Source organism: Pelobates fuscus, chromosome 1 (assembly GCF_036172605.1).
Source record: "Pelobates fuscus isolate aPelFus1 chromosome 1, aPelFus1.pri, whole genome shotgun sequence".
Taxonomy (NCBI): domain Eukaryota; kingdom Metazoa; phylum Chordata; class Amphibia; order Anura; family Pelobatidae; genus Pelobates; species Pelobates fuscus.
In genome coordinates, this window is record NC_086317.1 from 327,038,147 (window position 1) to 327,110,235 (window position 72,089).

Consider the following 72,089-nt stretch of genomic DNA (forward strand, 5'->3'; position numbering starts at 1 on the left):
ACCTGCACTAATTATGCACACATTATTATTGCAAAAACTGTAAAATAACCCTTTTTTTAACTTTTTTTTTACATTTTTCTGTATTTTTTTGATAATAAATAAGCATAATAAGCATAATAAATAAATAAATAAATATATATATATATATATATATATATATATATATATATATATATATATATATGTTACATCAAATTAAAGCCCTTTCTGTCCTTTAAAAAACAGTATATAATATGTGTCGGTGCAATAAACGAGAGAGATGCAAATTGCAGTTGAACGCAAACAGCAAGAAAATGCAAAAATTGCTTGTGTCATTAAGCGTAAGACAAGCTTCTGAAGCTGTGTCCTTAAGGGGTTAAGTTATGCATACTGTATAAATGTTCCTGCAGCTCTGCTATAAATCATAGGAGGATGACTGGACTACAGAATACATATGAGAGTGAGCACTTTGCAAATAACCCTTCAAACTCTAAATGTCTGTTAGAATTCCTGATATTTTGCAATGATAGGAGGACACAATATTTTAAATAGTAAATTGAGGGGGTGCTTTAGCATTCTATAACTACAGGCACCTGCCATCTAAATCTGGACCTAAGGTTCCCCAATCCAGTCCTCATAGACCGCCAACAGTCCAGGATTTATGTATTTCCCTGTTTTATTCCAATGGAGATACTGACAAAACTTGGACTGTTGGTGGTCCATGAAGATTGGGTTGGGGAACACTGGTCTAGGGTACTCCTGAGCACTCAGTTTTTTCTGGGTTTGAAATAATGACTGATAGTTCAAGGACATGATAGATTACATTACTGTGACTGTTCTACCACACTTTTCATTGCTACCACTTCACCAGGACCATAACTTTGATGCAGTTCCTTTGTTAGCAGTGTTTACACATGAGACATGCACATCATTCAACTCAATCTGCCAACACTGATTCTTATAGAGGTGCATTGAAACCAATTCTGCCTTTGAGAAGCACTCACACTTTGAAGTACAGTTTAAAGGAAAGTAAGAAGGAAACCCCTAAGTTATCTGCTTGAAAGCTGGGAGGTGTTACTTTGGAGATTTCTAAAATATACATTGTCACTTTTATAAATTAACATAATTTACTTTCATAAATTTACAGACCTGGGGTATGCTTATATCCCAAACTGTTGACAAGCTCCCAGGACTGGATTGGAAACCACTGATCTACATTTGTTACATCTGATCTATTTTTTTAGGTCATCTGTAGGGAACATTGTTTCAGCTAGTTAGGCTCAGATAATTGATTTCATAACCCAACCTAGGCTATAAAAGAATACAATTCAAATTCCTTTGTTCACATTTTAACAAATGGACTTTATTTGTAAGAAAATATATTCCAGCATGCAGTTTCTTCTACTAATTTAATTTGATTTTGAAATTTGTAGTTAGCTTAGTAGAGGAGAAAAACATTTAGACCATCTGTCAAGTCAGACATTTGTTTGTCAGTAAACGTTATTTATTGGAATAGCGCCCATATAAAAAATACCAGAAATACTGAACTAAAAGTCATTCATTAAGATTAGAAATAATAAAAGGAAACGACTAAAGAGTCAAAACCATTTTTTATGTCCACAGGATTAAATCTGAATTCAACATTTTGGGACCAAGTACCCTAATCCCTTTTCAGTACATAAGTGATGGGAGTTGCAACATTAGCATCTCATCTAGCACTCCTTCCCTTATACTTGGGGATTTCAATATTCCAATCAACAACCCCAATTGCACTGATGCCTCTTGTCTGCTCTCTGTAACCTCCTCCTTTGGCCCTACACAATGGTCCAATTTAGCAACCCATAAAGCGGGAAACACTCTTGATCTTGCCTTTACCAACCTCTGTACTGCCTCTAATCTCTCCAATATTCTTTTTCCTCTATCTGACCACCATCTGACTTTTGACATTGGCATACCTAAGACCCAATTGACACCACCGCCTGAACATCACTCTCACAGAAACCTCCATTGTCTTGACCTAGAGCATTTCTCCACTAATCTCCAAACTCTCCTTGTACCTATTTCAAACCTCACCTGTCCTAGTTCTGCAACCTCCTTCTATAATTCCACCCTCTTTGCTCAACTAGACATCATGGCACCTTGTACATTTAAATGCCGCAGGCGCCCCCAACAACAACCCTGGCACACCAAGCTCAATACCTCCATAAATGCTCCAGAACTGCTGAACGCTGTTGGAGAAAGTCTCACTGTGCATCTGACTTTCTCCACTATAAATTTATGCTGAGCTCATACAGCTTGGTTCTTTCCTCTGCAAAAGTTAATTACTTCAATACCCTCATAACCATAATCTCCCGCGAACCCAAATGACTATTTCACACATTTAACTCTCTTCTTTGCCCTGCTGTTCCTTCTCCACCTACTAACTTGACCGCCTCAGACTTTGCAACTCACTTCACTGACAAGAGTTCTACAATCAGAGAAGAGAACTATCATCTTTCTTCTTCCCCTTACAATACTTCCCCTAACTTCACTCCCTCTGCTGTTCTATGTTCATTCACACCCGCTACATTGGAAGAGGTTTCTGCTCTTCTCCAGTCCTCCCGCCCCACAACCTGCTCCCAGATCCAATTCCCTCGCATCTCATCCGTACTCTGTCTTCTTCTCTTTCTCCACCTCTCACTAAAATTCTCAATCTCTCTCTCTCTCCTCTGGTATATTTCCATCGCCCTTCAAACATGCAACTATAACCCCAATTCTAAAGAAGTCCAATCTTGACCCTAACTCCCCATCCAACTATCGTCCTATCTTGCTACTGCCTTTTGCATCCAAGATTGTAGTGTTTGTGACTAACTGGCTACTAAAAAAGACTGGACATACCCCATTTGTAATACCTTGGTTGTCTACTATTGCAAATGGTATGCCATCATGGGGGTAATTTTCATTCCTGGGCTACCATATGGTCTCAAAGGCGAATTTTTTTAATTTTTTTTTAGCAAGAGCGTGACTTTTATTTTTTTGGTATTTATCATATTTATTCAAGAAGTTTCAACAAATACATAAAATCACGTTTGTTTATACCATATAGCCTCATCACTCCAAGTGCATCATACTTATAACAATAAATAATAATGTCATATGTTAATATACTCATACAATATTAGTGATAATATCTATCGAAATATTCAAAATATTTAAATTATATATAAACATTAAACATTAAAAATACTAAAAGAAAATAATAATAAAAGAAAAACAAAAAAAACAGGGGGGGGGGGGGTAGGCCCGTGGAGAGAGGAAAGAGCAGTCTGGAGATATGGTTAAATCATACTTGAGTATTTGGAAGTCCAGAGGGACCAAACCTGGCGAATTTCAATGTGATAAAACTGAAACACAAGCATTATATTTGACTCTGTAAATTTGAAGACACCATACAACCTGTACATGAGGGATACTGTTATACTCGAGAGACATCGCTGAACACAAAAATTACTGTTTCAAAACAGTAAAACTTATCACAACAATTATAACGTCCTTGTAAGTGCCATTTGTGTGTGAAAAATGAAAAAAAATGTCATTTTCACTGACGATATCATCTTTGTAATACATTTTACTGTTTTGAAACACCAATATTTGTGTTCAGCAAAGTGTTCCGAGTAAAACAGTACCCCCCATGTACAGGCTTTATGGTGTCTTGGGAAGTTACAGGGTTAAATATAGTGCTAGCTAATTAAATTCTGTAGACTTTTGGCCTGGGTTGTCAGACAGGTCCCGCAAATTGCAATTAATAAAATGACCTAATTACCGTATATACTCGAGTATAAAAAACTGGGAAAACGTATTGACTCGAGTATAAGACTAGGGTGGGAAATGCAGCAGCTACTGGTAAATTTCTAAATAAAATTAGATCCTAAAAAAAATATATTAATTGAATATTTATTTACAGTGTGTGTATAATGAATGCAGTGTGTGTATAATGAATGCAGTGTGTGTGTGTATGAATGCAGCATGAGTGTATGAATGCAGCGTGAGTGTATGCGTGCAGTGTGTGTGTATGAGTGCAGTGTGTGTGTATGAGTGCAGTGTGTGTGTATGAGTGCAGTGTGTGTATGAGTGCAGTGTGTGTATAAGTGCAGTGTGTGTGTATGAGTGCAGTGTGTGTATGAGTGCAGTGTGTGTGTATGAGTGCAGTGTGTGTGTATGAGTGCAGTGTGTGTATGAATGCAGTGTGTGTGTATGAATGCAGTGTGTGTGTATGAGTGCAGTGTGTGTGTATGAGTGCAGTGTGTGTGTATGAGTGGTGTGTATGAGTGTGTGTGTGTGTGTGTGTTGCAGAGCCTTGGTGGGGGGTGGGCAATTTTTTTGAATTTTTTTTATTATTTTAATTTGTTTTATTATTATTTATTATTATTATTTTTTATTTAGTTTAGTTATTATTATTTCATTATTATTATTTATTATTTATTTTAATTATATATATATATAGTGAAAAATAGTAAACAAAGGCTTGCACTCACGGTCTTCTGTTAGTTACAGACACTCGAAAACCAAGTCCCGCTGCCTCCTTTTGGGCAAACAAGATGGCCGCCATTTTCTCCTGCACGTGGCGTTCGACTATATGAACGGCGGTCACACAGGAGAGCACTTTTAAGTTAATGAGCCAGGTGGGTGGTTGGTGTTTGGTAGTTTCAACTACCGAACGAAAAAAAGGCAAAGTGCTGAATAAACAGGGTAGTTTCATCACAAACATCACTGAAACATTTGAAGTATCTGTAATTCTTGAACATTTTGGTTAACTTCAAAAACATGGAGAGTAGAGAGATCATCTTGTACTGTAAGTTTATGTCAAATATGTTGCTATCGAACCTGGACTGTAAAGTTTTTTGGACCCCGGACCCAAACACGGACATATCACTGTATGTTCGGGTTGGAGTTCGGTGTTCGGCGATTTAATGGCGAGTTTTGAAAGGCTGCAGGGCAGCCAATCAACAAGTGTTTGACTCGTGTGCCCTTAGAATCCATCAGAGTCATGCCTACTAATGGAATGGCTGTGATTGGCCAGTTCAGCATGTGACCCAGCATCTATATATAAGCTGGTGACGCGTAGCACCGCACGCACATGCGGTATTATTAGTGTAGGGAGAGGATGCTGCAGCTGTGAGGGACAGATTAGGTAAGAATTCTGGTGTTGAATCAGCAAACTACAGCAAATATTTTGTGGGTGCTATAATACTACATTTTTGTACCCTGCCCTGAGCCCAGTGCCACAGAGAGTGCAGTGCACTTGCAACTGCATGTGTGCCAGGCACATTATTTTAATCCTGTTCTGGTAGCTCAATGGGCAACATCTAGGCATTTTTAAATACTGCAATTTTTTGGTGCTAAATAGTACATTTGCATACTGCATTTCTTGCAGTCCAATAAAACCCTTAAATACTAGAGTTACATTGTTGGTTTAAAAAATCTAACTTTTTGGTGCTAAATAGTACAGTGCACTTCATATCTGAGAGTCAAATAGAACCGCCAAATACTGCTGTGACATAATTTGAATTATTTAGGTGCTAAAAAGTCAATTTGGTGCCTGCACTTCATATCTGAGAGTCAAATAGAACTGTCAAATACTGTGCTTACATTGCAGTTTTAAACATTCCAATTCTTTAGGTGCTAAAAAGTAAATTTGGTGCCTGCAGTTCATATCTGAGAGTCAAATAGAACCGTCAAATACTGTGCTTACAGCGCAGTTTTAAACATTTGAATTGTTTCGGTGCTAAAAAGTTAATTTGGTGCCTGCACTTCATATCTGAGAGTCAAATAGAACTGTCAAATACTGTGCTTACATTGCAGTTTTAAACATTCAAATTCTTTAGCTGCTAAATTGTACATTTGGGGCCTGCACTTCATATCTGAGAGTCAAATAGAACCGTCAAATACTGGGCTTACATTGCAGTTTTAAACATTCAAATTCTTTAGGTGCTAATAAGTCAATTTGGTACCTGCAGTCATAGGTGTGCGCACGGGGTGTGCCGGGTGTGCCGGGTGTGCCTGGGCACACCCTAATCCCCGCGGCACGCCTATGTATTGAGACCGGCAGGGGAGATCTCAGGATCTCCCCTGTCGGCTCATGCAGAGCCGGCGCTATCCGAGCGCCGGCTCTGCTCTCAGCCTCCCTCCCCACGAGCCACAGGCAGTGAGGGAGGCAGGAGAGGACCCGGGGAGCTATTGCCAGCAGCTCCGCCGGGTTCCTCTTGCGAGATCTAACGCTCAGATCTCGCGTGAGTGAACTCTAGCCCTGCGGGGCTAGAGTTCACTTTCCACTGGACCACCAGGGATGGATGGCAGCAGCAGCAGGATCCCCCCTCCCAGGCATAAGGTAAGAAGGGAGGGGGGATAACTGATCTGCCCCCACCTCCACTGGACCATCCACCAGGGAAGGCAGCAAGGAAGGATCCCCCCTCCCTACATAAAGTAAGAAGGGAGGGGGGATATTAAGTAATGTACCCCCACCTCCACCCCCCACAATCACCCACACACATACACAGCACCCACACACATACACAGCACCCACACACATACACAGCACCCACAGACATACACATTACCCACACACATACACAGCACCCACAGACATACACAGCACCCACACACATACACAGCACCCACATACATACACAGCACCCACACACATACACAGCACCCACACACATACACAGCACCTACACACATTCAGCACCCACAGACATACACAGCACCCACACACATACACAGCACCCACAGACATACACAGCACCCACACACATACACAGCACCCACACACATACACAGCACCTACACACATTCAGCACCCACAGACATACACAGCACCCACACACATACACAGCACCCACAGACATACACAGCACCCACACACATACACAGCATCCACACACATACACAGCACCCACAGACATACACAGCACCCACAGACATACACAGCACCCACACACATACACAGCACTCACACACATACAGCACCTACACACATACAGCACCAACACACATACACAGCACCAACACACATTCAGCACCAACAGACATACACAGCACCTACACACATACAGCACCCACAGACATACACAGCACCTACACACATACAGCACCTACACACATACAGCACCCACACACATACAGCACACACACACATACAGCACCCACAGACATACACAGCACATACACACATACAGCACCCACAGACATACACAGCACCCACACACATACACATCGCCCACACACATACACAGCACCAACACACATACACAGCACCAACACACATACACAGCACCAACACACATACAGCACCCACACACACATACAGCACCCACACACACAGCACCCTCACACACAGCACCCTCACAAACACACAGCACCCTCACACACATTACACAAACAGCACCCTCACACTCACACAGCACACTAACAGTACCCTCACAAACACAAACAGGACCCTAACAAACACACACACACAGCACACTACCAGTACCCTCACACACAAACAGCACCCTCACACACAGTACATTTACAGCACCCTCACAAGTGCACACACACACACAAACAGCACCCTGACACACAGTACATTCACAGCACCCTCACAAGCACGCACACAGCTTTGTGTGTGTGTGTGTATATATGTGTATATATATACATATATACATACATACATATACATATACATATATATATATATATACGCCGCGTGTGCTTGTGCTTTAGGGTGCACACCCTAATGCAATAGGCTGTGCAGGCCTATGCCTGCAGTTCATATCTGAGAGTCAAATAGAACCGTCAAATACTGTGGTTACAGCACATTTTTAAACATTCACATTCTTTAGGTGCTAAATAGTAAATTTGAGGCCTGCACTTCATATCTGAGAGTCAAATAGAACCGTCAAATACTGTGCTTACATTGCAGTTTTAAACATTTGAATTCTTTAGGTGCTAAAAAGTAAACTTGGGGCAAGCACTTCATATCTGAGAGTCAAATAGAACTGTCAAATACTGTGGTTACAGCGCATTTTTAAACATTCAAATTCTTTAGGTGCTAAATTGTACATTTGGGGCCTGCACTTCATATCTGAGAGTCCGTCAAATACTGGGCTTACAGCGCAGTTTTAAAAATTACATTTTTTTTGCCGCTAAATAGTATATTTGCGGTCTGCGGTGCACTTCATATCTGAGAGTGAAATAGAACCGTCAAATACTGTGCTTACATTGCAGTTTTAAACATTCCAATTCTTTAGGTGCTAACAAGTCAATTTGGTACCTGCAGTTCATATCTGAGAGTCAAATAGAACCGTCAAATACTGTGGTTACAGCACATTTTTAAACATTCAAATTCTTTAGGTGCTAAATAGTAAATTTGGGGCCTGCACTTCATATCTGAGAGTCAAATAGAACCATCAAATACTGTGCTTACAGCACATTTTTAAACATTCAAATTCTTTAGGTGCTAAATTGTACATTTGGGGCCTGCACTTCATATCTGAGAGTCAAATAGAACCGTCAAATACTGTTCTTACAGCGCAGTTTTGAAAATTCTAATTTTTTGGGCTGCTTAATGGTACATTTGGGGTGAACACTTCATATCTGGTGTACGTGTGCAACTGGCTAGTTACCGCTTCTCAAGAAAGTCTAAACACTTTTTTAAAAAGTGAAAAATAAGTGTTATTGTGATCGCTTCATATACAGAAGCATTAATATACATTTCTATATTGTGTAAAGACACAACTACAAAGTTAAAAACCAAACACCAAAACATGCAAGTGATATCAGACAGCCACTAGAGGGACTTCAATGTTCTTATATGTTGCTGGATGTCCTCACACTATGTATGACCTCCAGTGTTGCTGAAATCCCCATAGGAAAGCATTGAATAATGCTTTCCTATGGGGAGGTCTAATGCGCGTGCGCGGCCATTGCCATGCATGCACATTAGGTCTCCCCCGCCGGCTGACGTCGGCGGGGTAGGAGAGTAGGCGGAGCCTGACCCAGCTCCGAGGTACATCGGCGCTGGACTCCGGTAAGTCACTGTAGGGGCTTTAACCCTTTCAGCAACATGGGATGAAGGGTTGGAAGGAGAGGGCCAGTACAGGGTCCTGCAGTGCCAGGAAAACTAACATGTTTCATTGCATCTGTATGAGGAGATGCTGATTGGCGCAGTGTTTTGCTGCGCAGGCACAATAGCCTCCCAATGCAAAGATTAATGATCTGTGTGGGAAAAAAGTGAGTAAAATCACTTTATTACCACACGGAGGCAGGGGAAGGGGGGGGGGTGGGGTCAGGGCAGGGCGGGGGACTGCACTAATGTAACAGGATACAGGTGTGTTCCTGATGCTGTATTGTTCCTTTAAGCGTCTCCCCACCTCCACTACATGAACCACCGTGCTCACACTTGGCTCTTAGCTGATGTAGTGAAGGTAGGGCCAGGTAAGGTAAGAAGTCATACCGCTCTAATATGGTTTGTCTACTTACATGGGGGACGGTGTCAGACCACTATGCTATGTAGTGGTAGTCGTTCATAAAAAATGTCTCTTTTATGAAACGTACAGTTTGACCTATGTTTTACCAGGTTCATTTATAAAAGTGTGAATTTTTGGGAATCAAAGTGAATGTCACAATAGCCAAATGGGGGAAAACACCTAAGTTCAACAAATTGTCAGATTGGCTATTTTTACCTTGAATGGAAAATATAGGCATGGAACCACTACAGCTTAATAGACCACTATAGCTTAATATAGTGTAATTGCTGGCTTTTATGTGAAACTCAGAGTTTAGTGGCTGTCCCACAGGCTTCTGGATGAGGCCCTGCAAAGATCAAAAGAACAAATCCAGTGTTACCACAATCTGCATGGAAATGCGGAACACTCCCCATAGAGATGTATTGACTCACTGCATCTCTATTATGAGATGCTGATTGATCACAGTACGTAAATATCAGTGGGTCCAGGAAGCAGCTTAGGCACTGCAGCGAGCATGTTAACCTCCCATGTTAAAACTAGTGTAGGACCCACGAATATTGGGGTACTGTGACATAGTGATGGACTTAACACAATATCGCCATATGGTGTAACTGAATCCCATTTTTTTTTTGCTAGTATAGGTGATTTTAAGTAGCTTCCTAAAATGTAAAACTGGATTTATTTTGTGCACTGTTCCCTAATCTGTATTTTGAGGTTGAAACATTGTCACTTCAGTAGCGTGCCAATAGGGGGCGATAGGAATAGTTCACCCTGCGTGACGAGAAGGAGGGGGTAAACAGAGTAACTCTCCATGACATTTTATTGCATAAACCCAGATAGAAGATTTAATTACTTTGTATGTGACTTTGTAAAGGGTACTGACCATGTATGACTGTAGGTGAATGTTTGTGACTGTGTGTAATTGTGTAATTATGTTGCGGCGGTGTATGATTGTGTGTCTGTGGGGGGTGCTAGCTCTCACTTGCCCTCTCCATTTTTAATTCTTCATGTTTACATCAACTGCTCACATACATGCAAAACTTAGCCATAGTCTTACATACACATATATTTTAGCGTCTTTCACACTCACACACACGTGCGCACATACGAACAGTAGGTTTCTAAATAATTTTCAAGTATCATTGTGGTTTGATGATAATCAAAGAGAATATTAATTGAATATTAATAATCTTTGATGTACATTTATTCTACAATAGTTATTTTTTATAATTGAACACGATGTCTGCACCACCAGCTCGAAAGAAATTGTTTGGTGCTGCTTTCCGAAAGAAAAGAAGACTCCAAGAAGAAGACACTTCTAAGATGGCTGGATCTTTAAAACTGATCCAGTACAAAAAGCTGTAAGCGAGATGGAGCACAAAACTAAAGAAAATCGTGAAGCTGTAGACGTCGAACCACACCCTTCTACTTCAACTGTGGGCGAACATTCTTTGGGTATAGAAAGTGATACAAACAGAGGAAGAGAGTTCACAGAAATCAGCATCATTATCAGAAGATGAAAATGGAAAAAGCACGCTGGTAGACTTCTTTGATCCAGCTGACTGGCCTGATAGCTTACTAGCTCACTAAAAGAAGCCATCATTATGAAAAAGGTCAGGCAAAGCCAAAAGAGCACTTTGCATTTCCTGAAGATGCATCCAAGAGACAGTTTACATCAACCCACTATAGACGGCGCCTTGGAAATGACGAAGTGCATGTTAGAAAGTGGCTTAGTTATTCTCCTAGACTGGATAAAATATTTTGCTTTTGTTGTAAACTCTTTACAACTACGAAAAGGATCCTGACAACAGGAGGCTACAATGATTGGAAAAATGTGTCCCAGTGTCTGGCTACACATGAAGTGTCTCCATCTCACCTCACTGCTATGAGAGACAGAACAGAACTGTTAACAAGACTTGGGTCAGGAAGTACTATTGACCATTCATACCAAAGATTATTGGCAACTGAAATGCAGCACTGGCAGAATGTTCTTCAGTGGCTTGTAGCCATTGTTCAATACCTTGGGAAGCAGTGCTTGGCCTTCAGGGGCAGCAGTGAAACGCTGTACTCTGAAACCAATGGAAATTACTTGAAACTTGTAGAAATGATGGCAACATTTGATAGTGTGATGCAAGGCCACTTGAAAAAGATACAGAATTTAGAAATTCATCAGCATTATTTAGGAGAAGACATTCAAAATGAACAAATTGGTACTTGACTGCACCCCTGACATCACTCTTGTTGAACAGATGACTATGATTTTCAGGTTTGTATCTGTTAAGCAAGGAGACTCAACTGCAAATCCTGAAATACACATTGAGGAAAGATTCCTTGGTTTCCTGCCAGTTCACAACTCATCTGGAGAATGATTAACAGAGGCAATTTTAAATGAGCTTGAAATGTTGAAGATACCTTTCAGTGATATGAGAGCTCAAGGGTATGATAATGGCTCCAACATGAAAGGCAAGCACTTAGGAGTACAAATAAGAATCATGGACCTGAACTCACGTGCTTTCTATGTCCCCTGCAGTGCTCATTCCTTATATCTTGTAGTAAATTATGCTGCATGTGCTGTAGGGATGCCAGTACATTTTTTTTTGGCATTCTTCAGAAAATGTTTTTTTTTTTTTTTTATCAGGTTCAACAAATCGATGGGATATTCTAAAAAAAGCATGTGAGTAAACTGACAGTTAAGCCGCAATCCAATACTAGATGGTCAAGCAGAATTGATGCTATTCAGCCATTTAGGTTCCATGTTGGAGAAGTGTATGACACCTTAATTGAAATCCGAGGTGATGGGAATGTTGCTGCTCTTGCTAGAATCGAGGCTTCATCCTGTCAGCAAAGTTCTTTAAAGCCAGTCAATGTACTTGCCAGATGTTGTGGAACTTTTGGAATCAATCAAGAAATTTTTTCAATCTTATTGGACGGATGATGGTTTTGAGGATTCACTTAAAGAAGCAGTAGAGCTAGCAGTGGAAATGGAAATAGACCCAGTGTTCCCTCCTCAAGTGCATCGGATGAGGAAAAAAATAGTTATTTTTGTATGAGGTTCCAGATGATCCTATCTTATATCCTAAAAATAAATTTAAAGTGGAATGTTTCTTCACAATATTAGACACAACAATGAAATCTGTACATGAAAGATATGAACAGCTGAAATTTCATTCCACGCATTTTCAATTTTTGTATGATGTCCACAAGCTAAAATGTGTGCAAAAAAAAAAAGAATTCCTGAGGGCGTGGCCACGGACCGCATGGAAACGGACGCATAAGCTGTGAGCTCCGCCGAGCCGTGGGTCCAACAGCGTGTTTTCCACAGCAAGTTGCCCGCTAATCACAGCCGCCCACGACACACATTACACCCGGAACACAATGGCAACGAAATCAGCCAAAAAAATGAAACAGAGGACTATGGATTCTCACCTGAACTCGCAGCAAGCTACCCCCGCGCGAATCCAAGATGGCGCCGGAAGAACCGGATCGCCCACATGGGACTCTGATGCAGGCGACAGCCAAAGCAGCTTCCCCAACACCGCTATTACCCCTGCTACAGATGCCTCAATAAGCACCATGCTTGATAATCTTAAAGCGGCCCTGCGCTCTGACTTGGCATCAGACATAAGAGCTGACATCCAATCACTGGGGGACAGAACAGGGCACCTGGAGGAAAAAACAGAGGGATTACAAGAAGCCCACAATGACCTTGCAGAGGCCCATGCAGCACTGGAAAATAAGGTCAGATACTTGGAGGAAAAAATTGCTGATAATGAAGATCAGGATAGAAGAAACAATATTAGAATCCGCGGAATATCCAAAAATATTAGACCACAAGACCTCGCGCAGTTTGTGCAGAAATTATTTAAAACCATGATTCCCGAGGGCGGAGCCTGACTAGCGAACAGGGCAGACGTGCTCTGAAGCAGCTCCTGTGCACCGAGCACAACAACGGCGAATATCACAAGCTACACTGCACTCACCCTCCTACAAGTGGGCCCACCAGACTCGGGAAACCGATCCGAACCCAGGGACACCTCAATCGATGTCCGGGGTAAACGGACACCGCATCGGCAGACTGGGGCCTACAGAGGGAGGTGGCGGAGAAAGGCGGCCACTTTCCCGCCAGGCGCACACGGCTAAAAGCTGGTAGCACAACCTCCCCCCCCCCCCATGGACCGGTGGGGGTCATCCCGGTCCCCCCTGGATAACGGGGACAACACAGCACAGACTCACAGGAATAAGCCTGCAAAGCAACAGAGAAACTCGGCGGAAGAAGCTCCCAAAATGGCGGATGTAACGTGCTCCTTCAGCATCCTAAGCGAGAAGCCAGAGGGGGAGAGCCGCATAGACAGGGCCTTCCAAACATTCTGGGAGAAACTGGAAGCTCTACTGTCCCCAGTGATGGCGCCCTACACCCAAAAGCACACTCACTTAAGCAGATCCACACGGAAGACGGCACAGTCACCACAGGCACTGAATCGCCCAGCGGGACAGAGGCTGCGAGAAACTAACAGACACAAGGCAGCCGGAGACCCGAAAAGCGACAAAACAAGCAAGGCGGCAGGCTTCTGGAGCCGGCAAGTAAGGATGCAAAAGCACGCTGGTCGGACAGTCCACTTACCCGATGGTGGTGCATCGACACCGAGAGGAACACACAGAAGACATACAAGCGCCGCACCAGACCTGACCAGCGGTACACAAGACAGCACGGCCTTACCCGCTACAGTCCACGCTGCACCTCGAGTAGCTGAGAGGCTGCATACATTGTGGGTCACAACTGGAGCGGACCCCCGACAAAGTCCGGTAAGGAGCAGTGGAGCCCCACTAAACCCTCTACCGAACAGTGGTGCTGGTGCCTTGCTGGGCCAGGACTGTGGAGTTGGCTGACGGCTCCTAAGCAATAACACACTCTCAGTGCACCCGGTTATGTTTCTCTGACTAATCCCCTCTACAACCTTATACGCTGAGAAGGACAATCTACACGGGACTCTCACATTCAGTAGTGCTCTAACGTTTTGCTTGACGCACCTATTCCTAATCTCTGCTTGATATCGATATGCCTTCTCACACCGACGCAACTATTCCTAATCTCTACATAATATCATTGACTTTTAATACCCACTGGTTGTGTCCCTAGACAGCCTGCTACTGGCCATTCCCATGCCACCTAGCCTGCGTGTCTGGCAACCTACCATTACCACATGCTTCTCTATGAAGATAAAAATACACAGTACAGTACAACTATTTTATAATTTGCTTGTTTAGTCTAACATGCTCACCACTAACCACAAGCATATCAATGCCACGTTTTAATACCTACTAAATTCTATAATCTGCTGTAAACCCCGCCTTTGCGATAACTTTAGTATTGTTTTATAACTTTATTATTATTTAATAATGCAAATGTTCCATAAGTTGCACGGACCATTATTTAAGCTTGTCTGTAAAATGACATTGTTAAATGGCATGAAACAAAAATGAGGCATCAATATCACCAAAAGGTGGATCAACAATGTTAGTGCTGTATTAATCTTATATTGTATATATTGCTCTCATGTCTCCCTCTCTTCCTCCTGTTCCCTATCGTGATTGCCTCCAATACAACAGTTACAGTTATTTTGTATTACTATGCATACGTATTTACTCAAGTATTAATAACCTACCTGCTTAAACAAAAATAGTGCATGTGTTCTCAACTACCCCACTGTTTCATGTGTCTCAACATTGCGAGAGGATTGCCGTTGGGGTACCTCACGCACGTATGTTAACTCATTATGCACTGCAAAAAACAAAACAAAACATGATTCCCACACTGACAGAGGCTGATCTCCACCTAGACAGAACACACAGGCTTCCCAAACGGAGATATTTACCTGCGACCACACCATGAGATGTCATTACCAGGGTCCACTATTTCACGGTGAAGGACCAAATAATGCAGACGTCTAGGCTCAATGCAGCCCTACCAGGCGACTATGAGGACATTAAACTCTTCATAGACTTATCTGCAGCCACCATGTTCAAGAGACGGCCATTTGCACCCATAACAGCGGCTCTACGAAATGCCGATATCCTGTATAAATGGGGATTTCCTACCAAACTAGTTATCAAAAGAAACGGAATAGACCAAGCCATCATCTCACCGGAGGAAGGCCTAAAGCTCCTAGAAGACTGGAATATCCCCATCCCCACGTTTGACTCTTGCAGGCAAGACCTACCACAGCCACACAAAATTGCAAGAGACTGGCAACAGGTCCCATGGATCAGAACAACTCCACAGGACCACAGGAACCCTGATCCTTAAACCCTCACAAGCAACACGCCAAGACACGTAACATAAACGGCGAGATTAGTTTTATGTATCACAGGTTGAATATGTTCACAGTTGAATGATATATGTATAAATACTGTTTCAATGTAAATATAGAACGCAGCAGCGGCCATAAGACAAAGGCCCATGACCGGCGTTAAGCCACCGCTAATTGTTGCGCTTTAAATCTCACCTAAAAATTACCTCTAGCTATTTTTACTTTTGTTGCTACTAACGGATAAGGTAACCATTGGTCACCATATCTTGCATTTCACTACCACCAACCCACGCGCAAGGCTTACATAGTAGGCCACCATATATCCGTCTGCATATCCTTGCATAAGGCCCTAGGGGCTAACGGATTTTTGTATATAGTTCTTTCCCTCCCCCACCCACCTCAAATCTGCCCAGATTAGGCCAACTCCCTACAACAAAGGTAACAATTACAAATACTCGAGCTCACCCTACTACAACAAAAGACAAAGCGGCTGATATAAACCCTATCAAAGTCGTTAAAACATCATGCCCCTAAAGTTCCTCTCACTCAATATACAAGGCATTAAAATCTTAGGACGCGAATACAAATTAGCACTATTCGCTGATGATATCCTGGTGACACTGGAAAACCCACAACTTTCAGTGCCACCCCTGATGGAAGCCTTACAGAAGTTTGGAGACATATCACACTACCGCCTAAACCAGGACAAAACCCAAGCACTACCCATCAAGCTTCCCCTATCCACCACATCCTCCCTGAAGAAGCAATATACGTTTGATTGGAGGACATCCTCACTTACTTACCTCAGTGTAAAAATTGCATCTTCTATAGCCGAAGTGCAGAAATTAAACTACCTCACCCTTCCACAACAATGTAAGAAAGAAACACACAAATGGTAACAAATACACATTTCTTGGTTGGGCAGAGTAAACGCATACAAAATGATGATTTTACCGAAGCTGCTTTACATATTCAGAATGCTCCCCATCCACATCCCACAAACACTCCTAAGAACGCTACAAACTATATGCAACGCATTCATTTGGGGAAACAAAAAACCACGCATAGCCAGTATGATACTATATAAACATACAAAAGAGGGCGGTGTAGGCTTACCCAATATAGGCTTGTATTATAAAGCTTCAGCCTTGGCCACAGGTGTACTGATGCACACAAATGCGGGAACCACCCAATGGGTAGACATGGAGAAAGCCCAATTCAGAGACACCCAGGCACTAGCATATCTATGGACACCAAAAAAAACTAAGAACATTGCAGCCACACCTCCTACCCACCACAAAACTCACTGTCCAGTTTTGGACGACATACTTAGAGACCGTAGGGGAAAAGCACACATTCCATGATAGGGCCCCACTGACAGCCTTAAAAGCCACCTCACCAGACATACGTCTTCATAAATGGGAGCAGGCAGGAATAACACACATACACCAACTACTCCAACCCCAAGGAGTGATGCCATTCCCCGAAGTACAACAAAGATGGGACCTACCCAACAATACTATCTTCACATACTTACAAATTAAGGGGATCATCGCTACACACAACCGACACGCAAACCCTAACAACATGTCACCAACAACAAAGGCAATACTAGAACGGTGTTGGAAACATCCCACGAAACCAAAAACCATCTCCATGTGCTACAAAGCGTGGGAGAACACCACACCCAACATGACACAACACTGCAAAACGCTGTGGGAAATAGATTGTGCCATTACACTCACAGATGAGGAATGGATACAGACACTAAATAACTTATCTAAATGGACAAAATGCTACTCACACACAGAAGCGCATAGAAAACTACTATACAGATGGTACTTAACTCCCCACAAGCTTCACAAAATCTACCCGAACACACCTCCGCTCTGCTGGAGATGCTCTGCAGAAGAAGGTACACTCATACATATCTGGTGAACATGCCCCAAAATCAAACCTCTATGGATAGAAGTGCGCAATACGCTGCACGTCCTCAAACTCCTAGATGCCCAAAACACCCCTGAAACATACTTACTGATGAGATTCCCCCCATCATACAAACACTCACACAACCAACTAAGTGCCCTCACCATCCTGGCAGCTCGCAACCTTTACACTAGAAGTCCACAAGATGCCCAAACACAGCCCAGTTATGGGACAAGATACAACAATTCTACATATATGAGCGAATGGCCACGCCTGATGCCAAATCAGCACAGGTGTTTCACACAACATGGTCACCGTGGGTGGAATTATACAACCAGCAGTTGGTCGTGATTGTTACTCTATACACCGATCCCACACGACAGCATATAGGAACGGGATAAATGTCAAGATGGCTATATGAGCGATAACCATGCTAGCAATGATGCATAACGATTCACGTTACCTTGTTGTACCAACTCCCACCCATACCTTAACTCTACTGTTTTACCTGAATTACATGTTTACACAATGTTCCAAACTGCATATTGTCTTGAACTGTACCTGAAACTGTACTTCAATGTCGAAAAACTCAATAAAACATATATTGGATAAAAAAAAGAATTCCTGAAGTTCTGCATGGAATTGCAGAATGTCTTAACCAATGAAAAATCAAAGGAGTCTGATGTAGATGGAAGGCAACTGTGTGAAGAACTTGCTGTCTTGGCTCCTGTTTTAAAATGTACAATGACACCTGTTGATATTTTGGCCTACGCAGTGAGGAAAGGATTTGCTCCAAATGTGGCAGTTGCACTTCGAATTATGTTACCTTACCAATCACTGTTGCCACAGGTGAGCAAAGCTTTTCGAAGCTGAAAATTATAAAAAATGATCTGCGTTCCAATGTCCCAAGAACGGCTTGTGGGACTTACCATGATATCAATAGAGAATCGGACGGCACAGGAGATTGCCCTTGAATCATTACTGAAGGACTTTGCGAATGCCAAAGCAAAAAAAAGTTAAATTTATTTAGATAGAATAACTGTTGGAAAGTATTTAAGCTGTTTACGAAGTTGTTGAAGCTGTTTACAAAGTTGTTTAGCACTTAAATTGTCATGCTGCATTTATATATTTATTTAGCTATGTGTTTGGAGTTCTTTGAATGACCATACCATTTGTATTGTTGCACTTATAATATGCAAGTATGCCACTATAATAAAAATGCATGGCATTTATTTTTCTCTTAACAACTGTATGTTGTATTGCACTTTCAGAATGTTAATGTATTAAACTATTTAAATTTGCACTTTATTTTAAATTATAGCCTTTTGTGCAATTTGACTGTCGGTGTCTTGAACTAAAAGCTACAGGGTTATTCACTAAAATGAGAATTTAAAGTGAATTCTAAATTTAAGGTCAAAGTAGCTTAAATGAAAGCATAACTGACGTAGATAATTTTTACAAATCAGTAATTTTGTTTGCACTAAAGAACTAAATTTGGCTAAGAAACCAAATTCACGAGCAACTGAACAATCTAATACACAGGCTTGTTTCTTTAGCAATGGCTTAAGTTTTGGTAGTTATTATCCACCATTCTAATAAGGGGTTTAATTGCAACATATAACTCTTTTAATTTAAATGTTGAGAAAGGGGTGGGATATATGTGATGTCATGATATGGGCAGATCATATGGGTTTGTGATGTCACATCATGGGCCGGGCATATGGGGGGGAGGACAGCAATTTTTATTTTGCCTAGGGCGGCAAGAATCCTTGCACCGGCCCTGCCGGCAACCTATTTGTTCTGTTTTATTTGTCCTTCTATTTAAACCTATATGTTTATCTGTAAGTTTTCTTATTATTTACTTTCATACCTGTTTATAATAAGCCCCTTTATTTCTGTTTTCTCTCTCTCTTTCCTATAATTTCTATTCTAGGATATCCTGTTCATACTATGTCTAAGAGCACAAATAAAGTACCTGAAGTCAACCCCGGCATAAGTCTCCTCTTGGACCTGCTCAAGATCATGACAGTGGCAATCAACTCGAATGAGTATGGTTTGATGACTTCACATGTGGAAGTGAGTTTATTTAAAATGGCCAGAGCCTAGTGCATGAACAGGTTGCATTGACAGAGAGTGATGCGTGTGCCAGCAATTAAATCCTGGAATGTAGCGGTTTGGCAGGTCATTGGGCCACCATGGGGAGAGTTTGGAAGAATATGAAAAATTGTGATTGAGTCACCTCATCGGTTGCTATGTTGTGACATCCTGGTATGGGTATGTGAACAAAGAGTTTCTGTGATGCTGCCAGACAGATCTCTTCCTAATCAAACGTATTATTGTTAGTGAGGGAGACTGACTGGTAGTAATTCCCATGCTGCCGATTTGCTAAAAGAGGGTAGGTTCCCTGTCACTATGGGAAATGTGTCACAGATCCAGTTAACTATGAAATTGGCTAAAATCCATTATAGATGGCTGTATTAGTCCAGATATGAGGGACAATGGTGCAGTGAACATGGTTTCCCTGTTCTGGTGGGATAGAGAGTTTAGCGACATGAACAGGACTGTTCAAACATTTGTCGAATGTAACAGCGCTATTGTTGATAGGTGAACCTGGGAGCAGGTTGAGTGGGAAATGAATAAGCATCCATGTATAAGGTGTATGGTAAAGTTCAGCAGACCAAGGAGAGACTGGAGATCCATATGGGAAACAGGCATCATTGCCCAGAAAGGATTTTGCCTTTCCATAATACTCTGTACTTAGTCTGCAGGGAGGCTGAAATGCAATGAAATCAAGTCTAATTTATTTCCAGAAATTAAAATGGTGTAGGGGCCAAAGGTTGATTGAGACTGTGGAGTTCCAAAGGATGTACTAGATACAACAGACACACCTGCTTCAAGGTATGGCATTCAGTTCCAAATCATTAGTCATGTAGATAATGTATTACTGAGGGACAGTTCTGAAGTACAAGAGGAGTCTACAGAGAGATTATGCACTTATATTGAATAGTTTGGGAATCTCTCGGCTCCAAACGTAAGACTGGTGGCAAAATAAAATGCACAGTTCGCTAAATTTCGTGCAAATGCCACTGGGAATGATGCACTGGGAGCAACTTTAAGATGAGGAATATGGTATTTTCCTAGTCAGGCTGCTTCTGTGGCCCTTAAAATAGGCCAAATACCATGGCTTAATGTTGAGAACTTTAAAGAATCAGAAGCCGATAATAAGATTGAGCAGATAATATTGGGATTCCCATTGATTAGGCTAATATGGTAGATAGACCCGCAAATAAAGGGGTTGTCAGAAGGGCCCCAGCAAGAAACCAATACTTGATTCTGCCACTAATAGTAATTAGGTTGAATGAGTTTTAACTAATACATTGGAGGTTAGGACAAACCACAATACCTGATAGACGTGGAATGACGCCTGTGCGGAAGCCTACTGTGACACCTGTAATTACAAACTTAACTAGAGGAGGGGAAGTGTGAGTATTGAGGGAGATGGCTCTTAGTGACAAAAGGTGAGATTTAATACGGAAAGTAAGATTGCACAATCTGTGTTCCCTAGCTTTGAAATACTGACAAGTCCCAAGGACAGGAACTTACTGTACAGATAATAACTTTAGACAAAGAAACCTGTGCTGGATAGCAACTGGTGGTGTAACGCTGAGGGGATGGAAGTAAGGAGCATGATGTATAATACCATAGAGAGGAACCTAAAGACATAATGGGAACGTTAATGAAAATATGTCCAATATGGTAAGTGTTTATTAAGGTAAGGGTATAAAGTATCTGTGTTGTGGTTCTGGATTAAAACGTTAACAACAGGATGATAAGTAGTGATTAGTGATGTACCGAACTGTCCGCCGGCGAACACATGGTGGGCGGACACATGCGCAGTTCGATCCGCCCCCTATTCGTCATCATTGGGCAAACTTTGACCCTGTGCCTCTCGGTCAGCAGACACATTCCAGCCAATCAGCAGCACTCCCTTCCACACCCTCCAACCTCCCTCCCAGCATCCATTTTCGATTCATTCTGAAGCTGCATGCTTAGTGAGAGGAGGGAAAGTTTAGCTGCTGCTGATTAGATAGGGAAATTGATAGCTAGGCTAGGGTATTCAGTGTCCACTACAATCCTGAAGGACTCATCTGATCTCTGCTGTAAGGACAGCACCCCAAAAAGCCCTTTTTAGGGCTAGAACATCAGGCTGCTTTTTTTTTGTGTAATGTAATTGCAGGTGCCTGCCTGCCAGCTTCTGTGTGAGGTTCACATTGCATACTGTGCCCACTTGCCCAGTGCCACCACTCATATCTGTTGTTACAATAGCTTAAGCTTTAGATTAAAAAAAAATATTTTTTTTTCACTGTAATAGAAGAGCAGTTGCCTGCCTGCCAGCTTCTGTGTGAGGTTCACATTGGATACTGTGCCCACTTGCCCAGTGCCACCACTCATATCTGTTTTTACAATAGCTTAAGCTTTAGATTTAAAAAAAATATATTTTTTTCACTGTAATAGAAGAGCAGTTGCCTGCCTGCCAGCTTCTGTGTGAGGTTCACATTGGATACTGTGCCCACTTGCCCAGTACCACCACTCATATCTGTTTTTACAATAGCTTAAGCTTTAGATTAAAAAAAATATATTTTTTTCACTGTAATAGAAGAGCAGTTGCCTGCCTGCCAGCTTCTGTGTGAGGTTCACATTGGATACTGTGCCCACTTGCCCAGTGCCACCAATCATATCGGTTTTTACAATAGCTTAAGCTTTAGATTAAAAAAAAATATTTTTTTTCACTGTAATAGAAGAGCAGTTGCCTGCCTGCCAGCTTCTGTGTGAGGTTCACATTGGATACTGTGCCCACTTGCCCAGTGCCACCAATCATATCGGTTTTTACAATAGCTTAAGCTTTAGATTAAAAAAAAATATTTTTTTTCACTGTAATAGAAGAGCAGTTGCCTGCCTGCCAGCTTCTGTGTGAGGTTCACATTGGATACTGTGTCCACTTGCCCAGTACCACCACTCATATCTGTTTTTACAATAGCTTAAGCTTTAGATTAAAAATATATATATATTTTTTTCAATGTAATAGAAGAGCAGTTGCCTGCCTGCCAGCTTCTGTGTGAGGTTCACATTGGATACTGTGTCCACTTGCCCAGTGCCACCACTCATATCTGTTTTTACAATAGCTTAAGCTTTAGATTAAAAAAAATATATATTTTTTCACTGTAATAGAAGAGCAGTTGCCTGCCTGCCAGCTTCTGTGTGAGGTTCACATTGGATACTGTGCCCACTTGCCCAGTCCCACCACTCATATCTGTTTTTACAATAGCTTAAGCTTTAGATTAAAAAAAATATTTTTTTTCACTGTAATAGAAGAGCAGTTGCCTGCCTGCCAGCTTCTGTGTGAGGTTCTGTCACGGCAATATACCCCAACACGCAGGAATAGTTCAATAGTCAAGAGACAAGAAACCAGGGTTCGTCTTACCGGACCTTAGAATGGCCGGACTAGGACGAGTAAGAAAGACAGAGTCTAGAACAAGCCGAGGTCAAGGGAACTGAGAGACAGCGAAACGTAGAACAAGCCGAGGACTGGTACACAGAGGACAAAACAGCGGATAAGCAAGCAAGGATAAGGAGAGAGCGGAGTCAGGAACAAAGCCAAGGACAAGCACCAAAAAACCAACTGAACGATACAAGCACTAAAGGGAACTGGACAGAAACCACGATAGGGCAAGGAGCAAGGGAAACAGGTGAGTATAAATACCCTAAAGTTCACTTTGATTGGCCCCTGTCATATCCACGCCCCCAAAACGTTAGTGTATGGGGAACGTGGCATGACAGGGGCCAATGGGAGACTGATTCTAATTTAGTCTCCCACTGTCCCTTTAAGAGCGCGCCCGAGACGCGCGGCGCGCTCTTAGTGTCGGGCGGGACACGTGACCGCTTCTCGCGGTCACTGCCCGCCTGACTGATCTTATCGTTGGCTGAGCCGCGCGCGGCTCGTGCAGGAGCAGGGCCGCGCGCGGCGAGAAGAGAGGACCCCGGCCGGCCCCTGGAGAGGGTAAGTACCGCTACAGGTTCACATTGGATACTGTGCCCACTTGCCCAGTACCACCACTCATATCTGTTTTTACAATAGCTTAAGCTTTAGATTTAAAATAAATAAAATTTCACTGTAATAGAAGAGCAGTTAGTTGTCTGCAAGCGTCTGGGTGTCAGGCCTCCTTCAGCGTGTGCTCAGCAGTCCTGTGCCAGCGTGCTTTGACAGTTGCCAATCATATCTGGTGTCTCTTTAGCGTGCTTTTACAAAGAAAAAAGGTTTCCAGTGTAAGCTAATAGCAGCCAGTCAGTGTCCTTCAAGCGGCTCTGTCAGGCCTACAGTGTGTGCTCTCCAGAACTGTTCAAGTGCACATTGCCAATCATATCTGGTGTCTCTATAGCGTGCTTTTAAAACCAAAATGTTGTTTCCACTGTAATAGAAGAGCAGTTGCCTGCCTGCCAGCTTCTGTGTGAGGTTCACAGTGGATACTGTGCCCTCTTGCCCAGTGCCACCACTCATATCTGTTTTTACAATAGCTTAAGCTTTAGATTTAAAATAAATAATTTTTTTTCACTGTAATAGAAGAGTTGTCTGCAAGCGTCTGGGTGTCAGGCCTCCTTCAGCGTGTGCTCTGCAGACCTGTGCCAGCATGCTTTGACAGTTGCCAATCATATCTGGTGTCTCTTTAGCGTGCTTTTACAAAGAAAAAAGGTTTCCAGTGTAAGCTAATAGCAGTCAGTCAGTGTCCTTCAAGCGGCTCTGTCAGGCCTACAGTGTGTGCTCTCCAGAACTGTTCAAGTGCACATTGCCAATCATATTTGGTGTCTCTATAGCGTGCTTTTAAAACCAAAATGTTGTTTCCACTGTAATAGAAGAGCAGTTGCCTGCCTGCCAGCTTCTGTGTGAGGTTCACAGTGGATACTGTGCCCTCTTGCCCAGTGCCACCACTCATATCTGTTTTTACAATAGCTTAAGCATTAGATTTAAAATAAATTATTTTTTTTCACTGTAATAGAAAAGCAGTTAGTTGTCTGCAAGCGTCTGGGTGTCAGGCCTCCTTCAGCGTGTGCTCTGCAGACCTGTGCCAGCGTGCTTTGACAGTTGCCAATCATATCTGGTGTCTCTTTAGCGTGCTTTTACAAAGAAAAAAGGTTTCCAGTGTAAGCTAATAGCAGCCAGTCAGTGTCCTTCAAGCGGCTCTGTCAGGCCTACAGTGTGTGCTCTCCAGAACTGTTCAAGTGCACATTGCCAATCATATCTGGTGTCTCTATAGCGTGCTTTTAAAACCAAAATTTTGTTTCCACTGTAATAGAAGAGCAGTTGCCTGCCTGCCAGCTTCTGTGTGAGGTTCACAGTGGATACTGTGCCCTCTTGCCCAGTGCCACCACTCATATCTGTTTTTACAATAGCTTAAGCTTTAGATTTAAAATAAATAATTTTTTTTCACTGTAATAGAAGCGCAGTTAGTTGTCTGCAAGCGTCTGGGTGTCAGGCCTCCTTCAGCGTGTGCTCTGCAGACCTGTGCCTGCGTGCTTTGACAGTTGCCAATCATATCTGGTGTCTCTTTAGCGTGCTTTTACAAAGAAAAAAGGTTTCCACTGTAAGCTAATAGCAGCCAGTCAGTGTCCTTCAAGCGGCTCTGTCAGGCCTACAGTGTGTGCTCTCCAGAACTGTTCAAGTGCAGATTGCCAATCATATCTGGTGTCCTATAGCGTGCTTTTAACACCTAAATTTGTTTTTCACTGTAATAGAAGAGCAGTTGCCTGCCTGCCACCTTCTGTGTGAGGTTCACATTGGATACTGTGCCCACTTGCCCAGTACCACCACTCATATCTGTTTTTACAATAGCTTAAGCTTTAGATTAAAAAAAATATATTTTTTTCACTGTAATAGAAGAGCAGTTGCCTGCCTGCCAGCTTCTGTGTGAGGTTCACATTGGATACTGTGCCCACTTGCCCAGTGCCACCACTCATATCTGTTTTTACAATAGCTTAAGCTTTAGATTAAAAAAAAATATTTTTTTCACTGTAATAGAAGAGCAGTTGCCTGCCTGCCAGCTTCTGTGTGAGGTTCACATTGGATACTGTGTCCACTTGCCCAGTACCACCACTCATATCTGTTTTTACAATAGCTTAAGCTTTAGATTAAAAAAATATATATATTTTTCACTGTAATAGAAGAGCAGTTGCCTGCCTGCCAGCTTCTGTGTGAGGTTCACATTGGATACTGTGTCCACTTGCCCAGTGCCACCACTCATATCTGTTTTTACAATAGCTTAAGCTTTAGATTAAAAACAAATTTTTTTTCACTGTAATCGAAGAGCAGTTGCCTGCCTGCCAGCTTCTGTGTGAGGTTCACATTGGATACTGTGCCCACTTGCCCAGTGCCACCACTCATATCTGTTTTTACAATAGCTTAAGCTTTAGATTTAAAAAAAATATTTTTTTCACTGTAATAGAAGAGCAGTTGCCTGCCTGCCAGCTTCTGTGTGAGGTTCACATTGGATACTGTGCCCACTTGCCCAGTACCACCACTCATATCTGTTTTTACAATAGCTTAAGCTTTAGATTTAAAATAAATAATTTTTTTTCACTGTAATAGAAGAGCAGTTAGTTGTCTGCAAGCGTCTGGTTGTCAGGCCTCCTTCAGCGTGTGCTCTGCAGACCTGTGCCAGCGTGCTTTGACAGTTGCCAATCATATCTGGTGTCTCTTTAGCGTGCTTTTACAAAGAAAAAAAGGTTTCCAGTGTAAGCTAATAGCAGCCAGTCAGTGTCCTTCAAGCGGCTCTGTCAGGCCTACAGTGTGTGCTCTCCAGAACTGTTCAAGTGCACATTGCCAATCATATCTGGTGTCTCTATAGCGTGCTTTTAAAACCAAAATGTTGTTTCCACTGTAATAGAAGAGCAGTTGCCTGCCTGCTAGCTTCTGTGTGAGGTTCACAGTGGATACTGTGCCCTCTTGCCCAGTGCCACCACTCATATCTGTTTTTACAATAGCTTAAGCTTTAGATTTAAAATAAATAATTTTTTTCACTGTAATAGAAGAGCAGTTAGTTGTCTGCAAGCGTCTGGGTGTCAGGCCTCCTTCAGCGTGTGCTCTGCAGACCTGTGCCTGCGTGCTTTGACAGTTGCCAATCATATCTGGTGTCTCTTTAGCGTGCTTTTACAAAGAAAAAAGGTTTCCAGTGTAAGCTAATAGCAGCCAGTCAGTGTCCTTCAAGCGGCTCTGTCAGGCCTACAGTGTGTGCTCTCCAGAACTGTTCAAGTGCACATTGCCAATCATATCTGGTGTCTCTATAGCGTGCTTTTAAAACCAAAATTTGTTTTTCACTGTTATAGATTGAATAGCAGTTACTTGTCTTCAAGCGGGTGTGTCAGGCCTACAGTGTGTGCTCTGCAGAACTGTTACAGTTCACATTGCCAATCATATCTGGTCTCACAGTAGCTTGCACGCATAGTACCACTAATCCCCCAAAAAATGACAGGCAGAGGCAGGCCACCCCGCAGGGGCCGTCGTGGTCGCGGTGCTGTGATTCCCTTTTGCCCTAGAATAATGCCCAGTTTTCAGAAGCCACGTACCCTAAACTTGAAAAGTTCTGAGGACATAGTTGACTGGCTAACACAGGACACCCAATCTTGTACAGCCTCCGCTCGGAACCTTGACGCACCATCCTCCTCCAGCTTAGCTTCAGGCACCTCTCAAGATACCACTCACCCGCCTGCTGCCACCACCAAAACTAGCACCACAGCCGCTTTACTTGGTATGTCAGAGGAGTTATTCACACACCCGTTTGAAGAAATGAGTGATGCGCAACCATTATTGCTAGAGGATGTAGATAACAGGGATATGTCTCAGGCAGGCAGCATTAAACACATGGAGGTACGGTGTGATGATGATGATGTTGTACCCGCTACTGCTTCCTTTTCTGAGTTGTCAGATACAAGCGAAGCGGTTGATGATGACGATGCGTCCATGGATGTCACGTGGGTGCCCGCTCGGCAAGAAGAAGAACAGGGCGAAAGTTCAGATGGGGAGACAGAGAGGAGGAGGAGGAGACGAGTTGGAAGCAGGGGGGGTCGTCGCAAGGAGCTAGTGGCACAGTCAGACAGCATGCATCGGCACCTGGGGTCAGCCCGACAGCACGCCAATCAACGCATGCTGTGTCCACCACCAGAATGCCGTCATTGCAGAGCTCAGCAGTGTGGCATTTTTTTTGTGTGACTGCCTCTGACAACAGCGATGCCATTTGCAACCTGTGCCAAAGGAAACTGAGTCGTGGGAGGTCCAACACCCACCTAGGTACAACTGCTTTGCGTAGGCACATGATCTCACATCACAAACGCCTATGGGATCAACACATGAGTACAAGCAGCACGCCTACTCTAAGCCGCCATCCTCCTCCTGGTCCAGCATCTTCAGCCACGTCAACCACTGCTGTCCTCCTTGCCCCCTCTCAACCATCCGCCACTCCGTCTCCCGCCTTGAGCAGTTCCCGCTCATCCGCCCACAGTCATGTGTCTGTCAAGGACATGTTTGAGTGTAAGAAGCCAATGTCACCAAGTCACCCCCTTGCCCAGCGTCTGACAGCTGGCTTGTCCGAACTATTAGCCCGCCAGCTTTTACCATACAATCTGGTTGAGGCTGAGGCGTTCAAAACATTTGTAGCTATTGGGACACCGCAGTGGAAGGTACCCGGCCGGAATTTCTTTTCACAAAAGGCAATCCCCAACCTGTACTCGATTGTGCAAAAGGAAGTCATGGCATGTCTGGCACACAGTGTTGGGGCAAGGGTCCATCTGACCACTGATACCTGGTCTGCAAAGCATGGTCAGGGCAGGTATATCACCTACACTGCGCATTGGGTAAACCTGCTGACGGCTGACAAGCAAGGAATGCGTGGCATTGCAGAGGAGTTGGTGACACCGCCACGAGTTGCAGGCAGTCCTGCTGCCACCTCCTCTACTCCTCCTACTCCATCCTCTTCCATAACCTCCTCGGCTGAGTCCTCTTGTGCTGCTGCGTCTTGCTCCACATCAACGGCACCCCCCCAGCTCCCCAGGTACTATTCCACATCCCGGATACGGCAGTGTCACGCCGTCTTGGGTTTGACTTGCTTGAAAGCAGAGAGTCACACCGGACAAGCACTCCTGTCCGCCCTGAACGCACAAGTGGAAAAGTGGCTGACTCCGCAGCAACTGGATATCGGCAAAGTGGTGTGTGACAACGGAAAAAAATTGATAGCGGCATTGAAGTTGGGCAAGTTGACACATGTGCCGTGCATGGCACATGTGTGTAATCTGATCGTACAATGCTTTGTGCATAAGTACACAGGCTTACAGGACGTCCTGAAGCAGGCCAGGAAGGTGTGTGGCCATTTCAGGCGTTCCTACACGGCCATGGCTCACTTTGCCGATATCCAGAGGCGAAACAACATGCCAGTGAGACGCTTGATTTGCGACAGCCCTACACGTTGGAATTCAACACTCCTAATGCCTGTAGGCTCATGCGTCCTTTTGAGGAGGTGACAAACCTAGTCAGTCGCAACGAAGGCACCATCAGCGACATCATACCATTTGTTTTCTTCCTGGAGCGTGCCCTGCGAAGAGTGCTGGATCAGGCCGTAGATGAGCGTGAAGAGGAAGAGGAAGAGTTGTGGTCACCATCACCACCAGAAACAGCCTTATCAGCATCGCTTGCTGGACCTGCGGCAACGCTGGAAGAGGATTGTGAGGAAGAGGAGTCAGAGGAGGAATGTAGCTTTGAGGAGGAGGAGGAGGAGCAAGACTAAACACAACAGGCATCCCAGGGTGCTCGTTGTCACCTATCTGGTACCTGTGGTGTTGTACGTGGCTGGGGGAAGAACATACCTTCAATGACATCAGTGAGGAGGAGGAACGGGAAATGAGTAGCTCGGCATCCAACCTTGTGCAAATGGGGTCTTTCATGCTGTCCTGCCTGTTGAGGGACCCTCGTATAAAAAGGCTGAAGGAGAACGACCTGTACTGGGTGTCCACGCAACTAGACCCTCGGTATAAGCAGAAAGTGGTGGAAATGTTACAGAATTACAACAAGTCGGAAAGGATGCAGCATTTGCAAAATAAATTAAAAAATATGCTTTACACAGCGTATAAGGGTGATGTCACAGCACAACGGGAATCTAACAGGGGGAGAGGTGGAAGTCATCCTCCCACGACCACGCCGGCAAGGACAGGACGCTTTAAAGACGTGTTGTTGATGGAGGACATGCGGACCTTTTTAAGTCCTACGCATCGCCACAGCCCTTTGGGATCCACCCTCAGAGAGCGACTCGACCGACAGGTAGCAGACTACCTCGCCTTAACTGCAGATATCGACACTCTGAGGAGCGATGAACCCCTTGACTACTGGGCGTGCAGGCTTGACCTGTGGCCTGAGCTATCCCAATTTGCGATAGAACTTCTGGCCTGCCCCGCTTCAAGTGTCCTGTCAGAAAGGACCTTCAGTGCAGCAGGAGGTATTGTCACTGAGAAGAGAAGTCGCCTAGGTCAAAAAAGTCTAGATTACCTTTATTAAGATGAATGAGGGATGGATCCCGAAGGGACTGGCACTGGGCGATACATTCGATTAAAAAAGGCCTGATGAGATGAGCTGCCTTGGGCTAAAAATGGTCCACACGCTGCTGTATTTTTTTTTTTTAAATTCTTTATTTTTGCGGTGCTTTGCATGACAGTAAAACAGTACATTGCAAGTCAGAATGTCCAGTATATAGCATCAACATATTTATCTTGCATCTTGTGAGACTGCACCAATTATATAATTTTATAAAATACAAGCCACCAATTATATAATTTTATAAAATACAAGCAATAACTTGGATCCGGGTCATTAACCGCTTAACCTGTGTTATTTGTGTGTTTGAGTCGTATATTTGTTGCTGGTATCCGTTTTCCGTGTGTGAAGTAGTTATGGAGTATGTGGTGCCTCCATGGTTATGACACTTGGGTGTGCCTGTATGTGTCGGTATGGTGTCCCGTGGGCATATTGATGGGTGTGTACTAGTGAGTGACTTCTGAAGCGTGTGGGCTGTCCAGTGGTGCCTCCTGCCGTGAGTGTGGTCTCTGCCTCACGTGATCGAAACTCCTAACCTAGGGAGTCGCGGGGGGGGGGGGGTGGTCGTGGTAAGAGTGTAGCAGTCACTCCATTAAGCGTTTGTGGTATGTCCCCGTCTTAGGTGTACCAGTTGTGCGAGAGTGGGTCCCGTTGAGCCTGTGGTGTCAGTCAAGTACGGTCCATGTCAGGGCCTGTCAGTTGTTGTACGTGTGTCAGTCTTCTAGTAGGGATCGCAACAACATAAACAATAAACCGTTTAAACGTCCTTTTGTAACTCAGGTTTGGTGAGAAGTTAGATTTCTCCTGACCTATGCTTTTGTATGCAATTCTTGACTCATTTTAGACTTCACAAACCCTCGAGCTTAAAGCTCTACACCCACTAAGAGTGCAGGACAAACCCTAATCTTTGCAGAATAATGTACGTTGCCATATGGACACTTTGACGGTAGGTAATGGGTCATATACAACCTGTACCTTTACTATGCTGCCCTCTTAAAGGCCGGCTACTGTTCAGTATTCTAGATTAGTCATCTATATAAGGTCAGCATTTAATGGGCTTTAGCAATATATACATTTTGTCAGACCATTTAATCTTGTTTTTGTAGCTTGAAAGTAGTGAGGTGTGTTTATTAAATTTTAGTGCCCCTATTCAGCCTTAGGAGGGTAATGTCCCCTAGTCATGGGACACTGAGCTTGGCTTTAACCTCTATCAGATGTTTGGAGACCTTACAAACTGACAGCCACCGGCTCAAAAACAGGGTTCAGGAGAAAGAACAAGGTAATAAACAATTGTGATTTTCGCATTGAGTGTACGAACTGTAGGAATTATGGTAACGTTTCCAAAACGGCACTTGGTTACCAAAATTGGGCTCACAAAAAAAAAATATATATATATAAATATATTGTTGCCCCCAAGAACAATGGGGTACTATAAGAAATATTAAACGTTCAATGAAAATAACTTTGCAGTCTTTAGACCTGAGGTAAAGGTGAGCGCTGGGAAGGTGTCCCTACTGTGCCTCATTGTCAGCCAGTCCCTTGAGGCTGTCTTGGGTCCGAGGACCGAGGGCTTCTGTTCCGCGGTACAAACGTTGCGGTGCGCTCTGGGTCCCAATTGGTAGTAGAGGGTCTTGAGGGTTAGTTGGCGGTCAGTGGGTCCAGTCCCAAGGCCTGTTTTATTGTGGGTGCCTCTTCCATGGAGGCAAGTGTGAGTTGGGATCCGTTCTGTGGTATCACCAGGGATCCGTGTGCCCCCCATCGATAGGTGATGTCTGCTGCCCTCAGTCTGTTGGTGAGGGAGCTGAAGGTTTTGCGCCACATGAGGGTAGACTTTGTAAGATCCTGGAAAAAGGTTAGGTTAGCGCCCTCAAATATCAGGGGTGTTTTACCTTTTAATGCAGACATGACCTGAATCTTGTCGTGTACATTTGGGCACCTGAGTATCACATCTCTGGGTGTGTTTGAGCGTACCTTTGAGGACGTAGGCAGGCGGTAGATCTCCTCAGTGACCATCTTCTTGACCGTGGTGTGAGGCAGAATAGTGGCCAGAAGGCGCCTTGTGTAGTGCGGTAGTTCATCTGGCAAGATGGCTGCCGGGATGCCTCTAATTTTTATATTAGTGCGCCGATGGCGTTCCTCCATGGTTGTCTGCTGTGCCATTATGGCTCTTTGTTGCGCCTGAAGGTGGTGCATTGATTCTTGCAGCTCAGCTAGGTGAGTTTGCATGTCTGTAATGTGTTTTTCATTAGTGTGTACCCTGTTTATAGTGGCAGTGATGTCCTTTTTGATGGGGGCCAGTTCTGCCGCAAGGATTTTATGGAAGTCCGATAATAGGATTTTTAAATCATGCCTGGATGTTGGGGTCATGTCTGCTGGAGGGTCTAGTTGGTGTTGTGGCCCTATGTGGGCTTCTGAGGTTGTTTCTGCCTCCGGTTGATCCGTGTGTTGGTAGTGGGGCGCCGTATGCGGCGTGTCCGCGGGAGTAGTTGTAGCCGGAGCAGGCCTTTGAAGCATGGTCCCTATGTCCCGGTTTTGTTCTATGGCTTGTGGGCGCTGTGAGCGGCGGCCCATGGCTGGTGTGTGTGCCGGATGGTCTGACCTTTGGAGGGAGGCTTCATCCCACGCTTGTCGCGCTCCGTAGCCGCCGAGTAGTTTCTCCAGGTCTGGGATTGTGAGGTAGGCCCCAACGTGCGTGGGGTAGGCCCCAACCTTCCGTCTCTGCTTCTGCTGGGTGGAAGCCGCAAAGAAGGGCATCGATCGGCTCGGGAGTAGGTAGGGAGTCCAGCTGGGGGCTGGAGGAGGTTGGATCGGCTGAGGGTGTTGGGATTTTTAATAGATTGTGCCCGTTTACTGGGGAGCTTGTCGAGATGGCGTCCGTTTAGCTCGCTGGTTAAGCTCCGCCCCCCACGCTGCTGTATTTTAGCTCTGAATGACGTTTGACTTGCGTGACTTATCCGCCACCAACTAGGGTTCAAGCCGCCATGTTTTAGGGCACTTTCTGCCTGTGAAACAAACATCAATTTTTCTGGCCGCTGCTACAGCAGCGGCTGCAACAATACCACATTTTTCAGGCATGTGTACATGCCTAATTTTTAGGCCCACTGGTGCAGCACTGTGGCTTCAAAAACCAAACCCCCAAAAAATCCTCCAAGATGGCACCAATATACCAGTGGTCTAAGCATCTTCCCACCTTGGCCTAAAAAGGGGAGGTGATTCAACAATTAAAAATCGCTGCCATTTACACGTCCACTGATAGGAGACGCGGAAGGTATTAAACTGATATGAACAATACTAAACTCACCACTCCTATCTGGTGGCACATTAGCTTGCCCGCGCAGTGCCCCAAATTTCAAGTAAGAGGACCGACCAAGCATCTTCTTCCATCTCCCTGTTACAGAAATCACTGCCATATCCATAGAAATTGTACATAATATCCAGGAGAGTTTTACAGGGCCAAATCATGTCGCCTGTTGAAAGAGGTGACCTTGCTCGGGTCCCAGGTGTGCGGTTCCTAAAATGGCTGCCATATGCATGTCCACTGATAGGAGACGCGGAAGGTATTAAACTGATATGAACATTTACTAAACTCACCACTCCGAGTGCTGTTATTTATTTAATTTTTTTGTGGTGAGGCTTTACAGGACAGAGTGCTTCTCCACGGGACATGTTAACTCACGGGCAGCTGGCTCATCAAGGAACCAGAGCAGCTTGAACGAGGTGACCTTGCTCGGGTCCCAGGTGTGTGGTTCCTAAAATGGCTGCCATATACACGTCCAATGATAGGAGATGCGGAAGGTATGAACAATACTCCACTCCTATCAGTAGGTCCGTCCCATTGTGATTTATGCCCCCCACCCACCGCGCAGGGAAGGGGGCCGGGGGGGAGGAAAGTAGGCCCCCCCATTGTGATTTATGGAACCCACCCACCGCGCAGGGGTGGGGGCCGAGGGGGGGAGGACAGTAGGTCCGCCCATTGTGATTTATGGCCCCCACCCACCGCGCAGGGGTTGGGGAGGACAGTAGCTCCCCCCAGTGTGTATCATGGGCTTTGAGGACAGGTGTCAATCCATACCTGCCAAGTGACCCTATGTAGGGGTAACAGTCCCTATTCTGCTCTGTGTCAGTGGGTTCATGGTCTCTGTGGACAGGGAGCAGTCTCTATTCTGCTCTGTGTCAGTGTGTATCATGGTCTCTGTGGACAGGGAACAGTCTCTATTCTGCTCTGTGTCAGTGTGTATCATGGGCTTTGAGGACAGGTGTCAATCCATACCTGCCAAGTGACCCTATGTAGGGGGAACAGTCTCTATTCTGCTCTGTGTCAGTGTGTATCATGGTCTCTGTGGACGGGGAACAGTCTCTATTCTGCTCTGTGTCAGTGTGTATCATGGTCTCTGTGGACAGGGAACAGTCTCTATTCTGCTCTGTGTCAGTGTGTATCAGGGGCTTTGAGGACAGGTGTCAATCCATACCTGCCAAGTGACTCTATGTAGGGGGAACAGTCTCTATTCTGCTCTGTGTCAGTGTGTATCATGGTCTCTGTGGACGGGGAACAGTCTCTATTCTGCGCTGTGTCAGTGTGTATCATGGTCTCTGTGGACAGGGAACAGTCTCTATTCTGCTCTGTGTGAGTGTGTATCAGGGGTTTTGAGGACAGGTGTCAATCCATATCTGCCAAGTGACCCTATGTAGGGGGAACAGTCCCTATTCTGCTCTGTGTGAGGAGGAGGAACGGGAAATGAGTAGCTCGGCATCCAACCTTGTGCAAATGGGGTCTTTCATGCTGTCGTGCCTGTTGAGGGACCCTCGTATAAAAAGGCTGAAGGAGAACGACCTGTGCTGGGTGTCCACGCTACTAGACCCCCGGTCTCTATTCTGCTCTGTGTCAGTGTGTATCAGGGGTTTTGAGGACAGAAGTCAATCCATACCTTCCAAGTGACCCTATGTAGGGGGAACAGTCTCTATTCTGCTCTGTGTCAGTGTGTATCAGGGGCTTTGAGGACAGGTGTCAATCCATACCTGCCAAGTGACCCTATGTAGGGGTAACAGTCTCTATTCTGCTCTGTGTCAGTGTGTATCATGGTCTCTGTGGACGGGGAGCAGTCTCTATTCTGCGCTGTGTCAGTGTGTATCATGGTCTCTGTGGACAGGGAACAGTCTCTATTCTGCTCTGTGTGAGTGTGTATCAGGGATTTTGAGGACAGGTGTCAATCCATATCTGCCAGGTGACCCTATGTAGGGGGAACAGTCCCTATTCTGCTCTGTGTGAGGAGGAGGAACGGGAAATGAGTAGCTCGGCATCCAACCTTGTGCAAATGGGGTCTTTCATGCTGTCGTGCCTGTTGAGGGACCCTCGTATAAAAAGGCTAAAGGAGAACGACCTGTGCTGGGTGTCCACGCTACTAGACCCCCGGTCTCTATTCTGCTCTGTGTCAGTGTGTATCAGGGGTTTTGAGGACAGAAGTCAATCCATACCTGCCAAGTGACCCTATGTAGGGGGAACAGTCTCTATTCTGCTCTGTGTCAGTGTGTATCAGGGGCTTTGAGGACAGGTGTCAATCCATACCTGCCAAGTGACCCTATGTAGGGGGAACAGTCTCTATTCTGCTCTGTGTCAGTGTGTATCATGGTCTCTGTGGACGGGGAACAGTCTCTATTCTGCTCTCTGTCAGTATGTATCATGGTCTCTGTGGATGGGGAACAGTCTCTATTCTGCGCTGTGTCAGTGTGTATCATGGTCTCTGTGGACAGGGAACAGTCTCTATTCTGCTCTGTGTGAGTGTGTATCAGGGGTTTTGAGGACAGGTGTCAATCCATATCTGCCAAGTGACCCTATGTAGGGGGAACAGTCCCTATTCTGCTCTGTGTCAGTGTGTATCATGGTCTCTGTGGACGGGGAACAGTCTCTATTCTGCTCTGTGTCAGTGTGTATCAGGGGTTTTGAGGACAGGTGTCAATCCATACCTGCCAAGTAACCCTATATAGGGGGAACAGTCTCTATTCTGCTCTGTGTCAGTGTGTATCATGGTCTCTGTGGACGGGGAACAGTCTCTATTCTGCTCTGTGTCAGTGTGTATCATGGTCTCTGTGGACAGGGAACAGTCTCTATTCTGCTCTGTGTCAGTGTGTATCATGGGCTTTGAGGACAGGTGTCAATCCATACCTGCCAAGTGACCCTATGTAGGGGGAACAGTCTCTATTCGGCTCTGTGTCAGTGTGTATCATGGTCTCTGAGGACGGGGAACAGTCTCTATTCTGCTCTGTGTCAGTGTGTATCAGGGGCTTTGAGGACAGGTGTCAATGTTAGGTGATTTCTGCCCTTTATGGATTAAAAGCAGACTCTGCATCAACTGTGTAATTTTCCATGGGAGTTTTGCCATGGATCCCCCTCCGGCATGTCACAGTCCAGGTGTTAGTCCCCTTGAAACAACTTTTCCATCACTTTTGTGGCCAGAAAGAGTCCCTGTTGGTTTTAAAATTCGCCTGCCCATTGAAGTCAATGGCGGTTCGCCGGGTTCGCCGGTTCGCGAACATTTGCGGAAGTTCGCGTTCGCCGTTCGCGAACCGAAAATTTCGGGTTTCGCGACAACACTAGTAGTGATAGTAGAAACCTAAATAATAATAGAACTTATGATTGTCAATATGAATATGAAAGAGATACCTAGTAGTGCTGTGTCTAATTATAAGTTCCCACTGTGCGTCCTTCCACAAGAAGGACTTAAAGTATGTATGAAAAAGATTGGAGCATCTCTAGTTTACTAGCAGGAAGCAAAATATGTAAGATCTAGTAAGTGCCTGTGACAGTAGTTGTGTATTATACAAGACTTCAGTAAAACCGTGACAGACCGAGGAGGCCTGAATATGGTTAAATGTGTAATGAGAGGTTCTTATTTCTCAGGAGTACAGAGAGAGGGTCATAAAGGAAGGAATTGCGTGGGCATAACAAGGCTGAGAGGAATAGTCAACCGTAGTATGAGAGGGTTGTAGTTGACCCTTGTAATGGTCCAAATGTTTGGCAGAACTTGTGTTGTAGTGGATTCCCCACAGAGGGCCGTATAATGTATCGAGTGAAGGCCTAGTGAGGGCCGTGTGTAGAGGTATTGCAGCGGAAGGTCAATATTACTAAATGTAAGTCTCGAGCTGACGGGTGTATAATAGGGTGTATGTAAAGTAATGATTATGGCATGAACAAATGTAGGTTCAAAGTTGTAGAAATGAACTGTGAATTGCGTAAGGATAGTAGTGTTGCTCAGGTATTCAATCTGGTTTTATTAATTTATTTTTATTTTTACACTGTGTGGTGTACTTAAATGCAGTATAATAGGGCAATATATAACCCCCGAGTGACAGGAAGGCCAAAATTAGGTTGTGGCTGTAAGCCCACCTAGGACTGTATGAAGCTTATGTAAGTGAAGGCCTAGTGAGACCTCTGTGTTAAGGTATAGGAGTAGAAGGACGAAATAACTGATTCAGCAATTCATGAGTAGCAGAGTAGCCATTTAAGGGCAGTATGAGAATTAACATGTGTATGAAGTGATATGATGTGGGTTGGCTAATGGTTGTTGAGCTGTGGAGCAGTTGCAATTTGCACATAGTGATGCAATATGGCAGACCTGCTCCATATCATAACGTGTATATAACCAACTTGACCAGTGAAAGGTCCAAATGGTAGAACTGTTAATTAGAGATGATAATGAGGAGACACTGATCGTAGTAGGTTGCCCACTGAGGGCCATTTGAAGCATATGTTGTGGAAGGTCAAGTGAGGCTCTAATATAAACATATATGTGCGATTCTCTGCATCTCTCATGGGGACTTAATAATTCCACTTTTTTTTTTTGCATGAAACTTTGTGCTTCTTTTAAATTATTTTTTTTAATATTCTATGCACGTATGCAGCTACCACTCTATTGATAAGTATACATATTGTTTTCACACTGTTTAGTACACCCTTTGCTTTCTTATGAAAGTGAAGGCCAAATGACGGCCCAATATAACTATATATAGATGCAGGGTGACCAAATGGGGGCCTAATGAGAAGTTACATGTGCATGTGACACAATTAAATCGGGTTTAATAAATGCTGAAAATATTTTAGTAGACCGGTTGCAAGTTAGTATGTTATTCATGACACTCAAGTGGTGGACCTGGTTCGTGAGAAGTCTTGATTTGAAGTGTAAAAATAACATATTTAGATGAGGGCCATGAATATGGCCGTAAATGTCACAGAACAGACATAATTATGACCAACATTTTGTTAAAGTACACTTGACAAGATCTGTGCTTAAAACAATGTAAGTAGTGATGGACAGTGAAATAAGATTGTTAACAGGTAGTGCCATAAATGCTAAAAACATGTATAGGCCCAAGTTTGGGCCTGACATAAATTTAGACAGTCATTAGCAACATCTAGCCATATAATTACTAAACAATGTAGGCCCAATGAGTGCCTGAATACCCAGATGGCAGAAATATAGAATACATATAGATACTGAGGCTGGAACAGGTCTGGTGAACATAATGTAACATATTCATACTCACCTTGTGGTATTTGCGCTCAGCAGCCATGCATCAGCAGCCATGCACCTGACTCCTGCAACACGTTGATGGACGCCGGCTGCTGCGGATCCACGCCAAATGATAGCCCCATGTCTGTCCATGTTGATGACGACGTCGGCGTACGTGTGATGTCACGCGGGATACGCACGCGCAGGTTCTGGGGTCAAAGGCCAATTTCAGCCAATCATATTTGTAAAGGGTTTATTTAAACACAATTCTACTTTTCCTCATTGGCTTGTCGTAGTTTCCCTTAGTGGTTGTCCGAGAGTGTGTTCCTGAGTGTTTATTTCTGGTTATTGGCTTTGTTTTGACTTCCCTGTATTCTGGGAAACAAAAAACGGATGCTAAATTCATAAAAATTTGCTGTTTATTGTTAGCCAAATCGTAATGCTCTGTAAACATACTGCCAGTGCCAATCTAATGGAAGTGATGACACAAATGACCTACAATGGCAGATGCTGGCAGTGTGATTTGGCTTCTATTGCTTCTGTAAATACATTTCTCCTAAATCTCTGTGATCCTAATTTCTACCAGCATTTACCTTTTATATTGTAGCTCCTATTCACTAGAGCTTGAGCACAATTGCTGCTAAGTAAAAAATCAAGGTATTTTATTAGTTTGCAGAATAAAAAATAGGAATCTGATCTAACAGTCCAGAGCTGTCAAACAGTTATTCAATATTCACCAAATTGTGAATTGGTAAGTCAAAATTAATTTAAAATTTTAGGCCAAACTAGAGAATTTGAAATATTCAAACACACTTAGAATTAAATTGTGTGTATGTGTATAGAAACGTACTGATATCATATATACGATCTAAGGTTGATATCATATATATGATCTAAGCTTGTTAATAATGTGTGTAGTGTTTTGTTATAACTTTCTTTATATCATTTCTTTTAGCTTGGAGGACTGCTGATATCCCTGGCAGTCCCTAGCAGGCAGTCCTGAAGTCTGCTATTCGGGGATACGTGATCGTGATCACATGGCGGAAGGGCCGGATTGGCAGCAGGTGGACTCCTTGGCATGTCAGACAGTCCCCTGAACTGTATCATCGAGGAGGGTAAGTATGACGGGCTGGGGGGGGGGGGGGGAGGGGTAAGTCACAGTTAAAACCCTGCTTTTGTAAGACAACACCGAGCGCCATGTGGTGCTAAGGGGTTAATGGAACTACACACTGTTTTCCTAAGACTAAAGTGTTCCACTGCCCCCCCTCTCCCTTTCGCATGTTGTGGCAGTAAGTGTTAAAAACCTTATTAAATCACCTAGTGTGTGAGATTGGTTTGGTTATTAATATGCATAGGCCCTGCTTGTGGAAGTGTCACTTACACAAATTTTGATTTGGAGATAGATATATCCTGTTAATTACAGTTTAATTGATCCTAATATGAGGCTGGTAGTTATTGGCTGTGCCAGTAGCTACTGACACTTACACCAAGTTTGATTCACTGATTTTAAGTGTGACAACTCTTTACTTTTGTTAACTGTTTGTAGCAAGAAAATCCAGTGTGTTCAGTCCAGTTTGCACAGTGCAAGTGTGTGAGCACGGGATGCACTGTGTGCTGTGTGCAGTGTATTGTTTACTAAAGTCAAAGACCATAACATTGCAATACTAGTAAATTGACCAAAAAGCATCACTTTTCAACAAAAACACCTATTTTACTTAGTAAAGTTGTGTTACTATACACATTTTATCCCAATATATTTAAATAATAAAAACAAACCCACTGTCATCAAGGTCATGTACTAATTCCAAAACTAAATTAAGGAAGGGTAGGGTGTTCCTCAATTCCATTTGCAGTGCTGATAGTAAGCCTCTCAGAGTCTTAACACTTCCATGGGGACTGCTGACATTGCTGCCACCACCACTTTTATTAATGTTCAGCCTCAAAGTAGTGGTACGAGCATGTCTACTACATCCGATGCACTACCGATGAGACAATTTCAAAGTCACAGTCCAGTGATGGCAAACCTTTTTGAGCCCCAGTGCCCAAACCACAATACATGCCAACTTTCTTTTCCTCAAAGTGCCAACACAGCAATTACTACTGAGGTTTAAGTTTAGAAAAAACAACTCGTACAGTTGTCCGAACTAATTAACAACTTTTGAACACAACAACAGAGAGTTCAATGATACAAATTTTAAATAATGATATAAATAGATAAAATTAAGCTTATATTTATTAGTATCTTCAACAAATGCAATACATACACACAGACTGCTGAACACATTCACACACCAACTGCTTAATACATACACACACCGACTGCTAAATACACACACTGTCCGCTGAATACACACACCGACTGCTAAATACACACACTGTCCGCTGAATACACACACAGTCTGCTGAATACACACACTGCTGAATACATACACACAGTCTGCTAAATACATACACACACACAGTCTGCTGAATACACACACTGCTGAGTACACACAGACTGCTGAGTACACACAGACTGCTGAATACATACACAGTCTGCTGAATACATACACACACAGACTGCTGAATACACACACATACAGACTGCTGAATACACACACGCATACTGCATTGAGGGGTGAAGTGTATGTGTTTGTGTGTAAGGGTGTGGAGTGTGTGTGGACTGCTGTGTGTGAGGGGTGTTGTGTGTATGTGAGGGGTGCTGTGTGTATGTGTGTGTGTGTGTGTGTGTGTGACGGGTAGGGATGCTGTGGTGTGGGGGTAGGGATGCTGTGGTGTGGGGGTTGGGGTGCTGTGGTGTGGGAGTAGGGATGCTTTGGTGTGGGGGGAGGGGTGTTGTGGTCTGGGGGGAGGGGTGTTGTGGTCTGGGGGAGGGGTGCTGTGGTGTGGGGGTGGGGTACTGTGGTGTGGGAGTTAGAGGTGCTGTGTGTGTGGGGTAGGGGTGCTGTGTGTAGAGGGGTATGGGTGCTGTGTGTGGGTGGGGTAGGGGTGCTGTGTGTGTGTGGGTTGAGGTTGGGGTGCTGTGTGTGGGGGGTAGGGGTGCTGTGTGTGGTGGAGGGGTAGGGGTGCTGTGTGTGGTGGGGGGTAGGGGTGCTGTGTGTGGTGGAGGGTAGGGGTACTGTGGGTTTGGGGGTAGGGGAAGGGGTAGGGGTGTTGTGTGTGGGGGTAGGGTAAAGATACATATATATATATATATATATATATATACTAAATATATATATATATATATATATATATATATATATATACTAAATCTGTATCCCCCCTCCCTTCTTCTTACCTTTGGTGAAGGAGGGGGGTAGGACACAGCCATCCCTGGTGGTCCGGTGGTAATATGTGTCTGCGAATCAGCTCTCCTGTCCTCCCGCGCGATGCTGTGGTAATGCGCTGCAACGCTCCACACAGATTGCTTGAGGGAGGACAGGAGAGCTGCTTCCTAGATCCCTACCCCTGCTTCCATGTCCTCCTGACAGAAAGCAGAGTTGGGGCCTGGCATTTTGGGTGGGCAGGTGCCTACTCTGCATTGATGCAGACAGCCAGAGGCCCCCTCCCCCGGTGACCTATGGGCACGTGCCCACAGAGAGGGCCTGGTGTGCCACCTTCGGCACGCGTGACATAGGTTCGCCATCACTGTCATATTCTATAGTAGCAGAAGAAGAACACAAGCTCCAAAATAACTTCTGTTGCCACTGGTACTGCTTCCAATTGTACTGCAGCTCCTTCTGCCACAGTAGGCCCCCAAGAAGCAAGTAAGAATGAGTAATGATAAGTCTGTTTCTCCCACAACTGCAGACACTTTTACCTCCGGCCCAGGAGCTACTTGTCTATGAAAATGATGAGCCAGTGCAATTAGAAGAGGAGAGTGTTGAGATATCAGGCTGCAGCCTACTATTTTCTGTGGCAGGTAATATGCATTTGCCTCCTACATCTTTTCTATCTTGTCAAAATCCATCTGTATCTGCTTTGAATCTCCTAAACCTAATCTAATTCGTTATGACAGGCAGCTCCTTCAACCACTGGCACAAGTAGCTCACATACTATCATTGTTACCATAATCACCACCAGCATTCCCATCACCATTGATCATCAACAGGAGCAGTACTATAAACATCAACATTTCTCTTGGCATTGATCATCAACTAAATAAGGCTTCCTCAAACTCCGGCCCTCCAGATGTTGCTGAACTACAACTCCCATGATTCTCAGCCTATCTATTTCATTCACAGAATCATGGGAGTTGTAGTTCAGCAACATCTGGAGGGCCGGAGTTTGGGAAAGCCTGTACAAAATGCTTGTGAACAGCCTAGTGTTGCAACAGCTTCAACTGCCACGAATGCAATTTCACACGTTTTCAGCAGCAACAAGCAATCCTCTGTCTTTTTTGTCTAATTTGTCACTATGTACTTGAGGACTTACAGAAATTATCTGCCATCAGCCTGCATATGAACAATGCCGGAACTATTTCTTGATTCCTTCTCCTCTCCTTTTTTGACCTTCTCTTGTTTGTTCATTCTTATTTTCGGAGAGGGCTGGGAAGGAAATTAGCAAAACATTAATAATAATAAAGACGTACACCATTTCGTAGCTCACCTCTTTCCCACATACCTATTTTGTGCTCAACATCCTGTCTGAGCAAAAGTCACAATAGAAGAAATCAATTTCTATCTCAAAAACAAATAAGGTAGAGATCCGAATGAGCTAGAAATCATGTGTACCTGTTGTCCAAATATTAACTTATCTGAAATTGCTTCCATTTGCATAGAATATCTCATATATCACAAATATACATGATTCTTCTCCTTCGCTCTGATCCACAGGTAGGGCAAACCTCTTCAATGATGTCACGTCAGTCTGTTCCTTGTAGTTAGGAAACATGCACTGTGGTTGTAATAGTTAGGAGAGCAGAAGGACCTCTTGTGGAAAGTCTTTTCTGTACTCCCTTGTCCGTCAATGCCTCGGCACATTGAGGCATTGACTAAAAGCTGTGAGAAAAGTCAGTTTTTACAGCGTGTGTCTGTGAGTGACTGAGTGTGTGTGTGTGAGTGAGTGCGTCTGTGTGTGTGTCTGTGAGTGATTGTATGAGTGAGTGTGCATGTGAGTGTATGAGTGTTTCTGTCAGTGTATTATGAGTGTGTCTGTCAGTGTATGAGTGTGTGTCTGTCAAATCAGTGAGAGTATGTTTGTCATTGAGTCTGTGTGTGACTATCAGTGTGTCTGTCAATGAGTGTCAATCAGTGTGGGTCTGTCAGTGTCAATGAATGAGTGTGTGTCAGATCAATGTGTCTGTGTCTATCAGTGACGTCTGTGTGTTTGTCATTGAGTGTGTGACTGTCAGTGTGTACAGAGTGTAGCGGAGCGGAGCGCGGTACAGGAGCTTCTGTTTCCTGTACCTGGCCAGACTGACAGGAGGTGCTCACAGAGAGAGCACTCCCTGTCAGTCCGGCCGGTTACAGAAAACTGAAGCTCCTTTAGGGGATCTGCTCCGCTCAGCAATGCAACAGTAGAGGTAGGAGGCACACCAGGAAGGGCAGTGTGACCACTAAAGGGGTGTGGGGTGCACCAAGGGACAGGGAGGGAATGGGAGAGAAACACCAAGAGACAGGGAAAAGAGGGGCGAGGGGAGAAGTACACTAAGGGACAGGGAAGGGAAGGGACCACTTATGGTCGGGGAGGGGAGAGGGGCTGGTTAAGAGGCACATAGCACATAGGTGAAGATGTTTTTTGGGCGGGGGGTGGGGGGGGGGGGAAATGCATGTTCGCCTATGTACCTAAAAATCCAAGCACCGGCCCTGATTAAAGTTCCCATGAAGCACTGAGTTTGTGTTATGATCTGGGGTTTTATGGCATGGACGCATTTTGTGTGATTGATGGCACTGTAAATGACCAAAAAACACATCAGTTATATACTTGAGCCAAAACTGAACCCTTTGGTATGTGACCTTTTCCTGGTTCGTGAAGTGTATATATTTCAGCAGGACTCGGTTCCTTGCTATGTTGCTACAAAATCATACTATATTGCTAGAAAGGCCTGGTAATAGCCCTGGCCTGCATCCAATAGAAATCATACAATAAAATCTTGGTTTAACATTATAGCACCTGATAAAAACAAACACTCGATTTACTCCATGAGATGTCATTGTAAGATTGCAATTGTGGTAAAGATTTCCTAACTCAGTACTAACAAATGGTAAGAAGATATAAAATTATAAAATATGCCATATATTTTCTTTGCATTATCAAGATTTGCTGTGTTTTTAATTTAAAAAAAAACATTTTTAATAAAGTATGTTGCATTACATTTGAAAGCATTTATTTCTAATGGAACATAATTTAAAACTTATAGCATTCCAAAAAAGACTGATATTATGAGCTAACACATCTCCACACTTGCTGTATTAACCATTCACTTCACTGCATGAAAGCCCTGCACTCACAGCAATACCCCTACACGGTGCTATTAAATATGAACTTATGTTAAAAGAGTTACTTCTCTCTCAGTATTATAGGGGACCAATATTAAAACAAGGGCTTTTCATTATTTAATTTACTACAGTTGGGAAAGTGTTGTGAATATATTATTTGAGTCTATCTAGGTAAATTAGGTAGGGATTTATTTTCAGGGTGTTTTTTTTTTTTAAATAATCTTTTTCATTCTTCTATGGTGTGTTTTGCAAGTTTTTCTGTTTTCAAATATTTGGAATACTTGGCAAGGGTGGTTGCCATAGTAACATCTCAGCACCAGTACAATAACTAGAATTGACCATGCATATATAATTATCATATATATATATATATACAAAAAATACCTTGCACACACGCTGACTTTAATATAATTGTAAGAACCGGATGCCAGACTGTAGTCACATCGATAAATAAAAATAGAAGGGATGATCGGTCTTAACATAAAACGTAACTTACATTATAAAAAAAAAAAAGTAGGCCAAAAAAAAATATCACTTTTTTTTATAATGTAAACATTAAAAGTTACATTTTATGAAGACCGCGAGTGCGGACCATCCCTTCTATTTTGTGTGTGTGTGTGTGTGTGTGTATATATATATATATATATATATATATATATATATATAAAAAAACTACTGTTATATAGATGACTGTTGTTTTTTGTTGGGAAACCAAGACTTTTAAATTACTTTGCTTTAGTTTTTGAAATTGCTTTTAAAATATACACATAACACATACACAAGGAGCTAACAAAGGTTGCTTTGGTAACTAGTGATAGAAAATTTTAAAGTTCCACATTTTGGGTGGCTGGGAGCAGAACAGGTTTTTTTTTTTTTTTTCTTTTACATTCAAAAGTGTCTTTATAATAAATGATTGTACTACAAAAATATAATACAATACAATGTTCGCTGAGATTAACCCTGATAGTATCTTAGTCGTTCTAGACAGCACTGAGGCACTAATCCTAGCAGCACAGGAGCAGACACTCAGCACCAGATCAATAGAAGCTGGAGTCTACCACACCAGGCAAGACCCAAGGTGCAGACTGTGCAAAGAGGCCTCTGAGACAGTCCAGCACCTAGTAGCCAGATGCAAGATGTTAGGAGGAACAGCGTACATGGAGAGACACAACCAAGTTGCTGAGATTGTGTATCGAAACATCTGCACAGAATATGGATTGGACCTGCCTAAGTCCAGATGGGAGATACCACAAAGGGTAGTTGAGAATTACAGGGCTAAGATCCTGTGGGACTTCAAGATCCAGACATACAAGCAAGTGCTGACCAACCAACCAGACATCGTGGTGGTAGACAAGGAATGAAAGACTGCCGTCGTGGTGGATGTGACTATAACATCAGGAAGAAGAAACATGAGAAGGTGGACAAATACCAAGGACTGAAAGAAGAACTAGAAAAGATGTGGAAAGTGAACGCAGTAGTAGTCCCCGTTGTGATAGGAGCACTCGGGCTGTGATTCCCAAGTTGGGGGAGTGGCTTCAAGAGATTCCAGGTGGGACATCTGAGATCGCTGTCCAGAAGAGTGCAGTTCTAGGAACAGCTGAATTATTGCGCAGAACCCTCAAGCTCCCAGGCCTCTGTTAGAGGACCAGAGAATGAGGAATAAACATACCACCCAGGAGGGGTGCGCGTATATATAGTATTTATTATCTTTTTTATTGTCCTGATGAATGGCCTATAGTATTTTTTTTATATTGGACTACCCAGAGTGCTGGTATGGATTGAAAAGTGTGTGTGTGTGTGTGTGTGCATGGTATGTTCATTTTTCGAATTCAAAATATTGGGTCGTTCAGGGCAAAAGGTTTAATTATACAGTAAGCATACTCAAATGCAGACACAGACAATCTCACTGACTCATTGATACAGTGGCTCACAGACAGGCAATCTCATTGATACACATAAGCTCACTGAAAGAAAAACACAAGCTCACTGATATACACAAATATGCTCACTGACAGACAATCTCACTGACACACATACACAAACTTAGTACAAACTCTAACACTCACACAAGCTTACTACAGACAAACTCATTGTTATACACACGCTCACTACAGACTCTCACACACTCATTTCTTTCAAATATGTTTTATTATATATATATATATATATATATATATATATATATATATATAATATAACTACTGTTATATAGATGACTGTTGTTTTTTGTTGGGAATCCAAGACTTTTAAATTACTTTGCTTTAGTTTTTGAAATTGCTTTTAAAATATACACAGAACACATACACAAGGAGCTAACAAAGGTTGCTATAGTAACTAGTGATAGAAAATTTTTAAATTCCCCATTTTGGGTGGCTGGGAGCAGAACAGGTTTTTTTTTTACATTCAAAAGTGTCTTTATAATAAATGATTGTACTACAAAAATATAATACAATACAATGTTCGCTGAGATTAACCCTGATAGTATCTTAGTCGTTCTAGAGGAGTAATTTGGGTTTAAACCTATAGAGTTACCTACTGTACACTAAGTCTCCTCTTAGAGCGAACCACATAATACCCAGCAAACCACATAACATTTCCCATGCCGACGGGATTACTGGGATAGCCAATTCTCTTTAACTCTAGTTTTCCTTGGACGTTTTTATATTATATGCATGAGAATCCCTCAAAAAGAGGTTAATTCATGCATAGCTGTACACTCAGGTTTTGCCTAACCCTCCCCTTTCATTTTCTCCAACCAGAAGGCATTATATACCTTCTTTGGATCTCTTCCTTGAACCCTATCCAACTGACCTTCCATTCCAAGTTGAAACTTGACTTGGGATGTCACCCTGTCCAAGGAAAATAGAGAATAATTCTTCCAGTTGCGTGCTATACTTAATTTGGCCGCTATCATGAAATTAATATAAATTACCTTTTCTTTCTGTTGTAGTGGGTCGATATTAAAGGAACACTATAGTCACCTAAATTACTTTAGCTAAATAAAGCAGTTTTAGTGTATAGATCATTCCCCTGCAATTTCACTGCTCAATTCACTGTCATTTAGGAGTTAAATCACTTTGTTTCTGTTGATGCAGCCCTAGCCACACCTCCCCTGGCTATGATTGACAGAGCCTGCATGAAAAAAAAAACTGGTTTCACTTTCAAACAGATGTAATTTACCTTAAATAATTGTATCTCAATCTCTAGATATAACTTTAATCACATACAGGAGGCTCTTGCAGGGTCTAGCAAGCTATTAACATAGCAGGGGATAAGAAAATCTTAATTAAACAGAACGTGCAATAACGAAAGCCTAAATAGGGCTCTCTTTACAGGAAGTGTTTATGGAAGACTGTGCAAGTCACATGCAGGGAGGTGTGACTAGGGTTCGTAAACAAAGGGATTTAACTCCTAAATGGCAGATGATTGAGCAGTGAGGCTGCAGGGGCATGTTCTATACACCAAAACTGCTTCATTAAGCTAAAGTTGTTCAATTGACTATAGTGTCCCTTTAAGGTTAAGTAAGGCATTCTCAGGCAGCTTTGGAAAGGACACGCATAAAAGATTCTCTAAATAAATAAATATTTCCTGCCACAATTTACCTACGATCTCACATTCCCACCAGATATGCAAGAAGGAGCCCAAGTTCCTCTTACATCTCTAGCATATCGGTGAACTTGAACTATACATTCTAGCTATTCTTGTGGGAACGAGGTACCATCTATTAATAACTTTAAACAAAGTTTCCAGTAAGTTCAGACAGTGTATAGTTTCACAAGCACGGGGTAATATTGCACACCACATTTCTTTGTTTATTATGATGTTTAAATCTTTCTCCCACTTTTGTGTTGCAATAATAACCTGAGGAGCCTCCAATTTCAATATAGCATTCATTGCCTTGGAGGAAACCTTCTCTATTTTTTTATAATTTAAAAGTGAACAGATCGATTTGCTTCCTTCTTGGGGGTGTCTTATAATGATTTGGGTTAGGTATTTTTCACTCTCAAAAATGTAAATAGTTCCTTGTTTGACAATTGAAATTCTTGTATTAATTGTGAGAAGGATTTAATTTTTTCGTTGTTATACAAATTATCTATTTGAATTTTACCTTTTTGGATCCAACTTCTTATATTTAAATCTTTAATATATGGAAGTAATTCCACTTGAAGATTGTTTGAAATGTTATTCTCCATATTAACTTTTCTTTTTATTACTTTCCAGAATTCTAATATTGAATCTATACATAAGTTAGATTGCCTGATAATCCGTAGTTTCGGGTCTGTATACCTATACGAAAGAATAGAACTCAGATCCTTTACTTGACAGCTCTCGCTTTCTAGGTTATACCATCCTTCCCTTGTTATGCTATCCAATTGAGTTCTATATATATGAAAACATTTGTTTGCTAGATAAATATCAATAATACTTGGAAAACCCAAGCCTCCATCTTTAATTTTTTGAGCCAAGAGAGTTTTGTTAATTCTCGGTCTCTTATTCTTCCAGATGAAGTTATTAATTGTATTTTGAATCATGTTCAACCATGGTCTGGGGATTTTTAAGGGGATCATTCGAAACATGTATGCCCATTTGGGTAAAAGATAGGCTTTTATAAGATTAATTCTTCCCCACCATGTAATTTCAATTTTTTTCCATTTATTCGATTCATTCGTCATATTTCTAAAACAGCTTAGGAAGTTAACCTGCACTAGATCTGAGACTTTCTTTGTCAACAATATACCTAAATATGGAGTACTTGTATTAACCCAATTAAAGTTATAGTTGTCCCTTATATGATTTCTACTTGCTGTATCTAAGTTGATATCTAGAATTATAGATTTATTTTCATTTAATTTATAGTTCGAAACTTCGCTAAACCTCTTGACAGTTTTCATAAAAGCAGTAATAGATGTAAGTGGCGTTGTTAGGGTTAGTATCTGATCATCTGCATATAGTTTTAATGTCATCTCTCTCTGTTTCGTAGTGATTCCACTTATTAGATTATTTGATCTTATATTTATTGCCCAAATCTCCATGGTTATAATATATAAGATTGGAGAAAGCGGGCATCCCTGTCTTGTCCCATTATGGAGATTAAACCAATCAGCACATATATTAGGACCTACTGTCCTAGCCAAAGGACCAGAATACAGGGACATTATGGCTCTATGAATCCAACCCTGGTAACCAAATTTCAACAAGGATTTACTCATAAATTCCCAATCGACCCTATCGAAAGCGTTTTCTGCGTCAACAGTTAGGATTGTCGTAGGTGTTTCTGTTCTGTTAGCTAAATCTATAATATCTATTATACATCTTGTATTGACTGAATAAATTCTTCCCAGAACGAACCCTATTTGATCAGGGTCGATTATATTAAGTAAAGTCGGTTTTATCCTGTTTGCTATTATTGTGGAAAAAATCTTCACATCGGTATTTATGAGGGAAATTGGCCTGTAATTTTCCACCTCTCCCAGGTCTTTATTCTGTTTCGAAATGGGTAGTATGTTTGCCCTCAACATTTCCTTTGGGAATTGTCCCCTATCTACAATGTTATTAAACAGGTTTTTTAATGTTTTTTTTTCTTTTTTTTTTTTTTCTACTTTCTTGTTTTGTGAAGCTTGAGTATTTGCTGGATTACAGTGCAAATTGGGATACCTATGTGTTAAATATAATTAAAGTCTTTTAGGCAGAATATTTTTTCAAGTTAATATATTAAATAACAAATGTGTGTTGTTTATATGCATACACATGTATATGGAACTATTATATGATAACATTATGTTAGATTTTAGTTACTTCTGAGTTCTTTTTCTTGTTGCATCCAGATTCCATTTATACTGGAATTAAGTGTATTTATTTTAAAAAAAATATTTAATTAGTTCACGTGACCCAGAGTTATCTTTTTTGAGTGCCTGACTTGGGCACAATTCTGACACTCAAAGGGTTAAACAAGAGAGACTTGCATGATGTGCCTATTATTTCAACATATAGGACATATTTTAAAATCTCATAACGCACAGAGGGGGGAATCAAACAGTACACTAGTGCATTAAAAACTGCAATGCATTGTTTGGCTGCACTGTACAATGAGGGCCCCTCTTCTACTAACACCATTTACCAATGTGCCCTAGATTAGTTACATTATCTATTAGATAGAGTTACATTCTTGGGCAGCAACTACTATTATATTATAAATATATGAAGGTTGATATATGCTATTATGCATGTGTTAGATTCAGAGAGGGAACTTCTGTCGGTACAGCTGGTGCAATTGCACCAGGCCCCTCATGTTTCTGGGGCCCATATCTGTGTGTCAGTGTTTGTATATGTTTCTTTGTGTGTGTATTAGTGTGTGTCTGTATTTCTGCATGTGTATGTTTGTGTTTGTCTGTTTGTCTGTATGCCTGTAGCTGTGTATCTGTATGTTTGTCAGTGTATATATCTGTGTGTGTTTCCAGACGTTTGTCAGTGTGTGCCTGTGTGTATATGTGTGTATGTGTATCCGTTTGTGTGTGTGTGTTCAGGACATTCTTAAAAACAAGATAAATCTCAATGTATCCTTCCTGGTAAAATGTTTTATAAATAAACACATTAAATAAATCATTCAAATTCCAACATTACACACACATACACCCCTGCATTCAAATTTCAACACAGCAAACAGACACACCTCTACATCCAAAAACAAACAATACATCACTGCTCTCAAATGGAAGCAGTACATAAAAGCAAATAACACAACACTGCACACAAATACACCCCTAGATTCACACACACACATTTGCTTACATTGAAGCAAAAAAAAAAAAAAAAAACACAATCCACTACTCAGTGCTAAATACAACCCTTCAAAGATGGGCAAATGGTAGATACCCAGCTAGCAAAGCATTGTGTGAGTTTTATGACAAATGACGGTCTACCTTTTTTTTCTATCCATGTGATAGGAGGGCTCTAAAAATTTCTTGCATCATGGACCTCTCTTTAGTTCCACCATTGGTTGGATATATTGCTTAGAATAGAAATTATAATTACAACATTTCACCTTCTTCGTATACTATACAAAAATATTTGCATAGTGTTATTTAGATATATATGAGATAGTACAAAAATCACCAATCTATCATAGATTCAATTGAAAAGTACAGTTATAGCAAACTTCATAGTGTGCTTATTGTGAAATCTGCCCTGGTAAATAGTTTTAAAAATGTATTGTCAAAACCAGCAACAGAAGGTAACATCATATATTTTTTTTATAACATAATTAAGCCCATACTTATTTTTTAGATTTCCCTACTTTCCATTAAGAGCTTTTCTATCACTGTCATTAAACGTATGGTTTGAGTGTGAAAGATTCATGCTGTGCTTATAGTTAACTGTAAGCAATAGATGAAAGTTAAAAGCAGGGCTGGACTGGCCCACCGGGATATTGGTGAATTTCCTGGTGGGCCGCAGCACCTGGGGATGGCAGGAAGCCCTGATGTGTAATTTAAATCATTTTCCCTTGGACTGTAACAGCCTGTGTCAGTCCGAGGGAAAGAAGGGAGGGAGGGGCTGGGGCTGGAGGGAGGTGCTGGGGCAGCCCATTTAAGCTGAATCTTCAGCAATTCGTGCCTCTATTCTCCACTCCCGGACTTAAGTCCCACCTCATGTGATCAAGCTCCGCCCCCTCACAAACGCTGCTGACCTGTAAGGAAGAGGTCAGAAAACGTAGACATCACCTCCCAGTGCTCCTTGTCTCCCACAGCCTTCTGTGACAGGTAGGCTATATATATATTGGAAGGCATGGCCTGAAGTTGTGGGAGGGGCTATAGACCTACAAAAGGGACTCCCCCCTTTCCCTACTTACCTTTGTGGGTCAGACGAATAGCACTTCCAGGTCATACAAGACGCCATTTTGATTTCACCTTTGCTCCATGAGGTCTCATACTCCAAGCTGTGTCCCAAGATGATTTCTTGTTGGTCAAAAGGAACGCCTTTCCCTCTATAAGCTTCAAGGAAGCCATTAGTATGTCTGAACACTTGGAGGTCCCAGTATTCCCTAAGGTCACAGAAGACCCAGACACTATTGTTACATTCCTGGGCATACAACTTGACTTGGCATCCTTGCCAACAAGTTACCACGTGAGAAATAGGAACAGTCGCAACAACACCAATTACCAACTCCTGCTTGGTACTCGCAACCACATGGAACTACAATCCCTGCCAGGTTCCTTAAAATTTGCCATGCGCATCATACCGCAGGCTGCGCTTTCATCTCAGACCACTTTGCTTTTTCCACACTCCCGCAGGATGATCAGGGGCTGTCCCTAGACAACCAAGCCATGGCAGACCTAACCACACGTAATGGTAAACTACTGTGGCAGCTTATGTGACAGCCGCCATGGCAGGGGGTCATTTATGGTCAAGGTCATGGATTACATGAACCTCGCCAACATAGCCGGGCTCTGACTAAACTGGCCTTGTCCACCAGCACTCAACACGCTTGCTACAGGGTTTCCACTTATACAATACGTTTCATGTCGGACCATGACTTAGATAGCTGGTTTGAGGTTTCACCATTTATGGCATTCACTTCTTTTTTGCCACCTTAAGTTAAAAATTCTCGCACAACACAGTTAAACCTTATCTCATGGACATTCAGCACTATACGTATTTCTCCTTCCCAAATAACAAAGGTTCCTATCCTCCTACTCCATCCTTACCTTACTTAGAGAAATAGCCAAGCGGACGTTCCCGCTACAACTAAATACTGGCCATAGACATACAATGTTCAAACCATATCAGAACCACTCGACCATGCACCTTCCGAACCATGCACCAATGCAGTCATCAAAACTGCTACCTATCTAGCCTTTAACTGCTTTCTCAATGTATAACTCACTATCAGCTGCAAACATCATAAACAAGAGTGCCTGTTGACCTCTTATTGTTCTAAAACACACAAACCACTATGTCCAGTCCCTTCCTAAAACTAAGACGAGTCAGATGTGCGAACCAGTGCATATAACCTACTATCTTACAAACAATGCTGGGTGCCCGGTTATGGTACTGGTTACGTTCTTGGGCACACCACCATACGCACCACTGAACCATTACTGTCACTGTACAATACTGTCCTTACCACAGGTAAGTTCATGCACTATATAGGCAAGATATCCCCGCACACGTTAAAGACACGGGGGCGCTCGGAATCATAGGCTTATGCGACTTACCTACCACAGCCGATTCAGGAATTAGGAAGCTTTCATTAAAATGCCTACCTGATGGTTAACAAATGCACTATGATCCTGTATAATGTTTTGCATTAATATTTCTCTTTTTGACCACTTTTTACCGGCTTACAGCATACGTCGGTTTCGGCACACCTCAACTGATTATTCCTAAAGCTACATCGCTACAACCATCTTATTCTATATCATATGAGAATGCCCCGAACACAAATTGGAAGGCATGGCCTGAAGTTGTGGGAGGGGCTATAGACCTACAAAAGGGACTCCCCCCTTTCCCTACTTACCTTTGTGGGTCAGACGAATAGCCCCACCCTCCACTCCCATTGTTCATATTTCTTCTATGTAAGCCCACTTTTTACCGGCCTACAGCATACGTCGGTTTCGGCACACCTCAACCGATTATTCCTAAAGCTACATCGCTACAACCATCTTATTCTATATCATATGAGAATGCCCCGAACACAAATATATATATATATATATGAAACATGGGGGATGGTTGCACTCACCTGAACATGCTTAAATGGGGTGCTGCTGGGGGCCATATTATACAATATGTATATGTGTGTGTGTGTGTGTGTTTTTAGATGCAGTCTTGACAATTATCTGCCCCCCCAGGAGCTATAGGTAAGTTGTAACTTTGCACTCTAAAGCACCATAGCCACTTCACCTTACTGAAGGAGTTATAGTGCAAAACTCTGACCCTTTCTTTAAAATATGTTTTATTAAAATATTATATATATATATATATATATATATATATATATATATATATATATATATATATATATACCGTATATACTCGAGTATAAGCCGAGTTTTTTAGCACATGTTTTGTGCTAAAAAAAAACAACTCGGCTTATACTCGAGTCAATTGTCTGTATTATGGCAATTTGCATTGCCATAATACAGACTGGGGGAGAGGGGGGCTGGCAGAGCTGTACTTACCTCTCCTGCAGCTCCTGTCAGCTCTCTCCTCCTCCGTGCCGTCCGTTCAGCACCTCGGTCAGCTCCCAGTGTAAATCTCGCGAGAGCCGCGGCTCTCGCGAGACTTACACTGTGAGCTGACAGAGGGAGCTGCACGGACGGCGCGGAGGAGGAGAGAGCTGACAGGAGCTGCAGGAGAGGTAAGTACAGCTCTGCCAGCCCCCCTCTCCCCCCACTGAATTACCAATGCTGGGAGGGGGGACGAAAAAAAATAATGAATAATAAAAAAAAAAAAAATTAAATAATAAAAAATAATACAATAATAATAATAATTAAATAAATAAAAATTATAATTAATAATAACAAAAAATTTTAAATAATACAAATTTAAATAAGAAAAAAAAAACACCCAACCCCCACCAAGGCTCTGCAACTCTCACACACTCACACACTCACACACTCACACTCACACACTCACACACTCACACACTCACACTCACACACTCACACACACACACACTCACACACTCACACACTCACGCTGCACTCATACACTCACGCTGCACTCATACACTCACGCTGCACTCATACACACGCTGCACTCATACACACGCTGCACTCATACGCTCACACTGCATTCATACACACACACTGCATTCATACACACACACACTGCATTCATTATACACACACTGTAAATAAATATTTAATTAATATATTTTTTTTAGGATCTAATTTTATTTAGAAATTTACCAGTAGCTGCTGCATTTCTCACCCTAGTCTTATACTCGAGTCAATAAGTTTTCCCAGTTTTTTGGGGTAAAATTAGGGGCCTCGGCTTATATTCGGGTCGGCTTATACTCGAGTATATACGGTATATATATATATACATATACATATATATATAATAAAACATATTTGAAATAAATGAGTGTGTGAGAGTCTGTAGTGAGCGTGTATATAACAATGAGTTTGTCTGTATTAAGCTTGTGTGAGTGTTAGAGTTTGTACTAAGTTTGAGTATGTGTGTCAGTAAAATTGTCTGTCAGTGAGCATATTTGTGTATATCAGTGAGCTTGTGTTTTTCTTTCAGTGAGCTTATGTGTATCAATGAGATTGCCTGTATGTGAGCCACTGTATCAATGAGTCATTGAGATTGTCTGTGTCTGCATTTGAGTATGCTTACTGTATAATTAAACCTTTTGCCCTGAACGACCCAATATTTTGAATTAGAAAAATGAACATACCATACACACACACACATACACACTTTTCAATCCATACCAGCACTCTGGGTAGTCCAATATAAAAAAAAATACTATAGACCATTCATCAGGACAATAAAAAGATAATAAATACTATATATACGCGCACCCCTCCTGGGTGGTATGTTTATTCCTCATTCTCTGGTCCTCTACCAGAGGCCTGGGAGCTTGAGGGTTCTGTGCATTAATTCAGCTGTTCCTAGAACTGCACTCTTCTGGACAGCGATCTCAGATGCCCCACCTGGAATCTCTTGAAGCCATTCCCCCAACTTGGGAATCACAGCCCGAGTGCTCCTATCACAACGGGGACTACTACTGCGTTCACTTTCCACATCTTTTCTAGTTCTTCTTTCAGTCCTTGGTATTTGTCCACCTTCTCATGTTCCTTCTTCCTGATGTTATAGTCACATCCACCACGACGGCAGTCTTTCATTCCTTGTCTACCACCACAATGTCGGGTTGGTTGGTCAGCACTTGCTTGTATGTCTGGATCTTGAAGTCCCACAGGATCTTAGCCCTGTAATTCTCAACTACCCTTTGTGGTATCTCCCATCTGGACTTAGGCAGGTCCAATCCATATTCTGTGCAGATGTTTCGATACACAATCCGAGCAACTTGGTTGTGTCTCTCCGTGTACGCTGTTCCTCCTAACATCTTGCATCTGGCTACTAGATGCTGGACTGTCTCAGAGGCCTCTTTGCACAGTCTGCACCTTGGGTCTTGCCTGGTGTGGTAGACTCCAGCTTCTATTGATCTGGTGCTGAGTGTCTGCTCCTGTGCTGCTAGGATTAGTGCCTCAGTGCTGTCTTTCAGTCCTGCCTTTTCCAATCACTGGTAGGATTTTGTCAGGTAAGCCACATCCACTATTTGCCAGTGGTACACCCCATGGAGAAGTTTGTCTTGAAAAGGAACCTCCTCTTTTTCTGCATCCTTGATCTGTGAAAGTCTCAGGCATTCCCTTAGCAGTTCATCTTTGGGAGCCATCTTCATGATCTACTTGTGGATGCTCTGTGTTTCATCCAGGACTGTGGCCTTGACACTCATCAGGCCCTGACCTCCTTCCTTTCAGCAGGTGTACAGTCTCTGGGTGCTGGATTTCTGGTGGAATCCTCGATTCATAGTGAGTAGTCTCCTGGTCTTGACATCCATGGTGACCAGTAGGACATATGTGTTGATGGCTTGGATCTTGTTCTGAACTGAGACTTCAGGACCTGTCTGACCCTTTGGAGGTACTTGGATGTTCCTATCCTCCTTGCCTCTTCCTCATGATTGCCATGTGTTTGTGGTACCTACACGTACTTGTAGTTGTTCTCTACATCTTCTATTTGGCCTTGGCATATACCAAGGTGATGCGCTAATATATATATATATATATATATATTTTTTTTTTATTTATTTTTTTTTTCCAGGGCTGCTTTGTATCCTCAGTCCGGCCCTGGTTAAAATTACACTCAAGACAATTAACGGGAAGATATACATTTTCTAAAGCATCATGCAAATAATCATTTAGATTATTGAATTTGTTAAAACAACTAGCTGGATGCATTCAGGCATACAATTCATAAAAAATATAAGTGATAAGGAATGTCTATGTCTATAGCGTGCATGTGTGCATTGGTTCCATCTGATTTTATGGAGTAATACCCTCTCATGGCCATTGGAGGTAAGGGTTAATAAGCATGTAGGGATGTATATAAAAAATATCTCTTTCTGTCTCGTTAGAGATATTTTTTGCCAGAAGCTCAAGGAAGCAAGGCAAATGGTTAGCGTTAGGACCCACCTAAGAGGTCTGCCTTGACGTGGCAGGTGGGCATACCATTTCATGGCCATTGGAGGTAACTAAAAACCTCCATTTGTTTAAAAATACGTAGGGATGTGGAAAGAGTGCAGGTAACTTTTTTCTTTGGTTTTTACTATACGTATTTTGACTGATGTGTACTATAGTCATTGCTGCCACCCAGGAGTAATGGGAGTATCACTTTTGTATCACACAGCTAGGTTGCAATGCTGCTGCCCATCCCATGTGTTCCCTATTAAGGGTTAATAAGCATGTAGGGATGTATATAAAAAATACCCCTTTCTGTCTCATTAGAGATATTTTTGCCAGAAGCACAAGGAAGCAAGGTGAATGGTTAGCGTTAGGACCCACCTAAGAGGTCTGCCTTGACGTGGCAGGTGGGCATACCCTCCCATGGCCATTGGAGGTATCTAAAAACCTCAATTTGTTTAAAAATACATAGGGATGTGGAAAGAGCACAGCTAACTTTTTTCTTTGGTAAGCTTAGAGTCATGTCTACAAATGCTCGCAGTTTAGGGAATAAGATCCATGAACTTTTGGCAATAATGGCAGCTGATAATGTGGATTTAGTCGAGGTTACTGAGACATGGTATAATGAGAAAAATGACTGGGCCACAGCAATACCAGTGTACTCTTTATATAGAAAAGACAGGGAAGGCAAGAAAGGGGGAGGGGTGGCCCTCTATGTGATGGATAGCATAAAATCTAGCCTAATAAAAGTGAAAGAAAATAGAGTTTGTTTGGGTTACACTAGAAATTGGCAATCACACAGTAACACGTGCAGGTGTGATTTATAGGCCCCCAGGACAAATAGAAGAGCTATATAATCTACTAGTTGAGGAAATAGCTAAAATGACAATGAAGGGGGAAGTTATCATCATGGGTGACTTTAATCTTCCTGATGTGAATTGGAAAACCAAAATAGCTGCTTGTGCCAGGAGCACACATATTCTAGGAGAATGTTTAGGATTCAGTGATCATCAGTCAGTGTGGTTTAATATAAGAACAGTGACTGAGTCACACCACACAAAAACAAAAGTTTTACACTTTAGAAAAACAGACTTTTCTATAATTAGAATATGTGTAAAGGAGTCATTATCAGACTGGAGCAATTTAAATGGAGTCCAAGAGAAATTGGATTATTTAATGTTTGAACTGCTGAAGGCAACAGAAAATTACATTAGGCTTGTCAGTAAAAGCAAAAAATTCAAGAAACCACTGTGGCACCTGGACATGGACAAAGTTCTCCTCTACTCAGGTGTAGTAACCAGTTATTGTGGGTGGGCTGTACTGCTGTTTCTGTTTTGTGGGTGGGTTGCTGGACTAACCAGGGCACTGACCGGCAGGAGGTCAGATACTCTGTTAGTCTAGATGGTAAAGTGGAGAAATGTGGCGAAACCGACCTCGTCACGTGTCCTTGGAGGGGGCTGCTTGCCCGCCTCTTGCCTTTGGACTATGGACCCGACTTTATGTGAATGTGTTAACCCAGATAGCTATGCCATGGAGCCCATTCGTGTAGTTAAAGACTTCGGCTCCATGGCAATTGAACTGTGTGAATAGGATCTGAACGCTATTTGGTAGTTTTGTGCGCTCAGATCCCAGCTATCTGGGGATATGTGACATGTCTGTGTTTTATGTATAAAATGTGACTTTGTGTATTTTATAGTATTTTAATGCTTTGTGCTCACCATGTGCATAATGGAGTCTTGTCTCTGTCCTGGGAGATAATTGAATTACTTCTCAATTATCTCTAGGATAGAAGACTCTGAAACTGGTCTGGGCCGGAAAGCCATGCTGGCTGGGGTTTTTAAAAGATACTTTACTAACTTTTAAACCCCTGGTCTGATTCATGCCATTTTTTATATATGTTGTTCCCCTGAATGGATTGATTGTGAATATGTAATTTTTATGTGAATGTGATGTATGGTTTTAGAGTTATGAAAGTTGGGTAAAAAGTGTGTTTTAAACTGTATGTATAATTGGATTACCTCTCAGGCTAAGGGGATGGAATCTGTGGGATGTAACCATTGTGTGATTGGTGTATTGTAAATCCCTCCCTTGCATGGGAGAATCCTTTATAAGACAGTGTGTGAATAAATCTTGAGTTCCTGTTTTAACCCTCAAAGTGAAGTGTCGTCTCATTCTTGAGGGAGGATTTATTTTATGCTGTTCCAGTTTGACTGCTAGGAGTGTAAACCTATTCGTATGGTTTCCTATTCAACTGTCTACAGCATTCATATGCTTGAGAGGATTTATATGCTTCTTCGGTACGGTGATTGTGGTGTCTGCCAGAGTGCTTGGAGTCCTCAGGAAACGCTAGGAGCATCCTTTAACGGAGGTACCCAGTCGGGGTGCCAGGCGATCCGTTACATATACGGCTACTATATGTAGATCACTCTATTAGCGGGATATAGGGGCTAGATTATAAAGTATATAAACACCAACAACAGGATATAGTAATCATCCCATCTAGAAATGTAGTGCATGAAAACAGGGTCTGTATAGAAACTCAACAGATAAACCCTGTGCTTGATACTGTGTCCAAAGTAACAAAGTGAATTACTTTTAATGAACTTGCTACACTCTGGATAGAAACGTTACAAATCTCCCAAATTCACCTCTCCTGTTTTAAAGAGTAGTATTATAGAGGGGGTAGTATAATGGGCATCTTACTGTCATTAGAGACAGGGCCGGCCTTATGGAGCAGGGGGCGCCGTGCGGCCGCACAGCCGGCCGGAATTAAAAAAAAATTTTTTTTTTTTTTTTACATTTCCGGCGGGGGCGGAGCTTACCGTGCGGCGGGGGCGGAGCTAAAAGCGCCGGAAAACTGCTGCAGGGGAAGCAGGAAGGAGTCCCTGCTTCCCCACCAAACAGTCACCAGGAGCTGCACTGCCTCCACAATGAGTGATTGTCAGGTGAGTGTGACTCTCTGCCTGTGTGTATTACTGTCTATGTGTGTGTATGACTGTCTGCCTCTGTGTGTGTGTGCATGACTGTCTGCCTGTGTGTATTACTGTCTGTGTGTGTGTGTGTGTGTGTGTGTGTATGACTCTCTGCCTGTGTGTATTACTGTCTATGTGTGTGTATGACTGTCTGCCTCTGTGTGTGTGTGTATGACTGTCTGCCTGTGTGTATTACTGTCTGTGTGTGTGTATGACTGTCTGCCTGTGTGTATTAGTGTCTGTGTGTGTGTGTGTGTATGACTGTCTGCCTCTGTGTGTCTGTGTGTATGACTGTCTGCCTGTGTGTATTACTGTCTGTGTGTGTGTGTGTGTGTGTGTGTATGACTGTCTGCCTGTGTGTGTCTTTGTGTATGTCTGTGTGTGTGACTGTCTGCCTTTGTGTGTCTGTGTGTGTGTGTATGGCCGTCTGACTCTGTGTGTGTGTGTGTCACATACAACCAATACACGCATATCACACATTGTTAAAGAGACACTCCAGGCACCCAGACCACTTCTGCTCATTGGAGTGGTCTGGGTGCCAACTCCCACTACTCTTAACCCTGCAACTGTAATTATTGCAGTTTTCTATAAACTGCAATAATTACATTGCAGGGTTAACTCCACCTCTAGTGGCTGTCTACTAGACAGCCACTAGAGGGAACTTCCTGGGTTCTAGCACAGGAAACCTGTGCTAGAGCGTCGCTGGACGTCCTCACGCTGTGTGAGGACCTCCAGCGTCGCTCAAAACCCCATAGGAAAGCATTGAAATATTTTTTCAATGCTTTCCTATGGGGAGACGTAATGCGCATGCGCGGCAACACAAACATTACAGCATACATGGATGACGGGGGGGGGGGGGGCGCTGTGAAGATTTTTCGCACAGGGCGTCTAAATGCCTAAGGCCGGCCCTGATTAGAGGTAGACATAGGTTGATAATGAGAGACAAAGTGTTATACTCAAAGAAGGAGGGGATTTTTTCAGGGTAATTTGAACGTCTCTGTGCTGTCTTGCAAAAAATAGTAAGCAGGTATTGAGCCAGACTAGTATGGTGGGTCTGCATATACACCACCTAATATAAAAAAACGTCGCCCACCCGCAAAAACAGTAGCAATGCGAATACACCTGGTTCAAATGCACCCTCTTATAACCATGAGCTGTAGGCTTCACATGCCTAAAGATTAAATAAAGTAATTTAACTACCTCCTACTGCTGCTTCACGGCAGCCTATCTACTAAACTTGCCCCAGGATCCCCACTCTCCCTAGATAACTCCAGAAACAGCCGTCTAAGTCACCCAGTATTAAAAACAAAAAGTCTGCAACTATAGGCCAGTAAGCCTTACTTCAGGAGAGGGGAAAGTAATGGAAACCATGTTAAAAGACAAGATTGTTGAACATATAAAATCACATGGATTTCAAGATCAGAGTTCAACATGGGTTTATTTCAGGAAAATCATGCCAAACTAATCTTTTCATTTTTTTTGATTGGGTAACAAAAATAATAGATCAGGGTGGTGCGGTAGACATTGCTTACCTAGATTTCAGTAAGGCTTTGGACACTGTTGCACATAGAAAGCTTATCAATAAACTGCAATATTTAAGTTTGGATTCCAATATTGTGGAGGGTTGTAGTCAATGGAGTATATTCGAATATGATCTTGTCACCAGTAGTGATGGCGAATAGTTCCTGGCGAACATAGCATGTTCGCGTTCGCCACGGCTGGCGAACACATGCGCGGTTCGATCCGCCCCTATTCGTCATCATTGAGTAAACTTTGAACCTGTGCCTCACGGTCAGCAGACACATTCCAGCAAATTAGCAGCAGACCCTCCCTTCCAGACCCTCCCACCTCCTGTACAGCATCCAATTTAGATTCATTCTGAAGCTGCATTCTTAGATAGAGGAGGGAAAGTGTAGCTGCTGCTCATTTGATAGGGAAATTGATAGCTAGGCTAGGGTATTCAGTGTCCACTACAGTCCTGAAGGACTCATCTGATCTCTGCTGTAAGGACAGCACCCCGAAAAGCCCTTTTTAGGGCTAGAACATCAGTCTGGTTTTCTTTTTTGTTTTTTTTCTGTGTAATGTAATTGCAGTTGCCTGCCTGCCAGCTTCTGTGTCAGGCTCACAGTAGATACTGTGCCCACTTGCCCAGTGCCACCACTCATATATGGTGTCACAATAGCTTAAGCTTGCATTTAAAAACAAAAAATGTTTTTTCACTGTAATAGATTGAATAGCAGTTAGTTGTCTGCAAACGTCTGGGTGTCAGGCCTTAAGCGTGTGCTCTGCCAACCTCTGCCAGTGTACTTTGCCACTCTTATCTGGTGTCACTATAGCGTGCCTTTAAAAAGAAAAAACGTTTTTCACTGTAAGCTAATAGCAGTCAGTGTCCTTCAAGCGGGTGTCAGGCCTTCAGCGTGTACTCTGCCAACCTCTGCAAGTGCACATTGCCACTCATATCTGGTGTCACTATAGCGTGCATTTAAAACCAAAACACTTTTTACACTGTTATAGATTGAATAGCAGTTAGTTGTCTTCAAGCAGGTGTCAGGCCTACAGCGTGTACTCTGCCAACCTCTGCCAGTGCACATTGCCACTCATATCTGGTCTCACAGTAGCTTGCACGCATAGTACCACTAATCCAAAAAAAATATGACAGGCAGGGGCCATCGTGGTCGTGGTGCTGTGCTTCGGGCACCTCTCAAGATACCACTCACCCGCCTGCCGCCACAACCAACACTAGCACCACAGCCGCTTCACTTGGTATGTCAGAGGAGTTATTTACACATCCGTTTGAAGAAATGAGTGATGCGCAACCATTATTGACAGAGGATGTAGATAACAGGGATATGTCTCAGCCAGGCAGCATTACACACATGGACGTACGGTGTGATGATGATGTTGTACCCGCTGCTGCTTCCTTTGCTGAGTTGTCAGATACAAGTGAAGCGGTTGATAATGACGATGCGTCCATGGATGTCACGTGGGTGCCCGCTCGGCAAGAAGAAGAACAGGGCAAAAGTTCAGATGGGGAGACAGAGAGGAGGAGGAGGAGGAGACGAGTTGGAAGCAGGGGGAGGTCGACGCCCGACAGCACGCCCGACAGCACGCCAATCAACGCATGCTGTGTCCACCAACAAAATGCCGTCATTGCAGAGCTCAGCAGTGTGGCATTTTTTTTTGTGTGTCTGCCTCTGACAACAGCGATGCCATTTGCAACCTGTGCCAAAAGAAACTGAGTCGTGGGAAGTCCAACACCCACCTAGGTACAACTGCTTTGCGTAGGCACATGATCGCACATCACAAACGCCTATGGGATCAACACATGAGTACAAGCAGCACACAAACTCAAAGCCGCCATCCTCCTCCTGGTCCAGCATCTTCAGCCACGTCAACCATTACTGTCCTCCTTGCCCCCTCTCAACCATCCGCCACTCCGTCTCTCGCCTTGAGCAGTTCCTACTCATCTGCCCACAGTCAGGTGTCTGTCAAGGACAAGTTTGAGCGTAAGAAACCAATGTCAGAAAGTCACCCCCTTGCCCTGCATCTGACAGCTGGCTTGTCTGAACTATTAGCCCGCCAGTTTTTACCATACAAGCTGGTGGAGTCTGAGGCGTTCAAAAAATGTGTGGCTATTGGGATACCGCAGTGGAAGGTACCCGGACGAAATTTCTTTGCACAAAAGGCAATCCCCAACCTGTACTCGATTGTGCAAAAGGAAGTAATGGCATGTCTGGCACACAGTGTTGGGGCAAGGGTCCATCTGACCACTAATACCTGGTCTGCAAAGCATGGTCAGGGCAGGGATATCACCTACACTGTGCATTGGGTAAACCTGCAGATGGCTGCCAAGCATGGATAGCGTGGCTCTGCAGAGGAGTTGGTGACAACGCTACGACTTGCAGGCAGGCCGGCTGCCACCTCCTCTACTCCTCCTACTCCATCCTCTTCCATAAACTCCTCGGCTGAGTCCTCTTCTGCTGCTGCGTCTTGCTCCACATCAACGGCACCCCCCAGCTCCCCAGGTACTATTCCACATCCCGGATACAGCAGTGTCACACCATCTTGGGTTTGACTTGCTTGAAAGCAGAGAGTCACACCGGACAAGCACTCCTGTCCGCCCTGAATGCACAGGTGGAAAAGTGGCTGACTCTGCAGCAACTGGATATCGGCAAAGTGGTTTGTGACAACGGAACAAATTTGTTGGCGGCATTGAAGTTGGACAAGTTGACACATGTGCCGTGCATGGTACATGTGTGTAATCTGATCGTGCAACGCTTTGTGCATAAGTACACAGGCTTACAGGACATTCTGAAGCAGGACAGGAAGGTGTGTGGCCATTTCAGGCGTTCCTACATGGCCATGGCGCACTTTGCAGATATCCAACGGCGAAACAACATGCCAGTGAGGCGCTTGATTTGCGACAGCCCGACATGTTGGAATTCAACACTCCTAATGTTCGACCGCCTGCTCCAACAAGAAAAATCCGTTAATGAATATTTGTATGACCGGGGTGCTAGGACAGCCTCTGGGGAGCTGGGAATTTTTTTGCCACGTTACTGGACGCTCATGCGCAATGCCTGTAGGCTCATGCGTCCTTTTGAGGAGGTGACAAACCTAGTCAGTCGCACTGAAGGCACCATCAGCGACATCATACCATTTGTTTTCTTCCTGGAGTGTGCCCTGCGAAGAGTGCTGGATCAGGCCGTAGATGAGCGTGAAGAGGAAGAGGAAGAGTTGTGGTCACCATCACCACCAGAAGCAGCCTTATCAGCATCGCTTGCTGGACCTGCGGCAACGCTGGAAGAGGATTGTGAGGAAGAGGAGTCAGAGGAGGAATGTGGCTTTGAGGAGGAGGAGGAAGACCAACCACAACAGGCATCCCAGGGTGCTCGTTGTCACCTATCTGGTACCCGTGGTGTTGTACGTGGCTGGGGGGAAGAACATACCTTCATTGAGATCACTGAGAAGGAGGAACGGGAAATGAGTAGCTCGGCATCCAACTTTGTGCAAATGGGGTCTTTCATGCTGTCGTGCCTGTTGAGGGACCCTCGTATAAAAAGGCTGAAGGAGAACGACCTGTACTGGGTGTCCACACTACTAGACCCCCGGTATAAGCAGAAAGTGGCGGAAATGTTACCAAATTACAACATATTACACATAACCGGGATTAAACTGATAGGAATAGTACTACTTAACACACCACTACTATCTGGTGGCACATTAGAGTGCACGCGCAGTGCCCCAAATTTGAAGTAGGAGGACCGACCAAGCATCTTTTTCCATCTCCCGCTTCCTAAAATCGATGCCATATATACGTCCCCTGATAGGGTGCCAGCTCGTTATTCTCTTTCACTTCACTAGGGACACTTTACTGCACTATGGGCACTTAGACCCACTCTTTGTCTTGCACAGTGTTATTCCTAGCCAGCATCTGTGATGGGAAATCAGGCAGTCATCTAAACGTTTAGATTGAGCTTTAGCTTAGAACACTCTTGAAGGTGTTGAGGAGATTAGGGCTAGTTTAGAGGATTCTTCTTAGACCTCTCTGAGCCTTTATAGCCCTTCTACCTGTCCCAGCATTTCTGGAAACTAGCTAAGAGAAAGGGTGGCTGTGTGTCTGTGATACATTTAACTTATATCACCTTATTGACACTTTATCACTCCGGTCTCCATACTCTCTGCCTATACCCATCTATTTAGAGGGAATTTCCTTGCCCCTGCCAATATTATATAATAGGTAATAGTATTACCATTATTACACAATTAGCCACTATAGGGGAATGAGTATAGTATCCCTTTGTTATTTATAAATGATACAATAAAGACTATTGTCCATTACTCAATTTACTTTAACAAAGGGTACTAAACACGGTATTAGGAAGCATTACTCTGCTTTCCCTTTCTCCCTCTATTATACACCTATGCTCACTAGGATTTGTAGGTATCACTTTATTATAGTGGTCTAACCTTTTCCTATGCCAGTTTTAGATCTCCTTCTTGGGAGATTTTTTCTTTTTTCAGTTTATTAGCATACTTTCAGGGACCCTTGGTGTTGTACGTGGCTGGCTGGAGGAAGAGATCTTCAATGACATCACTGAGGACAAGGAACGGACATGGCTAGCTTGGTATACAACCTTGTGCAAATGGGGAGTTTGCGGTTGTGCAAATGGACTGTTTGTGGTTGTTTGCGGTGCGTTAAACGGGGAGTTTGGTCTGTCACTGGGAAGCGGGCATAACCCTTACACTACCTGATCGATACAACATCATACAGTAGGTCCCCCCCCTCATTATTTTTATGGCCCCCACCCACCACTCATGGGTGGGGGCGGGTGGGAGGACAGTAGGTCCCCCCCATTGTGATTTATGGCCCCCACCCACCGCGCAGGGGTGGGGGCCGGGGGGGAGGACAGTAGCCCCCCCCTTATCCTTATTTACTGAATATTCCCCTGTATAACATTGTTTGGCATTTAGTGAATATTCCCTATTCTGCTCTGTGTCAGTGTGTATCAGGGTCTCTGAGGACAGGTGTCAATCCATATCTGCCAAGTGACCCTATGTAGGGGGAACAGTCCCTATTCTGCTCTGTGTCAGTGTGTATCAGGGTCCCTGAGGACAGGTGTCAATCCATATCTGCCACATGACCCTATGTAAGGGGAACAGTCTCTATTCTGCTCTGTGTCAGTGTGTATCATGGTCTCTGAGGACAGGTGACAATCCATATCTGCCAAGTGACCCTATGTAGGGGAACAGTCCCTATTCCGCTCTGTGTCAGTGTGTATCAGGGTCCCTGAGGACAGGTGTCAATCCATATCTGCCAAGTGACCCTATGTAGGGGGAACAGTCCCTATTCTGCTCTGTGTCAGTGTTTATCAGGGATCCTTAGGATAGGTGTCAATCCATATCTGCCAAGTGACCCTATGTAGGAGGAACAGTCGCTATTCTGCTCTGTGTCAGTGTGTATCAGGGGCTCTGAGGACAGGTGTCAATATGTCATATGTCAGGTGTCAATCCATATCCATTGTGATTTAGGAATGTTAGGTTATTTATGCCCTTTATGGATTAAAACCAGACTCTGCATCAACTGTGTAATTTTCCATGGGAGTTTTGCCATGGATCCACCTCCGTCATGCCACAGTCCAGGTGTTAGTCTCCTTGAAACAACTTTTCCATCACTATTGTGGCCAGAGAGAGTCCCTGTGGGTTTTAAAATGCGCCTGCCCATTGAAGTCAATGGCGGTTCGCGAACGTTTGCGGAAGTTCGCGTCCACCGTTCGCGAACTGAAAATTTTGTGTTCGCGACATCACTAGTCACCAGTGGGGTACCTCAGGGATCTGTACTTGGACCCATTCTCTTTAATATTTTATTAGTGATATTGCAGAAGGTCTTGATAGTAAGGTATGCCTTTTTGCTGCTGATGATAAGATATGTAACAGGGTTGATGTTCCAGAAGGGATAAGCCAAATGGCAAATGATTTAGGTAAACTAGAAAAATGGTCAGATATGTGGCAACTGACATTTAATGTGGATAAGTGCAAGATAATGCATCTTGGACATAAAAACCCAAGGGCAGAGTACAGAATATTTGATAGATTCCTAACCTCAACATCTAAGGAAAGGGATTTAGGGGTGATTATTTCTGATGACTTAAAGGTAGGCAGACAATGTAATTGAGCAGCAGGAAATGCTAGCAGAATGCTTGGTTGTATAGGGAGATGTATTAGCAGTAGAAAGAGGGAAGTGCTCATGCCATTGTACAGAACACTGGTGAGACCTCACTTGGAGTATTGTACGCAGTACTGGAGACCGTATCTCCAGAAGGATATTGATACTTTAGAGAGAGTTCAGAGAAGGGCTACAAAACTGGTTCATGGATTGCAGGATAAAACTTGCAAGGAAAGGTTAAAGAATCTTAACATGTATACCTTGGAGGAAAGACGAGACAGGGGGGATATGATAGAAACATTTAAATATGTGAAGTGAATCAACACAGTAAAGGAGGAGACTATATTTAAAAGAAGAAAAACTACTACAACAAGAGGACAGTCTTAAATTAGAGGGGCAAAGGTTTAAAAACAATATCAAGATGTATTACTTTACTAAGAGGGTAGTGGATGCATGGAATAGCCTTCCAGCTGAAGTGGTAGAGGTTAACACAGTAAGGGAGTTTAAGCATGTGTGGGATAGTCATAAGGCTATCCTAACTATAAGATAAGGCCAGGGACTAATTAAAATATTTAGAAAATTGGGCAGACTTGATGGGCCAAATGGTTCTTATCTGCCGTCACATTCTATGTTTCAATGTTTCTATGAATATATCCAAAGCTGAACATAATCCCCTATCTAGTGCAAATCCTGTATTTAGTAAAAGTTACAAAAAAGTGAAATAGCACTTTCCTTAAATAGATAAGACTACCCAGAAGATCTTATCTTGTCTTCTGAATACAAAATATGGGTACTGTTAAGTAGTTCTACTATGGAAAAAAGAATATAACATAGTTATAGTTTGTACACAATCGCCACTTGATACGCAATATCCAAATGGCAACTCACTATTATCCAGTCAAAATTGAGCCTTCCAATTGGCCACTCACTATTATCCAGTCAAAATGTCTTATTATGAATGCCTATAGTGAATATCTAAATTACAATTTCTAGTAAATTGTCAATTACATTTTGCAACTTGGAGGCAGATTCTATGCTTAGTGAATAACCCTGATTCATTTTTTGTGAATATTATTTCATTTTGTTTTCTTTCTTTGGTACAAAATCCAACATCAGCTCTAAATTGCTGGCAATTGCAAAGATTGCTATAGTTTTAGCAGCTGAAACAAATCTGTAATTTTGAAAGTGAAGATGAAATAGAATTTCCTTTTGTGATAGATTGAAACTTAGCAATGTGTCATTTAAACTCGGAAAGTCAAGGTCACGGTCCTTTATATGAAACTTCAAAATGTGTTGTTTTTACTCTTCAATATCAGGTGGGAGTCGCCAAGCCTTTTGTTAACAGTAACAGAAAAGTCATAAAGATCCAGATTTTTTAAAATATTTACTGAGAGAGGAAGTGTTTAAAATACATGTAAAATATGTATTCCCTTTTATATTCATTAAAACCACTGAGATCTGATGCCCACACCTTTCAAACGATATGGATTTAAATGTATTTGTAGGGTTCCGAAATGTCAAACCCCTTCAAGAAAATATAATTGCCATCATCCCTTTGTTAGACATTAGTTGAAATCGACTTAACTATTATAAATAGGATTATCGTGTACAGGTTTTATATGTCTAAAATATTTGGTAATTAAAAAATGCATTGTTTAAAGCGGCACTGTCATGCCGAACTTACCTTTCCTCAATCTCTTCCTCTTCTCCCCCTCTCTCGGGATCTGTTATTCTTTTCTTCCTGTCTTCTTTAGTTTTCTTTAAAATCATAAGACAAAGTAGGGACTCTGTCTTATGGAGGATTCCTCCGCTTGACCAGCTCTGACCAGCGGAGGAGCAAAGTGTGCTTCATTTCCGCTGGTCAGAGCAATTTTCCCATGATCCCTAGCTTTCCTCCCAGTTCCCACAATGCTTCCTGTCAGTATTGCCGAACGTCCTGTCACTTAGACAGAACGCCGGCAAAACTGCCGAATTGCATCCTAACAGAATGAGAAGAGTTTCTCCATTGGTGTTAGGATGCAATTCGGTACTTTGTTCGGATCGGAATTTCATTCTAATGAATGAAACTCCGATCCTATTCATTGCTGTGGCTGCATCTTGCAGCCGCTTAGTAGATAACTCCCTAATTCCCACGGTATCAGGGAGCTATCTACTAAAAGGCTGAAAGACCTGAATTGGTCTTTCAGCCAAATTTACTAACACTAAGTAAAAATGACTTGGTATTAGTAAATAATATGCCCCTACTCGCTATACCGCGAGTAGGGGCATGTCTAGTAAGCAGTGAGCAGCCTGTGGCTGCTCACTGTAAAAAAAAAAAAAAAAAAAAAAAAAAAATATATTGCCCCCCACCCCTAAACGACGGGTGGGGGCCGTAAAGTAAAACAAGGGAGGGAGACCTATTGTCCCCCCCCCCGGCCCCCACCCCTGAGCGGTGGGTGGGGGCCATAAAGATAATGAGGGGGGGGGACCTACTGTCCTCCCCCCCCCGGTCCCCACCCCTGGCCGGCGGGTGGGGGCCATAATGGTAATAAGAGGGGGGGGGACCTACTGTCCTCCCCCCCCCGGCCCACACCCCTGGGCGGCGGGTGGGGGCCATCATAGTAATAAGGGGGGGGGACCTACCATCCTCCCCCCCGGCCCCCACCCCTGGGCGGCGGGTGGGGGCCATCATAGTAATAAGGGGGGGGGGACCTACTGTCCTCCCCCCCCCGGCCCCCACCCCTGGGCGGCGGGTGGGGGCCATAACGATAATGGGGGGGGGACGACCTATTGTTCTCCCCCCCGGCCCCCACCCCTGGGCGGCGGGTGGGGGCCATAATAGTAATAAGGGGGGGGGTCTACTGTCCTCTCCCCCCCCCCCCCGGCCCCCACCCCTGGGCGGCGGGTGGGGGCCATAACGATAATGGGGGGGGGACCTACTGTCTAAGGGGGGGGGACCTACTGCACTAAGTAAATTCCCCCCCCCCCCCATCAAGGTGACTAGGGGTGCCCAAGCCCCTAGTCACCCAC